The 72,089-nt window shown below is 36.1% G+C and overlaps 1 protein-coding gene and 1 long non-coding RNA gene across 4 annotated transcripts; both read left to right on the top strand.

Moving 5' to 3' along the window:
• The first annotated feature begins 31,989 nt into the window (after nt 1-31,989).
• LOC147321037 (uncharacterized) lies at nt 31,990-39,861 on the top strand. The gene is made up of 5 exons (XR_015131167.1): nt 31,990-32,027; nt 33,609-33,640; nt 34,774-34,800; nt 37,034-37,064; nt 38,606-39,861. It is a non-coding gene; the product is annotated as an uncharacterized LOC147321037 (long non-coding RNA).
• Nucleotides 39,862-40,056: 195 nt separating this feature from the next.
• On the top strand, nt 40,057-51,604 carry LOC147321036 (uncharacterized). Of its 3 annotated transcripts, none has more exons than XM_086309328.1 (3): nt 40,057-48,805; nt 49,013-49,123; nt 49,213-51,604. In XM_086309328.1, exon 1 carries the CDS (start codon nt 40,090-40,092, stop codon nt 47,488-47,490), a length of 7,401 nt encoding a protein of 2,466 aa, XP_086165454.1. In that variant the 5' UTR covers nt 40,057-40,089; the 3' UTR covers nt 47,491-48,805; nt 49,013-49,123; nt 49,213-51,604. The 3 variants fall into 3 exon arrangements, with proteins under 3 accessions (XP_086165454.1, XP_086165453.1, XP_086165455.1); XM_086309327.1 differs by having other exon boundaries at nt 48,987-49,123; XM_086309329.1 differs by lacking the exon at nt 49,213-51,604 and having other exon boundaries at nt 49,046-49,064.
• The last annotated feature ends 20,485 nt before the right edge of the window (nt 51,605-72,089 follow it).

The raw sequence follows: 72,089 nt of genomic DNA, 5'->3' as shown, positions 1-72,089 counted from the left end.
TCTGGTAAATCACAATATTTCTGCTCTGTTGTACTATTTTTCTAAATCATAGTGTTTCTGTAATGTTTAAGTATTTTTGGCTAAATATATTCTTTCTGTTATCTTATACTATTTCTCCTAAATTCTTGTATTTTTGAGAAGTTATCATGTTTCTGGTAAGTTACAATATTTCTGCTAAATTCTGCTATGCTATTGTATTTCTGCCAAGTATTATGTTTCCTCTAAGATATTGCAGTTCTGCTAAGTTATTCCATTTTAGCAAACTTCTTTTGCTTCTGCAAAGTTTTTACAATTTCTGCAACTTTTCAGCTTTTTCAGCTACTTTTTGCATACAGCTTCAGCTTTAAGCATCCACACTGCATTTTCGCAGGAAATGCAAATTTTTCTAGTTCTTTATTATTGTGTGGATGCTTTAAGCATCCACACTATTGAGTTCCTGTTTCTCTTTATTCTTTATTATTATTATTATTATTCCGGGTGTTTCCGTACACTTTTCGCCGTAGAACTACTTCCACAATTTTCAGCCGATTTTCACCATTCAAATTTTAAACTATTCTGCTATTTTTGCTCTTTCCGGCTATATCTTTTGGTATTTTTAACTATTATACTTTTTAAAATATTCCACTTTTTTCCTTTAATTTGTCCCATTGAAATTAATGGGAAACTTCAGCAATTCTGCTAAATTTTGCTTGTTTTTGAAACTTAACTACTTCCTCATACTTTCACCTAGAACAACCATTCAAATTTTAAAATGTTCACAAATTATTGGGCTATTCAGGTATGATTCAGCTTTTTCAAATCTTTTACTGTTTTACTTTTATGCCTCTTAAAGTTTTGACTTGCAAAATTGTGATTTTTCACAAAATACATGCGTTGTTATGGTTGCTATGCTCTTGGCTTCCAGTGTGCCACTGAAGCTTTTGCAGTCTTCTCTTCATGTCCGAACAACTGTTTGCTACTTGCTCAATATTCACTCAACTTCCACAAATTATACATCAAAACGTAGGTATTTTTGCTGGCTTTCAGAAAATGTCACTATCATTGTTGTGGTATTCATAGAACTTTCGCAAATCTCCTCAGACTAACACAAGGTCAGAAAACTCTCCATATAAAGTCAATGGAGAGTTTGTTCAAAATCACCGCTGCATTTCTGTAATGAGAGGCATATTCGAATCGTCATATCTCCTTAACGAAGCAAAGTTAAGACATGAGGCTTGTCCCGGCATATCTTCAGACACTCCTGACGCTCACAATTCAAGAATTTCTTTCTCAACTATTACCGTTCTGAAATGAGTTGGACTTGTTTGAGGGTAGGAAATTCGTCCTTCGCTCAGATTTCTTCAGATTTCAAAGTCTGGAAATGAACCACTTTTTTCTCTCGTCATAACTTTTTGTTGGATTTCCACAGAGACCTGAAAATTTCCATGATTGTTCACCAAAGCCTGCTGTCTCTTACGGTGAAAGAATGATATCGATACTCCAAATAGATTTCAAGTTACAAAGCGTTGTTTGAGGGCAAGTCAAGGCAGTTTTTGCTTCGCTCTACTCAGTTATGATGCATTAGAAGTCAAATATCTTTAATAATTCATATTTTAATGATAAATTGTAAACACTGGAAGATTCCCCCATGTCTTCTGAACAAAACGGTGTAAGAATGACCGTTCTAGCCCCTACGGTTAGGAAATTACGGTCATTTTTTTGAGGGGAGTCGTCACTATGAGAAATAGACTGCAATAATCCTGTGCCTCTCTCTGCTGCGTGTGTAAAAAGATGCACCTTTTTTGGCGGGAAAACGTAAACAGCCACTCTGATTGGTGGATTTAAATTCGGCAGCTCTCTCCCTCTGTGTGTGTGTGTGTGTGTGTGTGTGTGTGTGTGTGTGTGTGTGTGTGTGTGCGCGTGTGTGTGTGTGTGTGTTTAGTGGGAGAGAGAGAACCCTACCCTTATTTGGCAGCATGTCATTGTAGGATTTAAATTGAATATAGTTAGACTGATTGACTGGATTAGAGCCTGTGTTTGTGTGTCCCTCTCTGCATTTCTGTTTCAATATGCCTCCATATTTGTAATTTTGTAAGTTATTGCTATTCTGCTAAATCATAGTATTTCTGGTACTTTTCGGTACTTGTGCTAAATACAGTATTTCTGCTAAATTATAGTATTTCTGCTTTATTATACTATTTGTGCTAAAACATAGTATTTCTACTAAATGTAGTATTTCTGCTTTTTATACTATTTGTGCTAAATTATAATATTTCTGCTTTTTATACTATTTGTGCTAAATTATAATATTTCTGCTTTTTATACTATTTGTGTTAAATTATAATATTTCTGCTTTTTATACTATTTGTGCTAAAACAGTATTTCTACTAAATGTAGTATTTCTGCTTTTTATACTATTTGTGCTAAATTATAATATTTCTGCTTTTTATACTATTTGTGCTAAATTATAATATTTCTGCTTTTTATACTATTTGTGCTAAATTATAATATTTCTGCTTTTTATACTATTTGTGCTAAAACATAGTATTTCTACTAAATGTAGTATTTATGCTTAATCATACTATTTCTGCTTTTTATAAGATTTGTGCCTAATATAGTATTTCTGCTTTTTATAGGATTTGTGCTTAATATAGTATTTCTGCTAAATTATAGTATTTCTGCTTTTAATAGGATTTGTGCTTTATATAGTATTTCTGCTTTTTATAGAATTTGTGCTTAATATAGTATTTCTGCTTTTTATAGAATTTGTGCTTTATATAGTATTTCTGCTTTTTATAGGATTTGTGCTTAATATAGTATTTCTGCTAAATTATAGTATTTCTGCTTTTTATAGTATTTGTGCTAAAACATAGTATTTCTACTAAATGTAGTATTTATGCTTAATCATAGTATTTCTATATATTTCTGCCAGGTCCCCAGGCAGCCAATCCTCTGTGAGGACTTAGACATTCAAATTTTCAAATCAGGGCCTGCACGGTTTCCCAGCCAATCATATATGTGTCCTGAGGCATTCAAATTTGCATATTGGGGCCTTCATGGCTTCTAAGCCAGCCAATCATATCTGAGGGCTGAGGAATTCAAATCCACAAATCAGGGCCTGCACGGCTTCCCAGGCAGCCAATCATATATGTGGCCTCAGGCATTCAAATTTGCATATTGGGGGAATTCGTGGCTTCTAAGTCAACAAGTCATCCATGTCGTATATCTCTAAAAATTCACATTTTAATGATAAATTGTTAACACTGGAAGATTCCCCCATCTCTTCTGAACAAAACGGTGTAAGAATGACCGCTCTAGCCCCTACGGTTAGGAAATTATGGTCATTTGTTTGAGGGGAGTCCTCACTATGAGAAATAGGCTGCAATAATCCTGTGCCTCTCTCTGCTGCGTGTGTAAAAAGATGCACCTGTTTTGGCGGGAAAAAGTACACAGGCTCTCTGATTGGTGGATTCAAATTCAGCAGCTCCCAGGCTGACCTAGAAACTTACTTCTCTCTCCCTGTGCATTTTTATGCTGATTTTTTCATTTAACAAGTATATTTGAGGGACCCTCAGCATGTTCAGCATTTTTTCAGCTGTCCATTTTGCTTTTCCAATTTTTCTGTTTAACTTATTACTATTGTGCTAAATCATACTGTTTCTGCTATTTCATAAGTTTTGTGCTTAATATAGTATTTCTGCTTTTAATAGGATTTGTGCTTAATATAGTATTTCTGCTTTTTATAGAATTTGTGCTTAATATAGTATTTCTGCTTTTTATATGATTTGTGCTTAATATGGTATTTCTGCTAAATTATAGTATTTCTGCTTTTTATAGTATTTGTGCTAAAACATAGTATTTCTACTAAATGTAGTATTTATGCTTAATCATACTATTTCTATATATTTCTGCCAGGTCCCCAGGCAGCCAATCCTCTGTGAGGACTGAGACATTCAAATTTTCAAATCAGGGCCTGCACGGTTTCCCAGCCAATCATATAAGTGTCCTGAGGCATTCAAATTTGCATAATGGTGCCTTCATGGCTTCTAAGCCAGCCAATCATATCTGAGGGCTGAGGAATTCAAATCCACAAATCAGGGCCTGCACAGCTTCCCAGCCAGCCAATCATATATGTGGCCTCAGGCATTCAAATTTGCATATTGGGGAATTCGTGGCTTCTAAGTCAACAAGTCATCCATGTCATATAGCTCTAAAAATTCATATTTTAATGATAAATTGTCAACACTTGAAGATTCCCCCATCTCTTCTGAACAAAACGGTGTAAGAATGACCGTTCTAGCCCCTACGGTTAGGAAATTATGGTCATTTGTTTGAGGGGAGTCGTCACTATGAGAAATAGACTGCAATAATCCAGTGTCTCTCTCTGTGCTGCGTGTGTAAACAGAAGCACCCGTTTTGGTGGGGAAAAGTGCACAGCCTCTCTGATTGGTGGATTCAAATTCAGCAGCTCTCTCCCTCTGTGTGTTTGTGTGTGTGTGTGTGTGTGTGTGTGTGTGTGTGTGTGTGACAGAGAGAGAGAGAGAGAGAGAGAGAGAGAGAGAGAGAGAGAAAGCCTTTTAATGGGATGATCTCATTGTAAGATTCAAATTCAATATATTTAGACTGGTTGACTGAATTGGATCTTGTGTGTGTGTCTCTCTGTGCATGTGTGTTTCCTCATGTGTACATATTTGTAATTGTGTGGCTGTCATAAATTTTTTGGCAGATTTTTGTTATTTAACAAGTATATTTGAGGGACCCTCAGCATGTTCACCATCTTTTCAGCTGTCCATTTTGCTTTTCCAATTTTTCTGTTTAACTTATTACTATTGTGCTAAATCATACTATTTCTGCTATTTTATAAGATTTGTGCTTAATATACTATTTCTGCTTTTATAGGATTTGTGCTTAATATAGTATTTCTGCTTTTTATAAGATTTGTGCTTAATATAGTATTTCTACTAAATGTAGTATTTATGCTTAATCATATTATTTCTGCTTTTCATAGTATTTGTGCTTAATATAGTATTTCTGCCAAATTATAATATTTTTGCTAAAACATAGTCTTAATTTAAAATTACAATATTCATAGTTCATCACAGTGTCTCTGGTAAATCACAATATTTCTGCTCTGTTGTACTATTTTTCTAAATCATAGTGTTTCTGTAATGTTTAAGTATTTTTGGCTAAATATATTTTTTCTGTTATCTTATACTATTTCTCCTAAATTCTTGTATTTTTGAGAAGTTATCATGTTTCTGGTAAGTTACAATATTTCTGCTAAATTCTGCTCTGCTATTGTATTTCTGCCAAGTATTATGTTTCCTCTAAGATATTGCAGTTCTGCTAAGTTATTCCATTTTAGCAAACTTCTTTTGCTTCTGCAAAGTTTTTACAATTTCTGCAACTTTTCAGCTTTTTCAGCTACTTTTTGCATACAGCTTCAGCTTTAAGCATCCACACTGCATTTTCGCAGGAAATGCAAATTTTTCTAGTTATTCTTCAAGTTGCTTCCGTACACTTTTCGCCGTAGAACTACTTCCACAATTTTCAGCCGATTTTCACCGTTCAAATTTTAAACTATTCTGCTATTTTTGCTCTTTCCGGCTATGACTTTTGCTATTTTTTGCTATTATACTTTTTAAAATATTAAGCTTTTTTCCTTTAATTTGTCCCATTGAAATGAATGGGAAACTTCAGCAATTCTGCTAAAATTTGCTTGTTTTTGAAACTTAACTACTTCCTCATACTTTCACCTAGAACAACCATTCAAATTTTAAAATGTTCACAAATTATTGGGCTATTCAGGTATGATTCAGCTTTTTCAAATCTTTTACTGTTTTACTTTTATGCCTCTTAAAGTTTTGAGTTGCAAAATTGTGATTTTTCACAAAATACATGTGTTGTTATGGTTGCTATGCTCTTGGCTTCCAGTGTGCCACTGAAGGTTTTGCAATTTTCACTTCATGTCCGAACAACTTCCTGCTACTTGCTCAATTTTCACTCAACTTCCACAAATTATACATCAAAACGTAGGTATTTTTGCTGGCTTTCAGAAAATGTCACCATCATTGTTGTGGGATTTATATAATTTTGGCAAATCTCCTCAGACTAACACAAGGTCAGAAAACTCTCCATATAAAGTCAATGGAGAGTTTGTTCAAAATCACCGCTGCATTTCTGTAATGAGAGGCATATTCGAATCGTCATATCTCCTTAACGAAGCAAAGTTAAGACATGAGGCTTGTCCCGGTATATCTTCAGACACTCGTGACGCTCACAATTCAAGAATTATTTTCTCACCTATTACCGTTCTGAAATGAGTTGGACTTGTTTGAGGGTAGGAAATTTGTCCTTCGCTCAGATTTCTTCAGATTTCAAACTGTGGAAATGAACCACTTTTTTCTCTCGTCATAACTTTTTGTTGGATTTCCACAGAGACCTGAAAATTTCCATGATTGTTCACCAAACCCTGCTGTCTCTTACGGTGAAAGAATGATATCGATACTCCAAATAGATTTAGAGTTAGAAAGCGTTGTTTGAGGGCAAGTCAAGGCAGTTTTTGCTTCGCTCTACTCAGTTATGGTGCATTAGAAGTCAAATATCTTTAATAATTCATATTTTAATGATAAATTGTAAACACTGGAAGATTCCCCCATCTCTTCTGAACAAAACGGTGTAAGAATGACCGCTCTAGCCCCTACGGTTAGGAAATTATTTTCATTTGTTTGAGGGGAGTCCTCACTATGAGAAATAGGCTGCAATAATCCTGTGCCTCTCTGTGCTGCGTGTGTAAAAAGAGGCACATGTTTTGGCGGGAAAAAGTACACAGGCTCTCTGATTGGTGGATTCAAATTCAGCAGCTCCCAGGCTGACCTAGAAACTTACTTCTCTCTCCCTGTGCATTTTTTTGCTGATTTTTTCATTTAACAAGTATATTTGAGGGACCCTCAGCATGTTCAGCATTTTTTCAGCTGTCCATTTTGCTTTTCCAATTTTTCTGTTTAACTTATTACTATTGTGCTAAATAATACTATTTCTGCTATTTTATAAGATTTGTGCCTAATATAGTATTTCTGCTAAATTACAATATTTCTGCTTTTTATACTATTTGTGCTAAAACATAGTATTTCTACTAAATGTAGTATTTATGCTTAATCATACTATTTCTGCTTTTTATGGGATTTGTGCCTAATATAGTATTTCTGCTTTTTATAGGATTTTTGCTCAAACATAGTATTTCTACTAAATGTAGTGTTTATGCTTAATCATCCTATTTCTGCTTTTTATAGGATTTGTGCTTAATATAGTATTTCTGCTAAATTATAGTATTTCTGCTTTTTATAGTATTTGTGCTAAAATATAGTATTTCTACTAAATGTAGTATTTATGCTTAATCATAGTATTTCTATATATTTCTGCCAGGTCCCCAGGCAGCCAATCCTCTGTGAGGACTGAGAAATTCAAATTTTCAAATCAGGGCCTGCACGGCTTCCCAGCCAATCATATATGTGTCCTGAGGCATTCAAATTTGCATATTGGGGCCTTCATGGCTTCTAAGCCAGCCAATCATATCTGAGGGCTGAGGAATTCAAATCCACAAATCAGGGCCTGCACAGCTTCCCAGCCAGCCAATCATGTATGTGGGCTCCAGGTATTCAAATTTGCATATTGGGGAATTCGTGGCTTCTAAGTCAACAAGTCATCCATGTCATATATCTCTAAAAATTCATATTTTAATGATAAATTGTCAACACTTGAAGATTCCCCCATCTCTTCTGAACAAAACGGTGTAAGAATGACCGCTCTAGCCCCTATGGTTAGGAAATTATGGTCATTTGTTTGAGGGGAATCCTCACTATGTGAAATAAACTGAAAGAAGCAGGTCTATGTCTCTGTGCTGCGTGTGTAAAAAGATGCACCTGTTTTGGCGGGAAAACGTAAACAGCCTCTCTGATTGGTGGATTCAAATTCAGCAGCTCCCAGGCTGACCTAGAAACTTAGTCCTCTCTCCCTGTGTGTGTGTGTGTGTGTGTGTGTGTGTGTGTGTGTGTGTGTGTGTGTGTGTGTGTGTGTGTGTGTTTAGTGGGAGAGAGAGGACCCTGCCCTTATTTGACAGCATGTCATTGTAGGATTTAAATTGAACATAGTTAGACTGGTTGACTGGATTAGAGCCTGTGTTTGTGTGTCCCTCTGTGCATTTGTGTTTCAATAAGTTATTACTATTCTGCTAAATCATAGTATTTCTGGTACTTTTCGGTACTTGTGCTAAATACAGTATTTCTGCTAAATCATACTATTTCTGCTTTTCATAGGATTTGTGCTTAATATAGTATTTCTGCTAAATTATAGTTTTTCTTCTTTTTATAATATTTGTGCTAAAACATAGTATTTCTACTAAATGTAGTATTTATGCTTAATAATAGTATTTCTATATATTTCTGCCAGGTCCCCAGGCAGCCAATCCTCTGTGAGGACTGAGACATTCAAATTTTCAAATCAGGGCCTGCACAGTTTCCCAGCCAATCAAATAAGTGTCCTGAGGCATTCAAATTTGCATATTGGGGCCTTCGTGGCTTCTAAGCCAGCCAATCATATCTGAGGGCTGAGGAATTCAAATCCACAAATCAGGGCCTGCACGGCTTCCCAGCCAGCCAATCACATATGTGGTCTCAGGCATTCAAATTTGCATATTGGGGAATTCGTGGCTTCTAAGTCAACAAGTCATCCATGTCATATATCTCTAAAAATTCATATTTTAATATTAAATTGTCAACACTTGAAGATTCCCCCATCTCTTCTGAACAAAACGGTGTAAGAATGACCGTTCTAGCCCCTACGGTTAGGAAATTACGGTCATTTGTTTGAGGGGAGTCATCACTATGAGAAATAGACTGCAAAAATCCTGTGTCTCTCTGTGCTGCTGCGTGTGTAAACAGATGCACCTGTTTTGGTGGGGAAAAGTGCACAGCCTCTCTGATTGGTGGATTCAAATTCACCAGCTCCCAGGCTGACCTAGAAACTTACTTCTCTCTCCCTGTGTGTGTGTGTGTGTGTGTGTGTGTGTGTGTGTGTGTGTGTGTGTGTGTGACAGAGAGAGAGAGAGAGAGAGAGAGAGAGAAAGGCTTTTAATGGGATGATCTCATTCTAAGATTTAAATTCAATATATTTAGACTGGTTGACTGAATTGGATCTTGTGTGTGGGTCTCTCTGTGCATGTGTGTTTCCTCATGTGTACATATTTGTGATTGTGTGGCTGTAATAAATGTTTTTGCAGATTTTTGTCATTTAACAAGTATATTTGAGGGACCCTCAGCATGTTCAGCATTTTTTCAGCTGTCCATTTTGCTTTTCCAATTTTTCTGTTTAACTTATTACTATTGTGCTAAATCATACTATTTCTGCTATTTTATAAGATTTGTGCTTAATATACTATTTCTGCTTTTATAGGATTTGTGCTTAATATAGTATTTCTGCTAAATGTAGTATTTATGCTTAATCATACTATTTCTGCTTTTCATAGTATTTGTGCTTAATATAGTATTTCTGCTAAATTTAGTATTTCTGATTAATTATAGTTTTTCTACTAAATCATAGTACAGTATTTCTGCTTTTTATGGGATTTGTGCTAAAACAAAGTATTTCTACTAAATGTAGTATTTGTGCTTAATCATACCATTTCTGCTTTTTATAGGATTTGTGCTTAATATGGTATTTCTGCTAAATTATAGTATTTCTGCCAAATTATAATATTTGTGCTAAAACATAGTCTCAATTTAAAATTACAATATTCATAGTTCATCACAGTGTCTCTGGTAAATCACAATAGTTCTGCTCTGTTGTACTATTTTTCTAAATCATAGTGTTTCTGTAATGTTTAAGTATTTTTGGCTAAATATATTCTTTCTGTTATCTTATACTATTTCTCCTAAATTCTTGTATTTTTGAGAAGTTATCATGTTTCTGGTAAGTTACAATATTTCTGCTAAATTCTGCTATGCTATTGTATTTCTGCCAAGTATTATGTTTCCTGTAAGATATTGCAGTTCTGCTAAGTTATTCCATTTTAGCAAACTTCTTTTGCTTCTGCAAAGTTTTTACAATTTCTGCAACTTTTCAGCTTTTTCAGCTACTTTTTGCATACAGCTTCAGCTTTAAGCATCCACACTGCATTTTCGCAGGAAATGCAAATTTTTCTAGTTGTGTGGATGCTTTAAGCATCCACACTATTGAGTTCCTGTTTCTCTTTATTCTTTATTATTGTGTGGATGCTTTAAGCATCCACACTATTGAGTTCCTGTTTCTCTTTATTCTTTATTGTGTGGATGCTTTAAGCATCCACACTATTGAGTTCCTGTTTCTCTTTATTCTTTATTATTGTGTGGATGCTTTAAGCATCCACACTATTGAGTTCCTGTTTCTCTTTATTCTTTATTATTATTATTATTATTCCGGGTGTTTCCGTACACTTTTTGCCGTAGAACTACTTCCACAATTTTCAGCCAATTTTCACCATTCAAATTTTAAACTATTCTGCTATTTTTGCTCTTTCCGGCTATATCTTTTGGTATTTTTAACTATTATACTTTTTAAAATATTCCACTTTTTTCCTTTAATTTGTCCCATTGAAATTAATGGGAAACTTCAGCAATTCTGCTAAATTTTGCTTGTTTTTGAAACTTAACTACTTCCTCATACTTTCACCTAGAACAACCATTCAAATTTTAAAATGTTCACAAATTATTGGGCTATTCAGGTATGATTCAGCTTTTTCAAATCTTTTACTGTTTTACTTTTATGCCTCTTAAAGTTTTGACTTGCAAAATTGTGATTTTTCACAAAATACATGCGTTGTTATGGTTGCTATGCTCTTGGCTTCCAGTGTGCCACTGAAGCTTTTGCAGTCTTCTCTTCATGTCCGAACAACTGTTTGCTACTTGCTCAATATTCACTCAACTTCCACAAATTATACATCAAAACGTAGGTATTTTTGCTGGCTTTCAGAAAATGTCACTATCATTGTTGTGGTATTCATAGAACTTTCGCAAATCTCCTCAGACTAACACAAGGTCAGAAAACTCTCCATATAAAGTCAATGGAGAGTTTGTTCAAAATCACCGCTGCATTTCTGTAATGAGAGGCATATTCGAATCGTCATATCTCCTTAACGAAGCAAAGTTAAGACATGAGGCTTGTCCCGGCATATCTTCAGACACTCCTGACGCTCACAATTCAAGAATTTCTTTCTCAACTATTACCGTTCTGAAATGAGTTGGACTTGTTTGAGGGTAGGAAATTCGTCCTTCGCTCAGATTTCTTCAGATTTCAAAGTCTGGAAATGAACCACTTTTTTCTCTCGTCATAACTTTTTGTTGGATTTCCACAGAGACCTGAAAATTTCCATGATTGTTCACCAAAGCCTGCTGTCTCTTACGGTGAAAGAATGATATCGATACTCCAAATAGATTTCAAGTTACAAAGCGTTGTTTGAGGGCAAGTCAAGGCAGTTTTTGCTTCGCTCTACTCAGTTATGATGCATTAGAAGTCAAATATCTTTAATAATTCATATTTTAATGATAAATTGTAAACACTGGAAGATTCCCCCATGTCTTCTGAACAAAACGGTGTAAGAATGACCGTTCTAGCCCCTACGGTTAGGAAATTACGGTCATTTTTTTGAGGGGAGTCGTCACTATGAGAAATAGACTGCAATAATCCTGTGCCTCTCTCTGCTGCGTGTGTAAAAAGATGCACCTTTTTTGGCGGGAAAACGTAAACAGCCACTCTGATTGGTGGATTTAAATTCGGCAGCTCTCTCCCTCTGTGTGTGTGTGTGTGTGTGTGTGTGTGTGTGTGTGTGTGTGTGTGTGCGCGTGTGTGTGTGTGTGTGTGTGTTTAGTGGGAGAGAGAGAACCCTACCCTTATTTGGCAGCATGTCATTGTAGGATTTAAATTGAATATAGTTAGACTGATTGACTGGATTAGAGCCTGTGTTTGTGTGTCCCTCTCTGCATTTCTGTTTCAATATGCCTCCATATTTGTAATTTTGTAAGTTATTGCTATTCTGCTAAATCATAGTATTTCTGGTACTTTTCGGTACTTGTGCTAAATACAGTATTTCTGCTAAATTATAGTATTTCTGCTTTATTATACTATTTGTGCTAAAACATAGTATTTCTACTAAATGTAGTATTTCTGCTTTTTATACTATTTGTGCTAAATTATAATATTTCTGCTTTTTATACTATTTGTGCTAAATTATAATATTTCTGCTTTTTATACTATTTGTGTTAAATTATAATATTTCTGCTTTTTATACTATTTGTGCTAAAACAGTATTTCTACTAAATGTAGTATTTCTGCTTTTTATACTATTTGTGCTAAATTATAATATTTCTGCTTTTTATACTATTTGTGCTAAATTATAATATTTCTGCTTTTTATACTATTTGTGCTAAATTATAATATTTCTGCTTTTTATACTATTTGTGCTAAAACATAGTATTTCTACTAAATGTAGTATTTATGCTTAATCATACTATTTCTGCTTTTTATAAGATTTGTGCCTAATATAGTATTTCTGCTTTTTATAGGATTTGTGCTTAATATAGTATTTCTGCTAAATTATAGTATTTCTGCTTTTAATAGGATTTGTGCTTTATATAGTATTTCTGCTTTTTATAGAATTTGTGCTTAATATAGTATTTCTGCTTTTTATAGAATTTGTGCTTTATATAGTGTTTCTGCTTTTTATAGGATTTGTGCTTAATATAGTATTTCTGCTAAATTATAGTATTTCTGCTTTTTATAGTATTTGTGCTAAAACATAGTATTTCTACTAAATGTAGTATTTATGCTTAATCATAGTATTTCTATATATTTCTGCCAGGTCCCCAGGCAGCCAATCCTCTGTGAGGACTTAGACATTCAAATTTTCAAATCAGGGCCTGCACGGTTTCCCAGCCAATCATATATGTGTCCTGAGGCATTCAAATTTGCATATTGGGGCCTTCATGGCTTCTAAGCCAGCCAATCATATCTGAGGGCTGAGGAATTCAAATCCACAAATCAGGGCCTGCACGGCTTCCCAGGCAGCCAATCATATATGTGGCCTCAGGCATTCAAATTTGCATATTGGGGGAATTCGTGGCTTCTAAGTCAACAAGTCATCCATGTCGTATATCTCTAAAAATTCACATTTTAATGATAAATTGTTAACACTGGAAGATTCCCCCATCTCTTCTGAACAAAACGGTGTAAGAATGACCGCTCTAGCCCCTACGGTTAGGAAATTATGGTCATTTGTTTGAGGGGAGTCCTCACTATGAGAAATAGGCTGCAATAATCCTGTGCCTCTCTCTGCTGCGTGTGTAAAAAGATGCACCTGTTTTGGCGGGAAAAAGTACACAGGCTCTCTGATTGGTGGATTCAAATTCAGCAGCTCCCAGGCTGACCTAGAAACTTACTTCTCTCTCCCTGTGCATTTTTATGCTGATTTTTTCATTTAACAAGTATATTTGAGGGACCCTCAGCATGTTCAGCATTTTTTCAGCTGTCCATTTTGCTTTTCCAATTTTTCTGTTTAACTTATTACTATTGTGCTAAATCATACTGTTTCTGCTATTTCATAAGTTTTGTGCTTAATATAGTATTTCTGCTTTTAATAGGATTTGTGCTTAATATAGTATTTCTGCTTTTTATAGAATTTGTGCTTAATATAGTATTTCTGCTTTTTATATGATTTGTGCTTAATATGGTATTTCTGCTAAATTATAGTATTTCTGCTTTTTATAGTATTTGTGCTAAAACATAGTATTTCTACTAAATGTAGTATTTATGCTTAATCATACTATTTCTATATATTTCTGCCAGGTCCCCAGGCAGCCAATCCTCTGTGAGGACTGAGACATTCAAATTTTCAAATCAGGGCCTGCACGGTTTCCCAGCCAATCATATAAGTGTCCTGAGGCATTCAAATTTGCATAATGGTGCCTTCATGGCTTCTAAGCCAGCCAATCATATCTGAGGGCTGAGGAATTCAAATCCACAAATCAGGGCCTGCACAGCTTCCCAGCCAGCCAATCATATATGTGGCCTCAGGCATTCAAATTTGCATATTGGGGAATTCGTGGCTTCTAAGTCAACAAGTCATCCATGTCATATAGCTCTAAAAATTCATATTTTAATGATAAATTGTCAACACTTGAAGATTCCCCCATCTCTTCTGAACAAAACGGTGTAAGAATGACCGTTCTAGCCCCTACGGTTAGGAAATTATGGTCATTTGTTTGAGGGGAGTCGTCACTATGAGAAATAGACTGCAATAATCCAGTGTCTCTCTCTGTGCTGCGTGTGTAAACAGAAGCACCCGTTTTGGTGGGGAAAAGTGCACAGCCTCTCTGATTGGTGGATTCAAATTCAGCAGCTCTCTCCCTCTGTGTGTTTGTGTGTGTGTGTGTGTGTGTGTGTGTGTGTGTGTGTGTGTGACAGAGAGAGAGAGAGAGAGAGAGAGAGAGAGAGAGAGAGAGAGAAAGCCTTTTAATGGGATGATCTCATTGTAAGATTCAAATTCAATATATTTAGACTGGTTGACTGAATTGGATCTTGTGTGTGTGTCTCTCTGTGCATGTGTGTTTCCTCATGTGTACATATTTGTAATTGTGTGGCTGTCATAAATTTTTTGGCAGATTTTTGTTATTTAACAAGTATATTTGAGGGACCCTCAGCATGTTCACCATCTTTTCAGCTGTCCATTTTGCTTTTCCAATTTTTCTGTTTAACTTATTACTATTGTGCTAAATCATACTATTTCTGCTATTTTATAAGATTTGTGCTTAATATACTATTTCTGCTTTTATAGGATTTGTGCTTAATATAGTATTTCTGCTTTTTATAAGATTTGTGCTTAATATAGTATTTCTACTAAATGTAGTATTTATGCTTAATCATATTATTTCTGCTTTTCATAGTATTTGTGCTTAATATAGTATTTCTGCCAAATTATAATATTTTTGCTAAAACATAGTCTTAATTTAAAATTACAATATTCATAGTTCATCACAGTGTCTCTGGTAAATCACAATATTTCTGCTCTGTTGTACTATTTTTCTAAATCATAGTGTTTCTGTAATGTTTAAGTATTTTTGGCTAAATATATTTTTTCTGTTATCTTATACTATTTCTCCTAAATTCTTGTATTTTTGAGAAGTTATCATGTTTCTGGTAAGTTACAATATTTCTGCTAAATTCTGCTCTGCTATTGTATTTCTGCCAAGTATTATGTTTCCTCTAAGATATTGCAGTTCTGCTAAGTTATTCCATTTTAGCAAACTTCTTTTGCTTCTGCAAAGTTTTTACAATTTCTGCAACTTTTCAGCTTTTTCAGCTACTTTTTGCATACAGCTTCAGCTTTAAGCATCCACACTGCATTTTCGCAGGAAATGCAAATTTTTCTAGTTGTGTGGATGCTTTAAGCATCCACACTATTGAGTTCCTGTTTCTCTTTATTGTGTGGATGCTTTAAGCATCCACACTATTGAGTTCCTTCTTGATGTTTCCGTACACTTTTCGCCGTGGATCTACTTCCACAATTTTTGTGCTATTTTCACCGTTCAAATTTTAAACTATTCTGCTATTTCTGCTAATGACGGCTATGTCTTTTGGTATTTTTCACTATTATACTTTTTAAAATATTAAGCTTTTTTCCTTTAATTTGAAATGAATGGGAAACTTCTGCAATTCTGCTAAAATTTGCTTGTTTTTGAAACTTAACTACTTCCTCATATTTTCACATAGAGCAACCATTCAAACTTTAAAATGTTCTCAAATTATTGGGCTATTCAGGTATAAATCAGCTTTTTCAAATCTTTTACCGTTTTACTTTTATGCCTCTTAAAGTTTTCAGTTGCAAAATTGTGATTTTTCACAAAATACATGCGTTGTTATGGTTGCTATGCTCTTGGCTTCCAGTGTGCCACTGAAGGTTTTGCAGTCTTCTCTTCATGTCCGAACAACTTCTTGCTACTTGCTCAATTTTCACTCAACTTCCACAAATTATACATCAAAACTTAGGTATTTTTGCTGGCTTTCAGGAAATGTCACCATCATTGTTGTGGGACTTATAGAATGTTTGCAAATCTCCTCAGACCAACACAAAGTCGGAAAACTCTCCATAGAAAGTCAATGGAGAGTTTGTTCAAAATCACCGCTTGATTTCTGTAATGAGAGGCATATTCAAATCGTCATATCTCCTTAACAAAACAAAGTTAAGACATGAGGCTTGTCCCAGTATATCTTCAGACACTCCTAACACTCACAATTCAAGAATTTCTTTCTCACCTATTACCGTTCTGAAATGAGTTAGACTTGTTTGAGGGTAGCAAATTCGTCCTTCGCTCAGATTTCTTCAGATTTCAAACTCTGGAAATGAACCACTTTTTTCTCTCGTCATAACTTTTTGTTGGATTTCCACAGAGACCTGAAAATTTCCATGACTGTTCACCAAATCCTGCTGTCTCTTATGGTGAAAGAATGATATCGATGCTCCAAATAGATTTAGAGTTACAAAGCGTTGTTTGAGGGCAGGTCAAGGCATTTTTTGCTTTGCTCTACTCAGTTATGGTGCATTACCAGTCAAATATCTTTAATAATTCATATTTTAATGATAAATTGTTAACACTTTAAGATTCCCCCATCTCTTCTGAACAAAACGGTGTAAGAATGACCGTTCTAGCCCCTACGGTTAGGAAATTATGGTCATTTGTTTGAGGGGAGTCATCACTATGAGAAATAGACTGTGCAATAATCCTGTGTCTCTCTGTGCTGCGTGCACCTGTTTTGGCGGGAAAAAGTACACAGCCTCTCTGATTGGTGGATTCAAATTCAGCAGCTCCCAGGCTGCTTGACTGAGCTAGAAACTTGCTTCTCTCTCCGTGTGTGTGTGTGTCTGTGTGTGTGAGTGTGTGAGACAGAGAGAGAGAGAGAGAGAGAGAGCCTTTTTATGGGATGATCTCATTGTAAGATTCAAATTCAATATATTTAGACTGGTTGACTGATTTGGATCTTGTGTGTGTGTCTCTCTGTGCATGTGTGTTTCCATATGTGTCCATATTTGTGATTGTGTGGCTGTTATATATATTTTTTGCCGATTTTTTTCATTCAACAAGTATATTTGAGGGACCCTTAGGATGTTCCGCATTTTTTCAGCTGTCCATTTTGCTTTTCCAATTTTTCTGTTTAAGTTATTACTATTGCGCTAAATCATAGCATTTCTGCTGTTTTATAAGATTTGTGCTAAATATAGTATTTCTGATTAATTATAGTGTTTCTACCAAATCATAGTACAGTATTTTTGGTTTTTATAGGATTTTTATAGGATATTTATATTGCTTAATATAGTATTTCTGCTTATTATAGGATTTGTGCTTAATGTAGTATTTCTGCTAAATGTAGTATTTATGCTTAATCATAGTATTTCTATATATTTCTGCCAGGTCCCCAGGCAGCCAATCCTCTGTGAGGACTAAGGCATTCAAATTTACATATCAGGGCCTGCACGGCTTCCCAGCCAATCATATATGTGGGCTGAGGCATTCAAATTTGCATATTGGGGCCTTCGTGGCTTCTAAGCCAACAAGTCATCGATATCATATATCTCTAAAAATTCATATTTTAATGATAAATTTTCAACACTTGACGATTCCCCCATCTCTTCTGAACAAAACGTTGTAAGAATGACCGTTCTGGCCAATACAGTTAGGAAATTATGGTCATTTGTTTGAGGGGAATCCTCACTATGAGAAATAGACTACAAAAATCCTGTCTCTGTGCTGCGTGTGTGCACCTGTTTTGGCGGGAAAAAGTACACAGCCTCTGTGGATTCAAATTTAGCAGCTCCCAGGCTGCTTGACTGAAAACATGCTTCTCTCTCCCTTTGTGTGTGTGTGTGTGTGTGCATGAGAGAGAGAGAGAGAGAGAGACCCTCTTTAGGGCAGCATCTCATTTTTGGAAAAAAAATAGAATATATTCAGACTGGTTGACTGGCATAGACCCTCCGTGTGTCTCTCTCTCTGTGCATTTGTGTATACATATTTGAGTTTGTGTGTATCTGTTGGCTGTTCCTTCTTGTTTTTTAAATTTATTTTCTGCTAAGTTATTCCATTTTAGCAAAGTTCCTTTGCTTCTGCAAAGTTTTTACAATTTCTGCAACTTTTCAGCTTTTTCAGCTAGTTTTTGCAGACAGCTTCAGCTTTAAAGCATCCACACTGCATTTTCGCAGGAAATGCAAATTTTTCTAGTTCTTTATTATTATTATTATTCCGGGTGTTTCCGTACACTTTTCGCCGTAGAACTACTTCCACAATTTTCAGCCGATTTTCACCATTCAAATTTTAAACTATTCTGCTATTTTTGCTCTTTCCGGCTATATCTTTTGGTATTTTTAACTATTATACTTTTTAAAATATTCCACTTTTTTCCTTTAATTTGTCCCATTGAAATTAATGGGAAACTTCAGCAATTCTGCTAAATTTTGCTTGTTTTTGAAACTTAACTACTTCCTCAAATTTTCACCTAGAACAACCATTCAAACTTTAAAATGTTCACAAATTATTGGGCTATTCATGTATGTTTCAGCTTTTTCAAATATTTTACCGTTTTACTTTTATGCCTCTTAAAGTTTTGAGTTGCAAAATTGTGATTTTTCACAAAATACATGCGTTGTTATGGTTGCTATGCTCTTGGCTTCCAGTGTGACACTGAAGCTTTTGCAGCCTTCTCTTCATGTCCGAACAACTGTTTGCTACTTCCTCAATTTTCACTCAACTTCCACAAATTATACATCAAAACGTAGGTATTTTTGCTGGCTTTCAGAAAATGTCACTGTCATTGTTGTGGTATTCATAGAACTTTCGCAAATCTCCTCAGACCAACACAATGTCAGAAAACTCTCCATATAAAGTCAATGGAGAGCTTGTTCAAAATCATCGCTGGATTTTTGTAATGAGAGGCATATTCGAATCGTCATATCTCCGTAACGAAGCGACTTTAAGACATGAGGCTTGTCCCCGAATATCTTCAGACACCCCTGACGCTCACAATTCAAGAATTTCTTTCTCACCTATTACCGTTCTGAAATGAGTTGGACTTGTTTGAGGGTAGGAAATTCGTCCTTCGCTCAGATTTCTTCAGATTTAAAACTCTGGAAATGAACCACTTTTTTCTCTCGTCATAATTTTTTTTTGGATTTCCACAGAGACCTGAAAATTTCCATGATTGTTCACCAAAGCCTGCTGTCTCTTACGGTGAAAGAATGATATCGATACTCCAAATAGATTTCGAGTTACAAAGCGTTGTTTGAGGGCAAGTCAAGGCAGTTTTTGCTTCGCTCTACTCAGTTATGGTGCATTAGAAGTCAAATATCTTTAATAATTCATATTTTAATGATAAATTGTAAACACTGGAAGATTCCCCCATCTCTTCTGAACAAAACGGTGTAAGAATGACCGCTCTAGCCCCTACGGTTAGGAAATTATGGTCATTTGTTTGAGGGGAGTCCTCACTATGAGAAATAGGCTGCAATAATCCTGTGCCTCTCTGTGCTGCGTGTGTAAAAAGAGGCACATGTTTTGGCGGGAAAAAGTACACAGGCTCTCTGATTGGTGGATTCAAATTCAGCAGCTCCCAGGCTGACCTAGAAACTTACTTCTCTCTCCCTGTGCATTTTTTTGCTGATTTTTTCATTTAACAAGTATATTTGAGGGACCCTCAGCATGTTCAGCATTTTTTCAGCTGTCCATTTTGCTTTTCCAATTTTTCTGTTTAACTGATTACTATTGTGCTAAATCATACTGTTTCTGCTATTTTATAAGATTTGTGCCTAATATAGTATTTCTGCTAAATTACAGTATTTCTGCTTTTTATACTATTTGTGCTAAAACATAGTATTTCTACTAAATGTAGTATTTATGCTTAATCATACTATTTCTGCTTTTTATGGGATTTGTGCCTAATATAGTATTTCTGCTTTTTATAGGATTTTTGCTCAAACATAGTATTTCTACTAAATGTAGTGTTTATGCTTAATCATCCTATTTCTGCTTTTTATAGGATTTGTGCTTAATATAGTATTTCTGCTAAATTATAGTATTTCTGCTTTTTATAGTATTTGTGCTAAAACATAGTATTTCTACTAAATGTAGTATTTATGCTTAATCATAGTATTTCTATATATTTCTATATATTTCTGCCAGGTCCCCAGGCAGCCAATCCTCTGTGAGGACTTAGACATTCAAATTTTCAAATCAGGGCCTGCACGGTTTCCCAGCCAATCATATATGTGTCCTGAGGCATTCAAATTTGCATATTGGGGCCTTCATGGCTTCTAAGCCAGCCAATCATATCTGAGGGCTGAGGAATTCAAATCCACAAATCAGGGCCTGCACAGCTTCCCAGCCAGCCAATCATGTATGTGGGCTCCAGGTATTCAAATTTGCATATTGGGGAATTCGTGGCTTCTAAGTCAACAAGTCATCCATGTCATATATCTCTAAAAATTCATATTTTAATGATAAATTGTCAACACTTGAAGATTCCCCCATCTCTTCTGAACAAAACGGTGTAAGAATGACCGCTCTAGCCCCTATGGTTAGGAAATTATGGTCATTTGTTTGAGGGGAATCCTCACTATGTGAAATAAACTGAAAGAAGCAGGTCTATGTCTCTGTGCTGCGTGTGTAAAAAGATGCACCTGTTTTGGCGGGAAAACGTAAACAGCCTCTCTGATTGGTGGATTCAAATTCAGCAGCTCCCAGGCTGACCTAAAAACTTAGTCCTCTCTCCCTGTGTGTGTGTGTGTGTGTGTGTGTGTGTGTGTGTGTGTGTGTGTGTGTGTGTTTAGTGGGAGAGAGAGGACCCTGCCCTTATTTGACAGCATGTCATTGTAGGATTTAAATTGAACATAGTTAGACTGGTTGACTGGATTAGAGCCTGTGTTTGTGTGTCCCTCTGTGCATTTGTGTTTCAATAAGTTATTACTATTCTGCTAAATCATAGTATTTCTGGTACTTTTCGGTACTTGTGCTAAATACAGTATTTCTGCTAAATCATACTATTTCTGCTTTTCATAGGATTTATGCCTAATATAGTATTTCTGCTAAATTATAGTATTTCTGCTTTTTATAGGATTTGTGCCTAACATAATATTTCTGCTAAATTATAGTATTTCTGCTTTTTATACTATTTGTTCTAAATTATAGTATTTCTGCTTTTTATAGGATTTGTGCTTAATATAGTATTTCTGCTAAATTATAGTTTTTCTTCTTTTTATAGTATTTGTGCTAAAACATAGTATTTCTACTAAATGTAGTATTTATGCTTAATAATAGTATTTCTATATACTTCTGCCAGGTCCCCAGGCAGCCAATCCTCTGTGAGGACTGAGACATTCAAATTTTCAAATCAGGGCCTGCACGGTTTCCCAGCCAATCAAATAAGTGTCCTGAGGCATTCAAATTTGCATATTGGGGCCTTCGTGGCTTCTAAGCCAGCCAATCATATCTGAGGGCTGAGGAATTCAAATCCACAAATCAGGGCCTGCACGGCTTCCCAGCCAGCCAATCACATATGTGGTCTCAGGCATTCAAATTTGCATATTGGGGAATTCGTGGCTTCTAAGTCAACAAGTCATCCATGTCATATATCTCTAAAAATTCATATTTTAATATTAAATTGTCAACACTTGAAGATTCCCCCATCTCTTCTGAACAAAACGGTGTAAGAATGACCGTTCTAGCCCCTACGGTTAGGAAATTACGGTCATTTGTTTGAGGGGAGTCGTCACTATGAGAAATAGACTGCAAAAATCCTGTGTCTCTCTGTGCTGCTGCGTGTGTAAACAGATGCACCTGTTTTGGTGGGGAAAAGTGCACAGCCTCTCTGATTGGTGGATTCAAATTCACCAGCTCCCAGGCTGACCTAGAAACTTACTTCTCTCTCCCTGTGTGTGTGTGTGTGTGTGTGTGTGTGTGTGTGTGTGTGTGTGTGTGTGTGTGTGTGACAGAGAGAGAGAGAGAGAGAGAAAGGCTTTTAATGGGATGATCTCATTCTAAGATTCAAATTCAATATATTTAGACTGGTTGACTGAATTGGATCTTGTGTGTGTGTCTCTCTGTGCATGTGTGCTTCCTTATGTGTACATATTTCTGATTGTGTGGCTGTTATATATATTTTTTTGCTGATTTTTTTCATTTAACAAGTATATTTAAGTGACCCTCAGCATGTTCAGCATTTTTTCAGCTGTCCATTTTTGCTTTTCCAATTTTTCTGTTTAAGTTATTACTATTGTGCTAAATCATACTATTTCTGCTATTTTATAAAATTTGTGCCAAATACCGTATTTCTGCCAAATATAGTATTTCTGATTAATTATAGTTTTTTCTACCAAATCATAGTACAGTATTTCTGCTTTTTATACGGTTTGTGCTTAATATAGTATTTCTGCTAAATTATAGTATTTCTTCTTTTTATAGTATTTCTGCCAAATTATAATATTTGTGCTAAAACATAGTCTTAATTTAAAATTACAATATTCATAGTTCATCACAGTGTCTCTGGTAAATCACAATATTTCTGCTCTGTTGTACTATTTTTCTAAATCATAGTGTTTCTGTAATGTTTAAGTATTTTTGGCTAAATATATTCTTTCTGTTATCTTATACTATTTCTCCTAAATTCTTGTATTTTTGAGAAGTTATCATGTTTCTGGTAAGTTACAATATTTCTGCTAAATTCTGCTATGCTATTGTATTTCTGCCAAGTATTATGTTTCCTCTAAGATATTGCAGTTCTGCTAAGTTATTCCATTTTAGCAAAGTTCCTTTGCTTCTGCAAAGTTTTTACAATTTCTGCAACTTTTCAGCTTTTTCAGCTAGTTTTTGCATACAGCTTCAGCTTTAAGCATCCACACTGCATTTTCGCAGGAAATGCAAATTTTTCTAGTTGTGTGGATGCCTTAATAGGCATCCACACTATTGAGTTCCTGTTTCTCTTTATTCTTTATTATTCCGGGTGTTTCCGTACACTTTTCGCCGTGGATCTACTTCCACAATTTTTGTGCTATTTTCACCGTTCAAACTCTAAACTGTTCTGCTCTTTCTGCTAATGCCGGCTATGACTTTTGGTGTTTCTTACTATTATACTTTTTAAAATATTACACTTTTTTCCTTTAATTTGTCCCATTGAAATGAATGGGAAACTTCCACAATTCTGCTAAAACTTTCTTGTCTTTGAAACTTAACTACTGCCTCATACTTTCACCTAGAAACTCCATTCAAACTTTAAAATGTTCTCAAATGATTTGGCTATTCCTGTATGATTCAGCTTTTTCAGATCTTCTACCGTTTTAATCTTATCCCTCTTTGAGTTTTCAGTTGCAAAATTGTGATTTTTCAGAAAATACATGCGTTGCTATGGTTGCTATGCAATTAACTCAGAGGGGACAGTGAAACTGTTTGAATTTTCTCTTCATGTCCAAACAACTTCTTGCTACTCGCTCAATTTCCACTCAAGCCCCACAAATTATACATCAAAACGTAGGTATTTTTGCTGGCTTTCAGAAAATGTCACTATCATTGTTGTGGGACTCATAGATATTTTGCAAATCTCCTCAGAGTAACACAAAGTCAGAAAACTCTCCATTTAAACTCATTGGAGAGTTTGTTCAAAATCACCGCTGGATTTCTCTAATGAGAGGCATTTTCAAATTGTCATATCTCCTTAACGAAGCGAAGTTAAGACATGAGGCTTGTCCCCGTATATGTTCAGACACTCCTGACGCTCACAATTCAAGAATTTCTTTCTCACCTATTACCGTTCTGAAATGAGTTGGACTTGTTTGAGGGTAGGAAATTTGTCCCTCGCTCAGATTTCATCAGATTTCAATCTCTGGAAATGAACCACTTTTTTCTCTCGTCATATCTTTTTGATGGATTTCCACAGAGCCCTGAAAATTTCCATGACTGTTCACCAAAGCCTGCTGTTTCTTACGGTGAAAGAATGATTTTGATGCTCCATATAGATTTAGAGTTACCAAAGGTTGTTTGAGCGCAAGTCAATGCAGTTTTTGCTTCGCCTCTACTCAGTTACAGTGTATTACAAGTCATATATCTTTAATAATTTATGTTTTATCTCTGAATTATGAAGACCTGAAGATTCCCCCATCTCTTCTGAATAAAACGATGCCTGAATGACCGTTCTAGCCTCTACGGTTAGGAAATTATGGCCATTTGTTCGAGGGGAATCCTGAATGTCAGAAATACACTGAAGAAAACTCACACCTCTCTCTGTGTCTGTGTGTGTAAGGGCTGACTACAGCAGGTGCAGCTAATTTAACTGACCTACATATACCAAGCCCAGACTCTCAACAGCTCCTGTTCCCTTTACTGTCTGTGTATGTGTGTCTGTGTATCAATATTTCTCCTATGTTTAGGTATTACTCCTCAATCATAGTATTTCTGCTAAAGCAAAGTACTTCTACTACATCTTAGTACTTCTGCTAAATCATAGTATTTCTGCCAATTCATAGTATTTTTGCAAAATCATGGTATTTGTGCAAAATCATGGTTTTGGGGCCAAATATTTCTGTTATTTTATAATATATGTGCCAAATCATAGTATTTATCCCAAATTATAGTATTTATGCCAAATTACAGTATTTCTGCTAAAACGCAGAAATAGTACCTTTTAGCAGGAATTTCTACCAAAAGATAGTATTCCTGCCAAATCATAGTATTTGTACTGAAACATGGTACTTCTGCCCAATCATAGTATTTGTACTAAATCATAGTACTTGTGCCAAATCATAGTATTTATACCCAATCATAGTATTTCTGCTAAATCATAGCATTTGTGCCAAATCATGGTATTTGTGCAAAAACATAGTATGTCTGCAAAACCATAGTATATCTCTTATGTTATAGTATTACTACTAAGGCATAGTATTTCTGCCAAATCATAGTGTGTGTGCCAAATCGCAGTATTTATACCAAATCACAGTATTTGTGGTAAAACATAGTATTTCTGCCATATTGTGGTATTTGTGCAAGAACATTGAACTGTTATGTTATAGTATTACTACTAAGTCATAGTATTTCTGCATTGTTATAGTATTTGTACTAAAACGTAGTATCTCTGCCAAGTCATAGAATTACTGCAATTTCATAGTTTTTTTTAGGAAATCTGTTATGTTATAGTATTACTACTAAGTCATAGTATTTCTGCCAAATCATAGCATTTGTGCCAAAGCATCGTATTTGTATGGAGTTATAGTATTTCTTCTAAATCATAGTATTTCAATCAAATCTCAGTAGTTGTTGTTAAAACGCAGTATTATTGCCAAATCATAGTATTTGTACCCAATCATAGTATGATTGGGTACAAATCATACTATGATTTAGCAGAAATGCTAAATCATAGCATTTGTGCCAAATCATGGTATTTGTGCAAAAACATAGTATGTCTGCAAAACCATAGTATATCTCTTATGTTATAGTATTACTACTAAGGCATAGTATTTCTGCCAAATCATAGTATTTGTACTAAATCATAGTACTTGTGCCAAATCATAGTATTTGTTGCACATCATAGTATTGGAACCAAAACATAGTATTTGTCCCAAAGTATCGTATTTGTATGGAGTAATAGTATTTCTTCTAAATCATAGTATTTCATTTAAATCTCAGTAGTTGTGTTAAAATGCAGTATTATTGCCAAATCATAGTATTTGTACCCAATCATAGTATTTTTGCCAAATCGTGGTATTTGTGCCCAAATAATAATTCTGTTATGTTATAGTATTACTACTAAGTTGTAGAATATCTGTTATGTTATAGTGTATCTGCGGAATATAGTATGTGTGCCAAATCATAGTATTTATACCAAATCACAGTATTTGTGCTAAAACATAGTATTTCTGCCATATTGTGGTATTTGTGCAAGAACATTGAACTGTTATGTTATAGTATTACTACTAAGTCATAGTATTTCTGCGTTGTTATAGTATTTGTGCTAAAACGTAGTATCTCTGCCAAGTCATAGAATTACTGCAATTTAATAGTTTTTTTTAGGAAATCTGTTATGTTATAGTATTACTACTCAGTCATAGTATTTCTGCCAAATCATAGTATTTGTGTGAATTTGTATACTGTAATATCACTGTATTATGTAGTGGCTAAGTAGGGGCTGTTTACTAAGTGCATCAGTGTAAATAGGTCATCTCTTGTGTTGGAGTGCCCTCTTGTGGCGCCTTTTGGGTAGTGCCTTAGTAAACGGGAACCCTGTAAAAAGTGGCATCAGACTGATTTGTAGTGGAGGAATTTGTTACCAGTTTTCTTAATCTTTAATCTGTATGCATGTTGTAATGCATACCCTGTTCTTAATCATAGAAACCACACCATATCACCTCTCCACATCCTCCTACTGTATGCCATACCTCCCTGTACCATCCATCTGACCGCAATAAACTCCACCTGTGGTAATCTAATCCCTGGATGTCAGCCTCTCCTTCTGACCGAGGATAGCTATAGTATTTGAGCCAAATCATAGTATTTGTGCTAAAACATAGTATTTCTTCCAAATCATAGTATTTGTGCCAAAGTATAGTATTTCTTCCAAATCATAGTATAACTGCACAATAAAGGTTCTTGAGCCACATCAGTGTTTGTGCCAAATCTTAGTATTTCTTCTAAATCCTAGTAATTCTCCTCAATGATAGAATTTCTGCTATGCTTTAGTACTTTTTTCCTAGATTGTAGTACTTCTGCTAAGTCAAAGTATTTCATGTAAATCATAGTATTTCTACCAAGTCCCAATGTTTCTGCTAAATCATAAATAATGTTTTAGTACAAATTGTATGATTTGGTGGAACTTTCTGTGTTCCAGCACAAATGCTATGATTTGGCAGGAAAAAAATATTATTTAGCATAAATACTAAGTTTTAGCAGAAATGCTATGTTTAAACTTTAAAAAATTCTGCTATTTCTGCTGATGTGTGTTATGACTTTTGACCATTGAAATGAATGGAACACATTATCAATGTGGTCACTGATTTTGCATGATGGGCTGAGCTGTGTTTTACCTCAGTGAGATAAGCATCCGTTCTCAGACTGGGAGGCCTGGGTTCAAATCCAGCTTATGGCAACATTTCTTTCACTTAACAGTTAAACTTTTTTTAAACTCTTTTCAACACAAATTTCTTTTTTTTCACCCCTTTTCAGCAAAATTTTCAGTTTTTTTAACCCCTTTTCAGCACAAATCCAAACTTTTTCAGCTCTTTTTCAGCAAAAACCTCTTTTCAGCAGAATTCTGCTCAGTCACCTCTTTTCAGCAGAAATTCTGCTGATTGAACTCTTTTCAGCAGAATTTTCACCCCCTTTTTTTTGCCCAAATTCTGCTAGCACAATTGTCAATCTCTCCACCTTTTCATTGTGAGAAAGTGTTTGGCTCAGTGAGCTAAATAGCTGCCCTTTGACCAGGAGGGCCAGGTTCGAATCCTGCTCAGGGCATCTTTTTTTTGTTTTTTTTTGTTTCAACTTTTTCAGCTTTTTTCAGCAGATATCTTCAGCCGTTAAGGCATCCACACTGCATTTTCGCAGGAAATGCAAATTTTTCTAGTTATTATTATTATTCCGGGTGTTTCCGTACACTTTTCGCCGTAGAACTACTTCCACAATTTTCAGCCGATTTTCACCATTCAAATTTTAAACTATTCTGCTATTTTTGCTCTTTCCGGCTATATCTTTTGGTATTTTTAACTATTATACTTTTTAAAATATTCCACTTTTTTCCTTTAATTTGTCCCATTGAAATTAATGGGAAACTTCAGCAATTCTGCTAAATTTTGCTTGTTTTTGAAACTTAACTACTTCCTCAAATTTTCACCTAGAACAACCATTCAAACTTTAAAATGTTCACAAATTATTGGGCTATTCATGTATGTTTCAGCTTTTTCAAATATTTTACCGTTTTACTTTTATGCCTCTTAAAGTTTTGAGTTGCAAAATTGTGATTTTTCACAAAATACATGCGTTGTTATGGTTGCTATGCTCTTGGCTTCCAGTGTGACACTGAAGCTTTTGCAGCCTTCTCTTCATGTCCGAACAACTGTTTGCTACTTCCTCAATTTTCACTCAACTTCCACAAATTATACATCAAAACGTAGGTATTTTTGCTGGCTTTCAGAAAATGTCACTATCATTGTTGTGGGATTTATAGAATTTTCGCAAATCTCCTCAGACCAACACAAGGTCTCAAAACTCTGCATAGAAAGTCAATGGAGAGCTTGTTCAAAATCATCGCTGGATTTCTGTAATGAGAGGCATATTCGAATCGTCATATCTCCTTAACGAAGCAAAGTTAAGACATGAGGCTTGTCCCGGTATATCTTCAGACACTCCTGACGCTCACAATTCAAGAATTTCTTTCTCACCTATTACCGTTCTGAAATGAGTTGGACTTGTTTGAGGGTAGGAAATTCGTCCTTCGCTCAGATTTCTTCAGATTTCAAACTGTGGAAATGAACCACTTTTTTCTCTCGTCATAACTTTTTGTTGGATTTCCACAGAGACCTGAAAATTTCCATGATTGTTCACCAAAGCCTGCTGTCTCTTACGGTGAAAGAATGATATCGATACTCCAAATAGATTTCGAGTTAGAAAGCATTGTTTGAGGGCAAGTCAAGGCAGTTTTTGCTTCGCTCTACTCAGTTATGGTGCATTACAAGTCAAATATCTTTAATAATTCATATTTTAATGATAAATTGTAAACACTGGAAGATTCCCCCATCTCTTCTGAACAAAACGGTGTAAGAATGACCGCTCTAGCCCCTACGGTTAGGAAATTATGGTCATTTGTTTGAGGGGAGTCATCACTATGAGAAATAGGCTGCAATAATCCTGTGCCTCTCTGTGCTGCGTGTGTAAAAAGAGGCACATGTTTTGGCGGGAAAAAGTACACAGGCTCTCTGATTGGTGGATTCAAATTCAGCAGCTCCCAGGCTGACCTAGAAACTTACTTCTCTCTCCCTGTGCATTTTTTTGCTGATTTTTTCATTTAACAAGTATATTTGAGGGACCCTCAGCATGTTCAGCATTTTTTCAGCTGTCCATTTTGCTTTTCCAATTTTTCTGTTTAACTGATTACTATTGTGCTAAATCATACTATTTCTGCTATTTTATAAGATTTGTGCCTAATATAGTATTTCTGCTAAATTATAGTATTTCTGCTTTTTATACTATTTGTGCTAAAACATAGTATTTCTACTAAATGTAGTATTTATGCTTAATCATACTATTTCTGCTTTTTATGGGATTTGTGCCTAATATAGTATTTCTGCTTTTTATAGGATTTTTGCTCAAACATAATATTTCTACTAAATGTAGTGTTTATGCTTAATCATCCTATTTCTGCTTTTTATAGGATTTGTGCTTAATATAGTATTTCTGCTAAATTATAGTATTTCTGCTTTTTATAGTATTTGTGCTAAAACATAGTATTTCTACTAAATGTAGTATTTATGCTTAATCATAGTATTTCTATATATTTCTGCCAGGTCCCCAGGCAGCCAATCCTCTGTGAGGACTTAGACATTCAAATTTTCAAATCAGGGCCTGCACGGTTTCCCAGCCAATCATATATGTGTCCTGAGGCATTCAAATTTGCATATTGGGGCCTTCATGGCTTCTAAGCCAGCCAATCATATCTGAGGGCTGAGGAATTCAAATCCACAAATCAGGGCCTGCACGGCTTCCCAGGCAGCCAATCATATATGTGGCCTCAGGCATTCAAATTTGCATATTGGGGGAATTCGTGGCTTCTAAGTCAACAAGTCATCCATGTCGTATATCTCTAAAAATTCACATTTTAATGATAAATTGTTAACACTGGAAGATTCCCCCATCTCTTCTGAACAAAACGGTGTAAGAATGACCGTTCTAGCCCCTACGGTTAGGAAATTATGGTCATTTGTTTGAGGGGAGTCCTCACTATGAGAAATAGACTGCAAAACTCCTGTGCCTCTCTGTGCTGCGTGTGTAAACAGAAGCACCTGTTTTGGTGGGGAAAAGTGCACAGGCTCTCTGATTGGTGGATTCAAATTCAGCAGCTCCCAGGCTGACCTAGAAACTTACTTCTCTCTCCCTGTGTGTGTGTGTGTGTGTGTGTGTGTGTGTGTGTGTGTGTGACAGAGAGAGAGACAGAGAGAGAGAGAGAGAGCCTTTTAATGGGATGATCTCATTCTAAGATTCAAATTCAATATATTTAGACTGGTTGACTGAACTGGATCTTGTGTGTGTGTCTCTCTGTGCATGTGTGTCTCCTTATGTGTACATATTTGTGATTGTGTGGCTGTTGTAGATTTTTTTTGCCGATTTTTTTCATTTAAACAAGTATATTTGAGGGACCCTCAGCATGTTCAGCATTTTTTCAGCTGTCCATTTTGCTTTTCCAATTTTTCTGTTTAACTTATTACTATTGTGCTTAATCATACTATTTCTGCTATTTTATAAGATTTGTGCAAAATATAGTATTTCTGCCAAATATTGTATTTCTGATTAATTATAGTTTTTCTACCAAATCATAGTACAGTATTTCTGCTTTTTATAGGATTTTTGCTCAAACATAGTATTTCTACTAAATGTAGTATTTATGCTTAATCATACTATTTCTGCTTTTTATAGGATTTGTGCTTAATATGGTATTTCTGCTAAATTATAGTATTTCTGCTTTTTATAGTATTTGTGCTAAAACATAGTATTTCTACTAAATGTAGTATTTATGCTTAATCATACTATTTCTGCTTTTTATATGATTTGTGCTTAATATGTTATTTCTGCTAAATTATAGTATTTCTGCTAAATTCTAGTATTTCTGCTTTTTATAGTATTTGTGCTAAAACATAGTATTTCTACTAAATGTAATATTTATGCTTAATCATACTATTTCTGGTTTTTATAGGATTTGCGCTTAATATGGTATTTCTGCTAAATTATAGTATTTCTGCTTTTTATAGTATTTGTGCTAAAACATAGTATTTTTACTAAATGTAGTATTTATGCTTAATCATAGTATTTCTATATATTTCTGCCAGGTCCCCAGGCAGCCAATCCTCTGTGAGGACTGAGACATTCAAATTTTCAAATAAGGGCCTGCACGGTTTCCCAGCCAATCATATAAGTGTCCTGAGGCATTCAAATTTGCATATTGGGGCCTTCAGGGCTTCTAAGCCAGCCAATCATATCTGAGGGCTGAGGAATTCAAATCCACAAATCAGGGCCTGCACGGCTTCCCAGCCAGCCAATCATATATGTGGTCTGAGGCATTCAAATTTGCATATTGGGGAATTCGTGGCTTCTAAGTCAACAAGTCATCCATGACATATATCTCTAAAAATTCATATTTTAATGATAAATTGTCAACACTTGAAGATTCCCCCATCACTTCTGAACAAAACGGTGCAGTGACCGTTCTAGCCCTTACGGTTAGGAAATTATAGTCATTTGCTTTGAGGGGAATCCTTACTGGATGATGTGTGTGTGTATGTATATATATATATATATATATGCAAAGATGTTTTAAAGACATATATATATATATATATATATATATATATATATATATATATATATATATATATATATATATATATATACATACATATATGTATATACATATATGTATGTCTTTAAAACATCTTTGCAGACTGACTGTCCTGGACTGGTTGTTGTGTTTTTTTCAGGTCTGGTGAACTCAGCTCTTTGGTGTTGGTGTTCAGGAGTAGAGCCTTCTAATAATATTTATTCAACTTATAGAATTAAAGTTCTGCGAGTTTTTTCTGTAGCAAATAAATATTGTATAGAATATTTAAAATCACCTACATTTTTGATGTTTACAATGCCCATTGTGTGTAATACTGGAATTTCCTACTACTCTGAACGCCTCATCTTTTACCTGACTGCCGGACATCCGCCTTTCCGCACACTTCGTTGAGTCCGCTCTGGGTGAGTCCTGCTTCTCTGCTTCTCCTCTTCTCTCTAAATGTTTATACTCTGTTTGTGTGATTTAACGAGTTCTTTTAGTGATTTATAAAGCCAACCGAGGTATAACTCATATTAGAGTAACACAGTGGTTGCTTTTTTCTTAGTGAAACTTTGTCATTTTTGTATGTAAAAGGAGTGTTTGATGAGCTAACGCTAACATCCCGATGCTAATGCCTAGCGCTCCTTTGAGCCCAGTGTGAAATGAAAATGGTTCATTTGACTGTGAACCACGGTTATTGTGTTGTTTTATTAATTACATTTGGTGTGTTTGTCAGTCTGTTACATAAGGTGCAGTTAGTTCTCTTCACAAATCAGTTGGTTAAAACAGCCTCATTCTTTATGCTGTAAAGTTTTTAACGAACCGCCATCTTAGATTCAGTGTCAGCTGTCGGCAAGATCAAAGGAGCCATTTTACCGCCTCTGACCGAACACGGGAGAAAAAGAGTCGCGTGTGTGCAGGTCTTGTGGCTTAATTAAGACAAAGGAGGGGGGGAAACTGAGGATTAATCATAGGCTATGTCCCCACATACACGGGTATTTTTGAAAACAGAGATTTTCCGTTTCCGTTTTCCGTCCACACATAAATGCAGAAATGAAGGAGAACACTGCTAGGAACATGCCAAAGCAGCAGGTGGCGCTATATTCCTAACCGTGTAGAAATGTTGGCCAATCAGAAGTCTAGAAACCTCGGTGGGAAATGGCAAACAAAGATGGGGCATAGAAGCAGAACCGAGTCGTATGTGTGGAGGGACAGTAACTGTGTGTGTATATGTAAGCATTTAAACACTGCAGAGAGAACAATTAACAGTAACAGTATTGTAGAAATGCATTTCACCGTAACAATAACGTGGCGCACAGTGTGACGTCAAAAAAAGGCGCTGCGTTTTCTCCGTTTCCCTGTCCACACATAAATGCAAAAATGGAGTTTTCGAAAATATCCTGGCAAGCGTTTTTAGAAATCTCCGTTTTCAATTACCGCAAACGCATAGAAAAATCTCCATTTTCAAAAGTACCTGTGTACGTGTGGACATAGCCCAAGAATAATAAGAACTCCTAAACAGGAGACTTTAATTTTTAAGAACTGTTTAACAAGGCTTGTTTGTGCCAACCTAAATCTGCAGCACAGTTTAAATTCTCACTTTGTGGAAAATTAATGAAACAAACAACAGCCCACCTTCACATAAATAAAATATGGCAGTATATTATTATTAGTATGGTACATAGATATTTATTTTAAAACTACAGCATATTTACTATGATACTATGTGCAGTTAATAATATTTTAGGAAGTAGAATTTGAATGCAGACCACCTCAAATATTAAAGCCTTAAAAATATATCGTGCAGTTTTTCATGTATGAGTGTTTTGCAATCTTAAATGAGATGTAGACCAAAGAAAACAGAGGAGAGTTGTTGTTTGTATTCCAGCTGTAGTAAACAAAGAAGTTCAGTGAATCTTTTTGACAACAGAGAGGGATGCAGTATTGATGCTAATTTGAGTTTTCTGATCCTGTATTTTTGCTCTTTGTCTTTTGTTACACAGAGTGAAATAGAAGCTTGGTTTTGCCTTTGCTGGTAAGTAAACAGTGATTGTAACTGAAGCAATATGAAACTGGGATTGTGTAACATTTTTAGCAATTTACATACAATAGTTTAGCTTTTTGTGATATCTTGCCATTTGCTCATGGGCAAAAACACATTTAGGTTTTATAAGCAGTAAGCCTCCCCACTAGACCTGTGAGTGTCCCTAAAAATGTCCCTGAAGTTTAATAGGCCATTTATGTCTAATTTTAATTTTAAAGGCTTATCAAAGCGTTTCTGTAGTAATTATTGTTTTTATTACACATGTTAAGGCCATTTGAGACTCTGCAATTAAATTTTGCCCTCTTTAGACTAAAGTGAGTTCATTTTCTCTGAGGTACAGTGCTGGGAAAAGTCTTTCTTCCTTGCAGATTTATTTTGTTCATGCTTTTTTGTCACATGTTTCAAATCATCTAACAGGGATGATATGAATAAATACAAAAAAGCATTTAAACATTTAAGCAATAATAAAATACTAAGAGAACCAGAGTTGTGAGTAGGCAATGTTGTGTATGTTAAAGCCTGTGTGTAATTTATGTACACTAAGTTTAAATTAGTTTCTTAATAATTTGCTCGATACAATGTGTTTGAAAATTTTATACAAAAGGGAAATATTGCAAAATACAAAAAGATTCCTGCCAACAGGTACAATGGAAGGACTTTTTATTATAATTTTTAAGAAATTTTAATTGCAAAAATGGTGTGCTACTGTTGTTACTATGACATGTCAAAATTTACATGTATTTTAGGATTTACATATTCAGATCAGAACTAAAACCTGGTGAGGTTTTCCGTTGATTCTAACAGTTGTGGTTTTTCCACACTTTATTAAACACTGACTTGTGATAGAAAATGATGGAGCTAAAAAGCCATAATCTGTACCAACAAATATTGGTGCCTCTTCTTTTCACTTCTGTAGTATGCATGCCTTTATTACACATGTTATCGCCATGTGAGACTCTGTAACTGAAGTTTGTCCTATTCAGACTACAGTGAGTTCATAAAGGCTTGAAGAAATTGAGGATTTTACTAGTTATTTCATGTCACAGTAAATTGGATTGTGTGTGAAGAGGTTTAACAGTCTAAGTCATTAAACAGTGATCTGATGTGTTGTTTCCTTTCTCTAGGATACTGATCTGATCGTCTCAAGTCTGGTAAGTAAAGGTTTTGTCTGAGGTACAGTGCTGAGAAAGGTCTTTCTTCTTTGCAGATTTATTTTATTTATGCTTTTTTCACGTTTCAAATCATCTAACAAGGATGACCTGGATAAATGCAAAAAGCAGTTTTAAAGTGATGATTTCATTTTTGAACCAGAACAACCTGGTCTAATGTAGAAACATGTTGGTCTCTAATACCCAGCTGTGGATGCCCTGATAGCAACAATTACCATCAAGCATTTACAGTAACTGGTAATGACTGGTTTACATCACTGGTTGATTTTGGTCCACTATAATTTCAGAATTGTCTTAATTAGATCCAAACAGGGCAGGCAAGAAAAGAAAAAAGTCGTAATTAAGGCCCAATATAGGGTTTTCAAGTCATACCACGTATCTTAATTTCATTAAAGTCCAGACTGATTAGTTTATACCAAGTGTTTTGTTTCATTCATTCAATTGGACTTGCTTGTGTGCTTCAGATCCTAAGTGTGATTAAACTTAAGCCTAGGACCTGATGAGTTGATGGTCCTGAAGTAGTAAAGGAACTCTGGGACATCACAGTAACAGCACCATGTTTGACTGTAATGCTGGTGTTTTTCTCTCACTATAGATGATTCAGTTTAGTGCAGTTCGTCAGCACAGCTGTTGGTTATCATCGAGATATTATTAGGCAACTTGTTTTTGCCTGTTCAGCTACAATATCTGGGAGCGTTTTTGTTTTCTGGGGTCTCCAAATCCTTAGAAATCTCTTTGTAAACCTTTACAGAACTATATGTGTTTGTTTCACATTAGAGCAGCTCACGACTGGCAGTTTAGGGACGATTAAATATTCACATAGGACAGGGGTCTCAAACTCCACTCTTCAAGGGCCGGTGTCCTGAAGCTTTTCCACGTGTCCCTGTTACAAAACACCTGAATAACATTTGTAGGTCATTAGTGAGAGTATAGAATTTGACTGTGTGCTGAAGTGGCATCCCCTAAGACTACTCAAATTTAAGTAATTTAAGTGTTTGGAAAAATGTACTTCTAAAAGTACTTTCATTGCATCATGTTCATTCACTCATGAGCTGCTATAACATGAATCAAATGGCTGAATTACCACCTCAGCATGCAGTCAGGTTCTGTAGAGTTTTGCTAATGACCTACTAATGTTATTCAGGTGTGTTGCAACAGGGACACATAGAAAAGTTTCTGGACACCAGGCCTTAAGGACCAGAGTTTGAGACCACTGGTGGTAGGGCATTGTGGATTTCAAAAGCTTCTTCCCTTAAATCACTGCCTAAAAACTGCTTTTTGTAATTTGTCATAATGACTTGCAAAGTATAGGTGGGATGAAAACATAAACATAAGACATTTTATAGTGGCCTGATATTTTTATCAAGGCTGTTTTTTGAAAATAATCCTGCCCTAATTTACAAAAGATGAACTGTCTGAAAGTCATGTTTGTTTGTTTAAGAAATGTGGGAATGTCCAGCAAAGATCTTACATGCAACAGCTCAGATACAGCACTCACTTCTGTTCTTTTTATCATGAAATGATCTACAAAGAAATTATCATCATACTAAATTTTGCTAATTAGGCCTTAATATCAGCTATGATAAGTTTATCATAGATTTAGTGTAGTGCTTATTGCTGTGTATCAAACATGCCCCAAATGTGACTGAAATATGTAGAAACTGCTGTGTAGAAACTAGCTGTCTCCAAATTTCTCATTTTGCCAAAATACATACAGAGTGGCCTGAAACTCTGCTGTAACCTCAGTGTGTTGGTTTTGTTGGACCATATAATATTTACAGTAAGTTACTGTAGCAGCACGTCTTGGTGTAAGTTTATAGAGTGTTTGTTTTTATTGTGTTAATAGAATTTGAATGCAGGCCACCTCAAATGTCAAAGCCTACAAAGCCTACATTCCATACAAGCTATCATTTGTGATTGTTGCCTACTTTTAAATTGTGACATCACCATTTGATAAAGTGTGTAGTAGTAGGTGAAGCAAATCATTGGTTACGATCTCTACTCTCTTATGTAACTGAACCTAAATTTTGGAGCATTACATGACTCAGAAACTTGTGTGGCTTATTGCAAATGGATAAAACTACATATTACCTTTTATGAAGATGATCATCTTTATTAGGGTGCGGAAAAAGAAAACAGAGGAGAGTTGTTGTTGTCTAATGCTGATTGGAGTTGTCTGAGCCTGTATTTTTGTTCTTTGTCTTTTGTTACACAGAGTGAACAGCTCTTTGGCTTTGCCTTTGCTGGTAAGTAGACAGTAATGGTAATGTTTAGTAATTTACTTACAGTAGTTTGGCTATTTGTGTTATCTTGCCATTCACTCATGGGCAAAGACAAATAGTCAGGATTTAGAATCTGTAGCAGCAAAGCCCCCACACAGGACCACTGACTGCCCCAGAAAATGTCAATGAAGTTTAATAGCCCATTAATGTCTGATTTTAATTTGTGATGGCTTATCAAGTCCAAACATAGTTAAATGTCAGAGACATCTTTATGCAGTTGTTTGATTTCTCCTTATGTTTGTGGATTTAAGTGTGAGTATAGGTGGTACCTTAAACACTTAAGAGCACCACAGCTATCGATTTTTATTGTCTCTCTCATTCCACTTATGAATTAGCATGAAGTCAAAACGCTAGAAGTATTTTTCCTGAGTGACTGGCCTGAGTGCAGTTCACACTGCAGGCGAAAGCGCATCAAATCAGATTTTTTTGTCATGTTGGTATCAGTGATGGTATCATGGTATGACAGTGTGAACGGCACAAATCCGATATTTTAGAAAGCGACTGCTGTTTGAATTTCAATTGTCTTAATTAAGGTCCAAAATAGTGTTTTGAAATCATTTCACAGCTCTTGCTGATCATCAAGATGTTTTTAGGCAAATGTGAGAAGGTTTGTGTTCTTTTTGGCCAGTCAATAAATAATTTTGAGTTTAATGGATATAAAGTATTTAAAGCAGGAGGCCTGAAACTCTGCTGTAACCTCAGTGTGCGGGTTTATTTGGACCATATAATATTTACAGTAAGTTACTGTAGCAGCACGTCTTGGTTTGAGTTTATAGACTTAGTTTATTGTTTTAATAGAACGTAAAAATGTCCTTATAACAGTTCCACCATCATTTGTTAAACATTGTCATTCTGTTCACTCCAATAATTTACTGTAGAAGTCTTTAGTATTTAAAGCCCTACATGTACTGTATTTTCGAAATTATAAGGCATAACGTCAATAAACAATTCTGTTTTTAAGGCAGATTAACCCAAACAAACAGTCAGATAAGTCAAACTTTATTCAAGTCATTCACAAACAACTCTCAACACTGTTCAGTTGTAACACATAAAATACAGAACAATACACTCACTTTTTCAGTTCATTCCTCATCCACAAATCCATCAAACTCTTCATGGGTTGATCAGTTTGAAATCTGCTTCATAAGCATGTCTCTTAGCACGTGCCAGGTCCTTGTACACACACCATAATGTTATGTTGAAGCACCGTACGAATTACTCTGCGAGGTGCTGACAATGGTAGCCATAATGCTCTGACAATACATCAAGCAGCGCAGCTTTGTAGCTTACCGAAGTCTTACTAAAATATTTGACAGAATTTTGAGCGCTGTGTACCACAGAAATCCTGTTCGAGGTCAGTAAGCATAACCAGAATCGATACGCTAGGCACATTGTATGTTTTTGAGAAAATGACAGGATTTTAGGTGTGCCATATAGTCTGAAGAATATGGTAAATCCAAGCATATTGGAAATACGACTAATTCCAGTCCTTTTGTGTCTTACAGGTGACCTGCTGCAGAAGATCCTCTCTCTCTCTATCATTATAAGCAATTCTGTCTATCCTATCACTCTCCCAACTCTATCTAATTTGACAGCCATTCTATCTTGTATCCCTCTATCTCTACCGCTCTATCTAATTTGAAAGCCATTCTATCTTGTATCCCTCTATCTCTACCGCTCTATCTAATTTGAAAGCCATTCCATCTTGTATCCCTCTATCTCTACTGCTCTATCTAATTTGAGAATCCAAGTTTTGAGAATCCTTTCAGAATCCAATTTTCAGAAATCCAAGTTACCAGAACTTGATCTATCTGTTACAGAATTCTGAGAGATCTCTGCTCTCACTGCTCTTTCTTTCCTGTCTTTAAACTCTCTCACATTCAGTCATTTTGCTGGAAATTACAAGTTGAATATACAGTAGTAGAATTACAGTACAGTAGAACTTATAGTAGAAACTACTTACACAGCCCTACATTTGTCATTTTAATTTTGCATTACACTTTGGAATTAACACTTCTAGTTTGGCTTACTTTGATCAATTGTATAAAATATCACCTCTTTATAAGTTTACTTGTAATAAGATAATCTGGTTATTTTGTAATACATACATTCAGATAAATAATAAATTAGATCCAGTCTGTTAGTCTGTTTCATTGGCTATAACATTTGACTGCAAGTTTATAGTACTATTATTTAAGGACAAACCCATTTTGTCACTCAGTGTAAGTATTCAGTTAGTATTGTCATCGAGAAGTGCCTGAGGACCCAGACTTCCTGTTTCCTGACTGCTGCAGAAAATCCAGCTGAAGAATCCTCATCGCCTGTCATCTTATCACCACACCACCAAAGCTCCATATATTTGATTTCAATTTTAGATATCTGAAAGATTTACATAAACTCCCCTAAGAGCTAAGACTTTTATTATAGCCTGTTGATTGTTGAGATTTATTCTGCATATCATTTTATAGAAGTTGTAATTATTTACCAGTCTGGTTAAAAAAATATAAGTAAAATTATACGGTTTCTAAGAGCTACAATAAAACGGACCAAATTGTTTCCAGAGAACTTTGAATTTCCTTTATTTTGAATTTGGAGTACAAATCAGCTTTTTAACATCTATTCATATATTCATAAAAACATTTTACAGTATAATAGTACATTTCTCAGATTTAACAGTAACTTGAGGAGTTGTACGTTTTTCTGTGTTTCAAGGTTCAGTTTTGTTTATATTTGTGTATAACCACATATAAGCTCCAGATTGTACTTCAGCAAAATGCCAAGAAAAGGTCAAAGGTCGCAGTCTCAGAAGCTTAGACGTCAGAAGGAGAAAGAACAGCTGAATGTTTCTCAGAGCAGTGAGCAGGTAAAGGTGTGTGTTTCAGCTTTTCCCAGCACAGAAGTGCAGAGCAGTGTTCAGACAGCCACAGTGTCATATGCAGATGTGGTAAAGAGAAGTGTTCCCTCAGTGTCTGTCCCAGAGCCTGAAATTATGCAGGTAATCCATATTGACCCCCAGCTAACTGTACAAACACAGCATGATGGAGAGACAGCCAAAGTATCTTATGCAGATGTGGTAAAGAGAAGTGTTCCCTCAGTGTCTGTCCCAGAGCCTGAAGTTATGCAGCTAATCCAGACTGAACCCCAGCTAACTGTACAAACACAGCATGATGGACAAGCTCCAGGACAGTCTCATGTACAGGTTACAAACAGTGAAAGTCCACGAGTGAGTAGCGTCTGTGCTTCCCGAAGCCAGGCCGCTCCTAGGTATGGAAAGTACCGGAATCAGCAATGTATGGCTAACAGTTTGGTTTTCCTGTCATTCTTACACGAGGATGAATTTATTACCAGAGCAGATCTAAACCGTGTGTTGGACAAAGGCCATGCCGTCTATTCAGATGCCAGACTGAGGTTTGTGAACAGTGTGTTTCTAGCCTGCGATGAACTTCCCTCAGTGGTCACCAGCCGCAGACACGAGTATCAAGTCGACATGTCTCAGTTTGCTCATTACGGCACATTTGATGGTACAGATCACTTTCCGAGCCTTGAACAGGGACTACAGTGTTTGGTTTCAGACGTTCGCTACGCTTTGCTAGTCATGGGAGGAACAGTCATCGCTGTTAGCAGGCTGAATTCAGGTGAATATGCATATTTTGACCCTCACCCACGTAAGTCTACTGGTATGCCATTGTCGCTAAGTGTAAGTGGTGGAACTGCAGTTATGTTGAAGTTCACACGTCTTAATGACATGATTGACAGGATCAAACGTTTGTACCGAAAATTTAGCATCGCACCAACCTGCACTTATGAGCTACAGCCCATCGAGTTTCACAGTGAAAACGCTGCTGACCAAAGAGATGCTAATCGAACCACCGAATACAGACAAACAGCTACAAGTGCACCAGCTTTAAATGAACGTGTTCATAAATTAAACTCTGAAATATACACTGAGCAGACACGGAAACCTGTGACCAAAGATTTAACCAGTGAAGTAATGTCATCCAGAGTTGATTCTTCAAATGAGACAGCTGCTCCCAGAAATAAACATCATCCTTCTGATTATTTTGAAAAGGAAACCTCTGCATCTTCTGTGAGAGAAACTCAGGTAACACCAGATTCTGTTCCTCAGAATGATTCAAACAGTGCCTCCAGTTCAACTAAGATAACAGAGGAACTCTCAGATAAACTGCTGAAACGTAATAAACAGGAAAGGCAAAAAATGAGGAGAAGATTATTAGCCCAAGAAAAAGTACCACAGCGAAAGGAAAATCAGAAGACGAAAGAAAGGCAGATGTACAGGTTTGATGAAAGCTTCAAGACAAAGAAAAAAAACTCAGCTAGGAAGTCTGATGATCCTGATCACAGACATAAAAGGATTCTGTACAGAAATGAACTGTATAAATTAAATGCTACCTATAAGGAGAAAAAGAAAGAACATTTGAGAAAGATGTATAGAGAAAGTGCTGAAATTAGAGATAGAAAAAGAGAACGTGTCATAAGGACATATAAAGACAATCCCCTATTCAGAGATAAGCAGAAGGAACGTGTAATAAGAACATATAGAGAGTCTCCCATATTCAGAGATAAGCAGAAGGAACGTGTAACAAGAACATATAGAGAGTCTCCCATATTCAGAGATAAGCAGAAGGAACGTGTAACAAGAACATATAGAGAGTCTCCCATATTCAGAGATAAGCAGAAGGAACGTGTAACAAGAACATATAGAGAGTCTCCCATATTCAGAGAAAAGCAGAAGGAGCGTATAAGAAGAACATACAGAACTTGTGCTGGATTCAGAGAAAAACATAAAGCTTACATGAGGTCATATGTATATAACCTATATAAAGAAAGCGAAGAATTTAAAAAGAAAAAACGATCTTACATGACTAAGCGGTATGGAGAAGAGAAACAATTTCAGCAACAACACAAGGACAATATGAGAGAACGAATGAGAGTAAAATATTGGAACGGTTTTTCTTTCAGACAGATGCATAATATCAGATGTGCAATGAACATAAAACGAAAATATCGCCAGATGCATCGACCAGCTGAGACTTTACAGTGTCATCCAGAGAACACTTTAATGAATGAGGCCATATCTCGTTTCAGATCAAACATTAAGTCAGCACCATCTTATGTTTGTACTGTTTGTCTAAAAGCTTCTTTTCCTAATCAGGTGAAAATCTGCAAAAGAGAAAACTACTCAAAACACCAGACTTTAGCTCATCAGTGTCTAACTGGTAAATATGTTCATGTGTGTGATGAAGCATGTCATGATCACTGCAGCTTTCCTGTTGAGAGAAAAAAAGAGTATATCTGTCACACGTGTCACAGTTCCCTCAAAAGTGGATGCATGCCCAGGCTTGCTGCTGTTAATGGTTTAGAACTGCAGGATATTCCAGCTGAACTGTGTGATCTCAACATTCTGGAGAGACATCTGATTGCCAAATGCATACCATTTGCTAAGATTATTCCTCTTCCAAAGGGGAGACAGAGACTCATACGTGGTAATGTGGTGTGTGTACCATCTGAGGTCCAACAAACAGTTGACAGTTTACCGAGGATCAGAAGCCAATCACAGATCATGAGGGTGAAATTGAAAAGACGACTGTGCTACAAAGGCCATCAGCTGTTCCAGACTGTCACTTGGTCTAAACTCATTCAAGCTCTGTGTAAACTGAAACAAATTCATCCACAGTACACAGATATTGTTATCAGAGATGATGCATTGCTTTGTGATCCAACGTTACCTGATGATGACAGCAGTGATGAAGCCAGCATGGCAAGTGATGATTATAATGAAGCAGATTTAATGGAAATTGACAACTATGAAAAAGATGCCCTTTTGTGTGAAAGTGAGTCTCAAAGTGACCAAGATATTAATATGCAATCCTGTGATGAACAACCAGAGGAACAAAATCCAGATGAACCAGAAAGTGATTTGAACAATGGAGGTTTTGCTCTAGAAAGTTGTCTGCAGCCTGTAGACATTTCAGAAGAGATTCTCTGTTTCACTGATAACACATATTGTGTGGCTCCTGCAGAAAGAAACAATCCTGTTAGCTTCTTCAGAACTCCTCATTTGGAAGCCATGGCATTTCCTGTGCAGTTTCCTACTGGTCAGAATACACTGGATGAAAAGAGACGTCTCAAGCTCACACCAAGTGCTTACTTCAAGTCAAGGCTTTTCAACATTGATGCAAGATTTGCTAAAGACACAAATTACCTGTTTTTCTCACAGTTTGTCACTGAAATACATTTGGCTAATTCCAGCATGACAATACAGCTAAGGAAAGGTAAAACTATGACCAAAGATGGACGCAAAATCACATCAGGAATGTTACAAAGTAAGACAGAAGTAGAGAAGCTGGTAAGAAATAAAGATGCAATCAGATTTATGCAGCCACTCAGAGGAACTCCAGCTTACTGGCAGAAAACTACCAGAGATCTATTCAGCATGGTTCGCCAAATAGGAACACCTCAGTTCTTTGTCACTTTCTCTGCTGCTGAGATGAGATGGCCTGAAGTGATTCAAGCAATAAAGAGACAGCAAGGTGAAGAGGTTGATTTTGAAGCCCTGGACTGGTCAGAAAAGTGTGAAATTCTAAGATCAAATCCAGTAACCACCATGCGAATGTTTGATAAACGTGTTGAGGCTTTGTTCAGAGATTTGCTTTTTTCTCCTGCACAGCCCCTTGGTGAGATCATTGATTACTTTTACAGAGTTGAGTTCCAGCACAGAGGTAGTCCACATATACACATGTTGCTGTGGATTCGAGAAAAGGTAGAAGCAGATGTGGATGACGACCAAACTGTCTGTGACTTTGTTGACAGATACATCTCAGCTCAACTCCCTGATCCAGAAAAACAACCTGAACTGCACAAAAAAGTCACTGAGCTACAAAAGCACAGCAAAAACCACACAAAGACATGCTTTAAGAGTGTGAACTCTGGTTGTAGATTTGGGTTTCCCAAACCACCAGCCACAAGAACAATGATTGTGAGACAGGATGAGGATTCAGACACTGAAGCTGCAAAAGCCAAACTCAGACCTTTGTTGAACCTGCTGAAGGAACCTGAAGCTGCTTCCCTCACCATAGAGCAGATTCTGTCACGATGCAACTTGACAATGAATGAGTATGAACAATGCCTCCAAGACATAAACAAGAAAACAGCTCTGATTCTGAAACGTGACCCAAATGAGTGTTGGATCAACAATTACAACCCAGACCTGCTTGAAGCCTGGAACTCTAATTTAGATGTCTCATTCATTTTGAATGCCTATTCATGTATAGAATACCTCTGTAAATATATAACAAAGAAAGAATCTGGCCTCTCTGAATACCTGAAGACAGTTATTGACAACTCTGATAAGAACACCGTCAATGAATGTGATGAAATGAGAGCTGTGATGCAGGCTTACTCAAAAAAGAGAGAAATCAGCGCACAGGAGTGTGTGACTCGAGTCTGTGGCCTAAAAATGAAAAAATGTTCCCGCAGTGTTGTATTTGTACCAACAGATGATAACCCAGTAAAAATGAGTCGGCCCATGAGCTTCCTGGAAAGCACAACACACGACAGTTGTAATATTTGGATGACAAGTTTGAGTGATAAATACAAATGCAGACCTGAGACCCCAGAATATGAGGAAATGTCACTGGCTGATTTTGCTGCCTTGTGCAGGTTGGTGAGTGGTCCAAATGAAGGAAAAGATGTGCTTCCTCTTCTAAACCAGCTTGGATTTGTACAAAGGCGAAAGAATGATAAACCAGCTATAATCAGGTATTACCACTGTTCACAGGAAAAAGATCCTGAGCAATATTATGGTCGACTGTTGAGACTTTACCTTCCACACAGATCAGAGCAGGAACTGAAACCACAAGGGTTCCAAACCTATCAGTCCTTCTACAACTCAGGTTTTGTACGACTTCCATGTTCAGACCACAGTGAGTCTGTGAAAAGGGTTGTGAAAAGAAATAAAGACAAGTATGAGAAGAACTCTGAGGATATTGAGAGTGCACTGGAAGAGTTTGAACAAAATAGAGATGTTGTGATTGATGAATGGTGTAATCTTGCTCCTGAATCTGAAGTTGTGAGGCTGCAATGTGATGAGAATCTTCCTGAGAGACATTCTGATGATGAGAACGAACAGGAGAATGTTCCCGACTACAGTCGTCAGTCTGATGCTGTAACAAAGATCAGAGCCGTCAGAGAACAACCTGCAGTAGATCCAGCCGTGGTACGTGTAATGTATCAGAATCTGAACCAGAAGCAGGCCTGCGTGTTCTATGCCATAAGAGACTGGTGTATTCAGCGAGTTTGTGGTTTGAACCCAGATCCATTTTTCTTCTATATCAACGGTGGTGCAGGAACTGGAAAGTCACATCTGATTAAGTGTATTCATTCTGAAGCATCAAAGATCCTGAGCAGACTGCCTGCTAATGCAGAAGAAGCTGACATATCAAATCCAACTGTTTTACTGACTTCATTTACCGGTACAGCAGCTTTTTCTATCAGTGGCTCTACGTTACATTCTCTACTGAAACTACCCAGGAGTCTGAAACCACCCATTCAAGGACTTGGTAACCAACTGGATGAAGTCAGATCTGAGCTGATGAATGCTGAAATTATTGTTATTGATGAGATTTCAATGGTTTCAAAACCCCTTTTTGCTTATGTGGATGCAAGACTGAAACAAATCAAAGGCACTCAGAGACCTTTTGGTGGAATGTCAGTTTTAGCTGTTGGAGATTTTTACCAGCTGCCACCAGTGCGACAGTCTAAACCTCTCTGTGTTTACGATCCAGAACAGATTGACCTATGGCAGGAACATTTTCAGATGATCACTCTAACCGAGATCATGCGTCAGAAAGATGATGTGGCCTTTGCAGAGATGCTGAACAGGATTAGAGTCAAAGAAAAGACAGATGAGCTTTCTCAGTGCGACAGAGATTTGTTGTCACAGGCTGTGACTGCACCAGAAGAATGTCCAACTGAGGTCTTACACATTTATGCCACCAACAAGAATGTGGAATCCCACAACATAGATACCCTGAAGAAGCTTCATTCAAACATCATAATAATCAATGCAGACGATTTCCAGAAGGATAAATGTACAGGCAGAATGGAACGAAGAGACAAACCATTTACAGGTGGGCGAAATGATTTACCTGACACTCTGAATGTTGCTGAAGGAGCTCGAGTCATGCTGACCAGAAACTTGGACACACTAAACGGTTTAGTCAACGGTGCTTTTGGTATACTGGTAAAGGTGGTGAGATCTGAAAATGATGGACACATAATTAAACTGGGGCTCAGGATGGACAACCGGCAGCCTATGAGACACAACCACAGTGCTAATGCAGCATCTGATGATCTGGTTTACATTGAGAGAGCAGAGGAGAGTCTGAAGTTTAAAGGAGCAGTACGCAGACAGTTTCCTGTAAAGCTAGCATTCGCCTGCACAATTCACAAAACTCAGGGTCTTACAACACAGACAGCTGTAGTTTCAATGAAGAACATTTTTGAACCAGGTATGGCTTACGTTGCTCTCAGCAGGGTGACGTCTCTCAGTGGACTCTATTTGCAGGACTTGGATGAGAAAAAGATTTACGCCAATCCCGAGGTAACTGCAGCGCTCCAAACCATGAGACAAGCCAGTGTTGAGGAAATGATGCCTCTTCTTCAGGTCAGAGAAACAGCCAGCAGACTTGACACTCTTACACTGATCCATCACAATACAGAGGGTTTGCCATCTCACATCAGTGACATCAAGAGTCATCATGAAATGTGTTTAGCAGATGTTTTGTGTCTCACTGAGTCTCACCTTCAAGGCTCCTTTGTTGCAGACAGTCTTCATTTGGATGGCTACACCATGTTCAAACGCAACAGACATGTGTCCTACACAAACTTTCCTCACATGGCCAGCAGAAGTGGTGGGGGAGTTGTTGTGTATTTGAGGAATCATTTTCAGGTTCAGGTAAAACAGTATCTGCATAATGTCACTGATCTTGAGTTTTTAGTGTTGAAGGTTCAGGCTCCATTCCCTGCACTCATTGCTGTTGTGTACAGACCCCCTGACTACAGTTTGACACCATTCATGCAAAACCTGGTAAGTCTTTTAGATTCACTTGAAATAATGGACTGTCACCCAATAATTGTGTGTGGAGATTTTAATGAGAACCAGTTGCAGAGTGGAAGAAAACAGATTCTGGAGCAGTTTCAGTCGAGAGGGTATTCACAGCTGATCACTTCTGCCACTACAGACAAGAACACCCTGCTTGACCTCATTTTTATTTCTCAGCCACAGAAATGTCTGTATTCAGGTGTTCTGAGATCATATTACAGTTACCACAACCCTGTCTTTTGTGTCCTGTCCTCGAGCCAATCATGAAGTCGTCTGGTGAGTTTTGAAACAATTACAGATCATGTTTGTTACAGAGTTTACTGATTGTAGAGCATGAAAAAGATTTTTCATTGAAAAAAGGGTCTTCCCTACTCTGTCTGTCAGAAGACCCTTTCTTATTGCAATGTTATTAATCATTTCACCAAATCATTGCTGAACTTCATGCAGAGCAGAGAACATCTGCTATCATGCACCTCTGATCTGAAATGTGCTGCAACATTTATTAAACCAACATCATTTCTTTTATTCTCATGTTTTAAATGACTAAATCTTTTTACTGTGACGTATGTAGCTCAACAAACGAGATCTTCCCCTCCAAGGGCTTGAAAATATGAAATAGTAAATAAATAAATCCCAGATAAATGCAGGTATTTATTATGATGACATACACGAATAAATACAGACAATTATATTTTCTTGATTATAGTAGATTTTGTAGAATCAAAAGTTTTTGTGATGAATGAGTTTTTGCTTATCATGTTTTACAGGTAAAAAATGTCAAAAGTTTTAAACTATCTTTAGGCTACCAGAGATGTCTATAATGATACATTATGTAGAGAAAAACATTAGTACAGCTTACAGAATATGTATAAAAACTGATTTAGAAGTAAATGGATAGTTTTCTGAAAGTTCCCGACTACAGTTTAACACCACCCACCCAGCTCAGCCCCCAAGTGTCTATGTAATGCTGGTATGGTGTGTGAGTTTGACTTGGCCTTTATCCGGGTGGGTTTGGGTTTGGGTGGATAAAGGCCAAGTCAGAATTCTCTGAGCAGCTGGAAAAAGCTGCTAATAAACAAAGACATCAGAAAGTGTGGGCTTTAGGTGTAGCCCCCGCTTTCTGATGCACTAATTAAACTTAGTAACCGACACCCCATACCAGCATTACATAGACACTTGGGGGCTGAGCTGGGTGGGTGGTGTTATAAGCACGTGTTTTGTTAGATATATTTTTTCAGACACGGCACAGTCTCCTTTGTGGGAAAACCTTCAAACTTCACCATCCTCAGCTGAAACAACAACATCTTAACACCATCTTCATGAACTGCTGAGCTAAACCTGATCCATCAGTGCTGGACTGCACAGATAACTACATGCCACAAGGAGACTGCTGTGTTATGAACTGCCATACCAGTGTGTCTTCAATGGAGAAGATGACACACCCATCACCTGACCTCCTGCCTGATCTGGAGACCATCATCATGCTGCCACACTACAACCTCTGAGACCATCAATGATGACTCCTACTGAGGAAACTGTATTTCCTGTCAGAGATGCTCAGTGATCCTCAGAGCAGAGAGAGGTATGATTCTTTATCTTTGATAAAAAATGTCAGTGTTTTTAATTCAATTAATTAATTAAAATCCTGTTTATTGAATAAACAATTCCACACTCAAATGATTATACTTGTTGACACTTTTTGAGTTTTAATTGACATTATGGATTACAAATCTATGCTTTTTCTACTCTGTCTCTCGGTGCAGGTATTGCTGTCTTCTGAGTTCTTCAGTGTCCCAACTGAGACATTCAAACCTCATTGCAGAGCTCATGTCTTTCCTCACCATCATGTAAGTGTGAGATTGCTCTGGATTCTGGTTATGTGGCCCGCAGCACCTATAAGGTATTTCAATATTGTTCATTGTATAACTTATTTGTAGTTTTTAGGGTTTCTACAGACAAATAAAATGTTCCTTTTTCTGTATTTTTTAGAACAAGCTCGTCCAGTGTGCCTGCATTCCAGCTTCACAGAAAAGAACATCAGACACCAGCGAGGGAGGATAAGAAAGACAGACACAACAACATTGTCATCCCCTATGTAGCCGGTGTATCAGAAAAACTCAGGAGAGTTTTCTCCAAATACGACATCCCAGTGTACTTCAGACCCAGCAAAACACTCAGACAGAAACTGGTTCACCTGAAAGACAAAACTCCTAAACACAAACTTAACAATGTGGTGTATGCTGTACAGTGCAGCGAGGAATGCCCAGACTTCTACATCGGAGAGACCAAACAGCCACTTCACCAGCGCATGGCACAACACAGAAGAGCCACCTCCACGGGACAAGACTCAGCAGTTCATCTGCATCTAAAGGACAAAGGTCACTCTTTGAGGATGCCAATGTTCACATTTTGGATAGATGGAGGAGTGAAAGAAGCCATTTACGTCCACTGTGAGCGACCATCTTTGAACAGAGGCGGTGGTTTACAACACCAACTGTCTGCCATCTATAATCCAGTTTTGAGTTCCCTCCCCAGACACTGTAACGTCCACTCACATCCTGGGAGTGGGCGTGGGTGATTTCCTGACCTCAGGAAATCACATGATAGGGTGGGGCCAGGTTTCACAATGAGCTCACCCAAAACCCTGGCTGATTGGGACCCACACCCACTTTCACACCTTGGCTCATGTGATTAGGTAGAGGATCATCAGGGGGTTCTTTGTCCCTGTTTGGGGAGAAACTCACACTGGGTTTAAATCTGGGACTCTCCACCATTGACCCTTAGAACTGAAGAAGCTTCTCGGATGAGAGGTGAAATGTCTTCAAGAAACTCAAAGAAGTCCAGACGCTTTTCTGTCCAAGCTCCTTAGACTTCACTTGTGTTAATTACATTTTATTTGTTGTTGTTTTCTTTTAGATTTATATGCAGTGATTGGATGTGGTGGAGCTTTGTTAACCGCGTGGAAAACATCTGTTTGTGATGATATTTACAATGAGGCTTTAAGGTGATAGTTTCCATGTAATTTCAATCCTTTTACTAAGCAAAAACATGTTTGCAATTAACATATTTTTTCAGTTTTGTCTTTTGGATTTATGGTTAACATTCCTCTGTGACAGCAAATACTAAACTGGTCCAAGTAACCAGCATATCATTGGTCAAAGGCAAAAAGGACCACATGTCACACTAGCAATGAATTTGTGACTGTGTTTGTGTTAGTATAGAGTAGGTCTAACAGTGGTTTTCCACATCTGCTCTAATATATATAGATAATGGGTCAGACATATAAAGTCATTTTGAAAAGTTCATAAAGGTCATTTATATGTGTTCCTCTTTATCATTTTATATCAGGTCAAACAGCTGACTTGAGTTTTGATCAGAGTAGAACCATAACATTCATGTTAATGGTTCTACTGTTTACAGTTACTTTATGATGGATTTCACCCTGGTCACAGCACTATGTGAAAAGCTGTTAGAGGTAAAGTTAAGCCAATTAATACCTCATCATAAGTCACTCTCTAACGCAGGGCAGTGATTATTATTCACTGTAATTTATTCCACAACAATGTTCTTTATTTGATTCTTTAAATATGCACATCGATTGTTTAGCTGTGTGACTCTCCACACCTGAAATATATCACAATGTGGACTTCATTTCGACAGTATTTTGTAGATTGGTACCATATTTATCATCAAATCATCTTGTGCATTTATTAACTAAATGTTGTTTGTTTTTGTTTTTTTGTTTGTTTGTTTGTTTGGGGTTTTTTTGTTGCCATTTTTACATTTCACCAACTGTGTAAATTCTGCAATTTTACTTTGGTTTTGTTTCACATCAGTTTATCTGCTGGCTGGTATTCCTGTCTTCCTTCTCTCACCCCAACCGGTCGCAGCAGATGGCCGCCCCTCCCTGAGCCTGGTTCTGCTGGAGGTTTCTTCCTGTTAAAAGGGAGTTTTTCCTTCCCACTGTCGCCAAAGTGCTTGCTCATAGGGGGTCATATGATTGTTGGGTTTTTCTCTGTATCTATGAAGCGCCTTAAGGCGACTTTTGTTGTGAATTGGCGCTATATAAATTTAATTGAATTGGTTTTCTTCCTTTTCTAATGTTTCTGGTCATTTTTTACAGTTAAACAAGTAACTTTGAGGTTACTTCATCATTTTTAGCTTTTATCTGTTTACAGTTTTTTCCTAATAATTACATTTCTGCAAAATTATAGCAGTTCTGATAAGTTGTAATATTTCTGCCAAGTTATTAATTTTCTACTAAATTATATCATTTCTGCTAAGTTATGTTATTCTAAATTATTACATTTCTGCTAAGTTGTAGCTTCTGGTAAATTACAACATTTCTGCTGAATTGTTATGTTTCTTCTAAGTTATTGCATTTTTGTTAACTTGATGTTGTTCTGCAAAGTTATTAAAATTTCAACAACTTTTTAAAAACTAGCTTTGATTTCTTCAGCTTCTTCAGCTATTTTCAACTATCTTCAGCAGACAGCTTCAGCTTTACAATTTCTGCAACTTTTCAGCTTTTTCAGCTACTTTTTGCATGCAGCTTCAGCTTTAAAGCATCCACACTGCATTTTCGCAGGAAATGCAAATTTTTCTAGTTATTATTATTATTATTCCGGGTGTTTCCGTACACTTTTCGCCGTAGAACTACTTCCACAATTTTCAGCCGATTTTCACCATTCAAATTTTAAACTATTCTGCTATTTTTGCTCTTTCCGGCTATATCTTTTGGTATTTTTAACTATTATACTTTTTAAAATATTCCACTTTTTTCCTTTAATTTGTCCCATTGAAATTAATGGGAAACTTCAGCAATTCTGCTAAATTTTGCTTGTTTTTGAAACTTAACTACTTCCTCATACTTTCACCTAGAACAACCATTCAAATTTTAAAATGTTCACAAATTATTGGGCTATTCAGGTATGATTCAGCTTTTTCAAATCTTTTACTGTTTTACTTTTATGCCTCTTAAAGTTTTGACTTGCAAAATTGTGATTTTTCACAAAATACATGCGTTGTTATGGTTGCTATGCTCTTGGCTTCCAGTGTGCCACTGAAGCTTTTGCAGTCTTCTCTTCATGTCCGAACAACTGTTTGCTACTTGCTCAATATTCACTCAACTTCCACAAATTATACATCAAAACGTAGGTATTTTTGCTGGCTTTCAGAAAATGTCACTATCATTGTTGTGGTATTCATAGAACTTTCGCAAATCTCCTCAGACTAACACAAGGTCAGAAAACTCTCCATATAAAGTCAATGGAGAGTTTGTTCAAAATCACCGCTGCATTTCTGTAATGAGAGGCATATTCGAATCGTCATATCTCCTTAACGAAGCAAAGTTAAGACATGAGGCTTGTCCCGGCATATCTTCAGACACTCCTGACGCTCACAATTCAAGAATTTCTTTCTCAACTATTACCGTTCTGAAATGAGTTGGACTTGTTTGAGGGTAGGAAATTCGTCCTTCGCTCAGATTTCTTCAGATTTCAAAGTCTGGAAATGAACCACTTTTTTCTCTCGTCATAACTTTTTGTTGGATTTCCACAGAGACCTGAAAATTTCCATGATTGTTCACCAAAGCCTGCTGTCTCTTACGGTGAAAGAATGATATCGATACTCCAAATAGATTTCAAGTTACAAAGCGTTGTTTGAGGGCAAGTCAAGGCAGTTTTTGCTTCGCTCTACTCAGTTATGATGCATTAGAAGTCAAATATCTTTAATAATTCATATTTTAATGATAAATTGTAAACACTGGAAGATTCCCCCATGTCTTCTGAACAAAACGGTGTAAGAATGACCGTTCTAGCCCCTACGGTTAGGAAATTACGGTCATTTTTTTGAGGGGAGTCGTCACTATGAGAAATAGACTGCAATAATCCTGTGCCTCTCTCTGCTGCGTGTGTAAAAAGATGCACCTTTTTTGGCGGGAAAACGTAAACAGCCACTCTGATTGGTGGATTTAAATTCGGCAGCTCTCTCCCTCTGTGTGTGTGTGTGTGTGTGTGTGTGTGTGTGTGTGTGTGTGTGTGTGTGTGCGCGTGTGTGTGTGTGTGTGTTTAGTGGGAGAGAGAGAACCCTACCCTTATTTGGCAGCATGTCATTGTAGGATTTAAATTGAATATAGTTAGACTGATTGACTGGATTAGAGCCTGTGTTTGTGTGTCCCTCTCTGCATTTCTGTTTCAATATGCCTCCATATTTGTAATTTTGTAAGTTATTGCTATTCTGCTAAATCATAGTATTTCTGGTACTTTTCGGTACTTGTGCTAAATACAGTATTTCTGCTAAATTATAGTATTTCTGCTTTATTATACTATTTGTGCTAAAACATAGTATTTCTACTAAATGTAGTATTTCTGCTTTTTATACTATTTGTGCTAAATTATAATATTTCTGCTTTTTATACTATTTGTGCTAAATTATAATATTTCTGCTTTTTATACTATTTGTGTTAAATTATAATATTTCTGCTTTTTATACTATTTGTGCTAAAACAGTATTTCTACTAAATGTAGTATTTCTGCTTTTTATACTATTTGTGCTAAATTATAATATTTCTGCTTTTTATACTATTTGTGCTAAATTATAATATTTCTGCTTTTTATACTATTTGTGCTAAATTATAATATTTCTGCTTTTTATACTATTTGTGCTAAAACATAGTATTTCTACTAAATGTAGTATTTATGCTTAATCATACTATTTCTGCTTTTTATAAGATTTGTGCCTAATATAGTATTTCTGCTTTTTATAGGATTTGTGCTTAATATAGTATTTCTGCTAAATTATAGTATTTCTGCTTTTAATAGGATTTGTGCTTTATATAGTATTTCTGCTTTTTATAGTATTTGTGCTAAAACATAGTATTTCTACTAAATGTAGTATTTATGCTTAATCATAGTATTTCTATATATTTCTGCCAGGTCCCCAGGCAGCCAATCCTCTGTGAGGACTTAGACATTCAAATTTTCAAATCAGGGCCTGCACGGTTTCCCAGCCAATCATATATGTGTCCTGAGGCATTCAAATTTGCATATTGGGGCCTTCATGGCTTCTAAGCCAGCCAATCATATCTGAGGGCTGAGGAATTCAAATCCACAAATCAGGGCCTGCACGGCTTCCCAGGCAGCCAATCATATATGTGGCCTCAGGCATTCAAATTTGCATATTGGGGGAATTCGTGGCTTCTAAGTCAACAAGTCATCCATGTCGTATATCTCTAAAAATTCACATTTTAATGATAAATTGTTAACACTGGAAGATTCCCCCATCTCTTCTGAACAAAACGGTGTAAGAATGACCGCTCTAGCCCCTACGGTTAGGAAATTATGGTCATTTGTTTGAGGGGAGTCCTCACTATGAGAAATAGGCTGCAATAATCCTGTGCCTCTCTCTGCTGCGTGTGTAAAAAGATGCACCTGTTTTGGCGGGAAAAAGTACACAGGCTCTCTGATTGGTGGATTCAAATTCAGCAGCTCCCAGGCTGACCTAGAAACTTACTTCTCTCTCCCTGTGCATTTTTATGCTGATTTTTTCATTTAACAAGTATATTTGAGGGACCCTCAGCATGTTCAGCATTTTTTCAGCTGTCCATTTTGCTTTTCCAATTTTTCTGTTTAACTTATTACTATTGTGCTAAATCATACTGTTTCTGCTATTTCATAAGTTTTGTGCTTAATATAGTATTTCTGCTTTTAATAGGATTTGTGCTTAATATAGTATTTCTGCTTTTTATAGAATTTGTGCTTAATATAGTATTTCTGCTTTTTATATGATTTGTGCTTAATATGGTATTTCTGCTAAATTATAGTATTTCTGCTTTTTATAGTATTTGTGCTAAAACATAGTATTTCTACTAAATGTAGTATTTATGCTTAATCATACTATTTCTATATATTTCTGCCAGGTCCCCAGGCAGCCAATCCTCTGTGAGGACTGAGACATTCAAATTTTCAAATCAGGGCCTGCACGGTTTCCCAGCCAATCATATAAGTGTCCTGAGGCATTCAAATTTGCATAATGGTGCCTTCATGGCTTCTAAGCCAGCCAATCATATCTGAGGGCTGAGGAATTCAAATCCACAAATCAGGGCCTGCACAGCTTCCCAGCCAGCCAATCATATATGTGGCCTCAGGCATTCAAATTTGCATATTGGGGAATTCGTGGCTTCTAAGTCAACAAGTCATCCATGTCATATAGCTCTAAAAATTCATATTTTAATGATAAATTGTCAACACTTGAAGATTCCCCCATCTCTTCTGAACAAAACGGTGTAAGAATGACCGTTCTAGCCCCTACGGTTAGGAAATTATGGTCATTTGTTTGAGGGGAGTCGTCACTATGAGAAATAGACTGCAATAATCCAGTGTCTCTCTCTGTGCTGCGTGTGTAAACAGAAGCACCCGTTTTGGTGGGGAAAAGTGCACAGCCTCTCTGATTGGTGGATTCAAATTCAGCAGCTCTCTCCCTCTGTGTGTTTGTGTGTGTGTGTGTGTGTGTGTGTGTGTGTGTGTGTGTGACAGAGAGAGAGAGAGAGAGAGAGAGAGAGAGAGAGAGAAAGCCTTTTAATGGGATGATCTCATTGTAAGATTCAAATTCAATATATTTAGACTGGTTGACTGAATTGGATCTTGTGTGTGTGTCTCTCTGTGCATGTGTGTTTCCTCATGTGTACATATTTGTAATTGTGTGGCTGTCATAAATTTTTTGGCAGATTTTTGTTATTTAACAAGTATATTTGAGGGACCCTCAGCATGTTCACCATCTTTTCAGCTGTCCATTTTGCTTTTCCAATTTTTCTGTTTAACTTATTACTATTGTGCTAAATCATACTATTTCTGCTATTTTATAAGATTTGTGCTTAATATACTATTTCTGCTTTTATAGGATTTGTGCTTAATATAGTATTTCTGCTTTTTATAAGATTTGTGCTTAATATAGTATTTCTACTAAATGTAGTATTTATGCTTAATCATATTATTTCTGCTTTTCATAGTATTTGTGCTTAATATAGTATTTCTGCCAAATTATAATATTTTTGCTAAAACATAGTCTTAATTTAAAATTACAATATTCATAGTTCATCACAGTGTCTCTGGTAAATCACAATATTTCTGCTCTGTTGTACTATTTTTCTAAATCATAGTGTTTCTGTAATGTTTAAGTATTTTTGGCTAAATATATTTTTTCTGTTATCTTATACTATTTCTCCTAAATTCTTGTATTTTTGAGAAGTTATCATGTTTCTGGTAAGTTACAATATTTCTGCTAAATTCTGCTCTGCTATTGTATTTCTGCCAAGTATTATGTTTCCTCTAAGATATTGCAGTTCTGCTAAGTTATTCCATTTTAGCAAACTTCTTTTGCTTCTGCAAAGTTTTTACAATTTCTGCAACTTTTCAGCTTTTTCAGCTACTTTTTGCATACAGCTTCAGCTTTAAGCATCCACACTGCATTTTCGCAGGAAATGCAAATTTTTCTAGTTATTATTGTGTGGATGCTTTAAGCATCCACACTATTGAGTTCCTGTTTCTCTTTATTCTTTATTATTATTATTATTCCGGGTGTTTCCGTACACTTTTCGCCGTAGAACTACTTCCACAATTTTCAGCCGATTTTCACCATTCAAATTTTAAACTATTCTGCTATTTTTGCTCTTTCCGGCTATATCTTTTGGTATTTTTAACTATTATACTTTTTAAAATATTCCACTTTTTTCCTTTAATTTGTCCCATTGAAATTAATGGGAAACTTCAGCAATTCTGCTAAATTTTGCTTGTTTTTGAAACTTAACTACTTCCTCAAATTTTCACCTAGAACAACCATTCAAACTTTAAAATGTTCACAAATTATTGGGCTATTCATGTATGTTTCAGCTTTTTCAAATATTTTACCGTTTTACTTTTATGCCTCTTAAAGTTTTGAGTTGCAAAATTGTGATTTTTCACAAAATACATGCGTTGTTATGGTTGCTATGCTCTTGGCTTCCAGTGTGCCACTGAAGGTTTTGCAATTTTCTCTTCATGTCCGAACAACTTCCTGCTACTTCCTCAATTTTCACTCAACTTCCACAAATTATACATCAAAACGTAGGTATTTTTGCTGGCTTTCAGAAAATGTCACCATCATTGTTGTGGGATTTATAGAATTTTGGCAAATCTCCTCAGACTAACACAAGGTCAGAAAACTCTCCATATAAAGTCAATGGAGAGTTTGTTCAAAATCACCGCTGCATTTCTGTAATGAGAGGCATATTCGAATCGTCATATCTCCTTAACGAAGCAAAGTTAAGACATGAGGCTTGTCCCCGAATATCTTCAGACACCCCTGACGCTCACAATTCAAGAATTTCTTTCTCACCTATTACCGTTCTGAAATGAGTTGGACTTGTTTGAGGGTAGGAAATTCGTCCTTCGCTCAGATTTCTTCAGATTTCAAACTGTGGAAATGAACCACTTTTTTCTCTCGTCATAACTTTTTGTTGGATTTCCACAGAGACCTGAAAATTTCCATGATTGTTCACCAAAGCCTGCTGTCTCTTACGGTGAAAGAATGATATCGATACTCCAAATAGATTTCGAGTTAGAAAGCGTTGTTTGAGGGCAAGTCAAGGCAGTTTTTGCTTCGCTCTGCTCAGTTATGGTGCATTAGAAGTCAAATATCTTTAATAATTCACATTTTAATGATAAATTGTTAACACTGGAAGATTCCCCCATCTCTTCTGAACAAAACGGTGTAAGAATGACCGCTCTAGCCCCTACGGTTAGGAAATTATGGTCATTTGTTTGAGGGGAGTCCTCACTATGAGAAATAGGCTGCAATAATCCTGTGCCTCTCTGTCCTGCGTGTGTAAAAAGATGCACCTGTTTTGGCGGGAAAACGTAAACAGCCACTCTGATTGGTGGATTTAAATTCGGCAGCTCTCTCCCTCTGTGTCTGTCTCTGTGTGTGTGTGTGTGTGTGTGTGTGTGTGTTTAGTGGGAGACAGAGAACCCTACCCTTATTTGGCAGCATGTCATTGTAGGATTTAAATTGAATATAGTTAGACTGATTGACTGGATTAGAGCCTGTGTTTGTGTGTCCCTCTCTGCATTTCTGTTTCAATATGCCTCCATATTTGTAATTTTGTAAGTTATTGCTATTCTGCTAAATCATAGTATTTCTGGTACTTTTCGGTACTTGTGCTAAATACAGTATTTCTGCTAAATTATAGTATTTCTGCTTTATTATACTATTTGTGCTAAAACATAGTATTTCTACTAAATGTAGTATTTCTGCTTTTTATACTATTTGTGCTAAATTATAATATTTCTGCTTTTTATACTATTTGTGCTAAATTATAATATTTCTGCCTTTTATACTATTTGTGCTAAAACATAGTATTTCTACTAAATGTAGTATTTATGCTTAATCATACTATTTCTGCTTTTTATAGGATTTGTGCCTAATATAGTATTTCTGCTTTTTATAGGATTTGTGCTTAATATAGTATTTCTGCTAAATTATAGTATTTCTGCTTTTTATAGTATTTGTGCTAAAACATAGTATTTCTACTAAATGTAGTATTTATGCTTAATCATAGTATTTCTATATATATTTCTTCCAGGTCCCCAGGCAGCCAATCCTCTGTGAGGACTTAGACATTCAAATTTTCAAATCAGGGCCTGCACGGTTTCCCAGCCAATCATATACGTGTCCTGAGGCATTCAAATTTGCATATTGGGGCCTTCATGGCTTCTAAGCCAGCCAATCATATCTGAGGGCTGAGGAATTCAAATCCACAAATCAGGGCCTGCACGGCTTCCCAGGCAGCCAATCATATATGTGGCCTCAGGCATTCAAATTTGCATATTGGGGGAATTCGTGGCTTCTAAGTCAACAAGTCATCCATGTCGTATATCTCTAAAAATTCACATTTTAATGATAAATTGTTAACACTGGAAGATTCCCCCATCTCTTCTGAACAAAACGGTGTAAGAATGACCGCTCTAGCCCCTACGGTTTGGAAATTATGGTCATTTGTTTGAGGGGAGTCCTCACTATGAGAAATAGGCTGCAATAATCCTGTGCCTCTCTCTGCTGCGTGTGTAAAAAGATGCACCTGTTTTGGCGGGAAAAAGTACACAGGCTCTCTGATTGGTGGATTCAAATTCAGCAGCTCCCAGGCTGACCTAGAAACTTACTTCTCTCTCCCTGTGCATTTTTTTGCTGATTTTTTCATTTAACAAGTATATTTGAGGGACCCTCAGCATGTTCAGCATTTTTTCAGCTGTCCATTTTGCTTTTCCAATTTTTCTGTTTAACTTATTACTTTTGTGCTAAATCATACTGTTTCTGCTATTTCATAAGATTTGTGCCTAATATAGTATTTCTGCTTTTTATAGAATTTGTGCTTAATATAGTATTTCTGCTTTTTATAGGATTTGTGCTTAATATAGTATTTCTGCTAAATTATAGTATTTCTGCTTTTTATAGTATTTGTGCGAAAACATAGTATTTCTACTAAATGTAGTATTTATGCTTAATCATAGTATTTCTATATATTTCTGCCAGGTCCCCAGGCAGCCAATCCTCTGTGAGGACTTAGACATTCAAATTTTCAAATCAGGGCCTGCACGGTTTCCCAGCCAATCATATATGTGTCCTGAGGCATTCAAATTTGCATATTGGGGCCTTCATGGCTTCTAAGCCAGCCAATCATATCTGAGGGCTGAGGAATTCAAATCCACAAATCAGGGCCTGCACGGCTTCCCAGCCAGCCAATCATATATGTGGCCTCAGGCATTCAAATTTGCATATTGGGGAATTCGTGGCTTCTAAGTCAACAAGTCATCCATGTCGTATATCTCTAAAAATTCACATTTTAATGATAAATTGTTAACACTGGAAGATTCCCCCATCTCTTCTGAACAAAACGGTTTAAGAATGACCGCTCTAGCCCCTACGGTTAGGAAATTATGGTCATTTGTTTGAGGGGAGTCCTCACTATGAGAAATAGACTGCAATAATCCTGTGCCTCTCTGTGCTGCGTGTGTAAAAAGATGCACCTGTTTTGGCGGGAAAACGTAAACAGCCACTCTGATTGGTGGATTTAAATTCGGCAGCTCTCTCCCTCTGTGTGTGTGTGTGTGTGTGTGTGTGTGTGTGTTTAGTGGGAGAGAGAGGACCCTGCCCTTATTTGGCAGCATGTCATTGTAGGATTTAAATTGAATATAGTTAGACTGGTTGACTGAACTGGATCTTGTGTGTGTGTCTCTCTGTGCATGTGTGTGTCCTCATGTGTACATATTTGTAATTGTGTGGCTGTCATAAATTTTTTTTCAGATTTTTGTCATTTAACAAGTATATTTGAGGGACCCTCAGCATGTTCAGCATTTTTTCAGCTGTCCATTTTGCTTTTCCAATTTTTCTGTTTAACTTATTACTATTGTGCTAAATCATACTATTTCTGCTATTTTATAAGATTTGTGCTTAATATACTATTTCTGCTTTTATAGGATTTGTGCTTAATATAGTATTTCTGCTTTTTATAAGATTTGTGCTTAATATAGTATTTCTGCTAAATGTAGTATTTATGCTTAATCATATTATTTCTGCTTTTCATAGGATTTGTGCTTAATATAGTATTTCTGCTAAATTTAGTATTTCTGATTAATTATAGTTTTTCTACTAAATCATAGTACAGTATTTCTGCTTTTTATGGGATTTGTGCTAAAACAAAGTATTTCTACTAAATGTAGTATTTATGCTTAATCATACCATTTCTGCTTTTTATAGGATTTGTGCTTAATATAGTATTTCTGCTAAATTATAGTATTTCTGCCAAATTATAATATTTGTGCTAAAACATAGTCTTAATTTAAAATTACAATATTCATAGTTCATCACAGTGTCTCTGGTAAATCACAATATTTCTGCTCTGTTGTACTATTTTTCTAAATCATAGTGTTTCTGTAATGTCTAAGTATTTTTGGCTAAATATATTCTTTCTGTTATCTTATACTATTTCTCCTAAATTCTTGTATTTTTGAGAAGTTATCATGTTTCTGGTAAGTTACAATATTTCTGCTAAATTCTGCTATGCTATTGTATCTCTGCCAAGTATTATGTTTCCTCTAAGATGTTGCAGTTCTGCTAAGTTATTCCATTTTAGCAAACTTCTTTTGCTTCTGCAAAGTTTTTACAATTTCTACAACTTTTCAGCTTTTTCAGCTACTTTTTGCATACAGCTTCAGCTTTAAGCATCCACACTGCATTTTCGCAGGAAATGCAAATTTTTCTAGTTATTATTATTATTCTTAGGACTTCCGTACACTTTTCGCCGTTAAACTACTTCCACAATTTTCAGCCGATTTTCACCGTTCAAATTTTAAACTATTCAGCTATTTTTGCTCTTTCCGGCTATGACTTTTGCTATTTTTAACTATTATACTTTTTAAAATATTCCACTTTTTTCCTTTAATTTGTCCCATTGAAATGAATGGGAAACTTCAGCAATTCTGCTAAAATTTGCTTGTTTTTGAAACTTAACTACTTCCTCATACTTTCACCTAGAACAACCATTCAAATTTTAAAATGTTCACAAATTATTGGGCTATTCAGGTATGATTCAGCTTTTTCAAATCTTTTACTGTTTTACTTTTATGCCTCTTAAAGTTTTGAGTTGCAAAATTGTGATTTTTCACAAAATACATGCGTTGTTATGGTTGCTATGCTCTTGGCTTCCAGTGTGCCACTGAAGCTTTTGCAGTCTTCTCTTCATGTCCGAACAACTGTTTGCTACTTGCTCAATATTCACTCAACTTCCACAAATTATACATCAAAACGTAGGTATTTTTTCTGGCTTTCAGAAAATGTCACTATCATTGTTGTGGTATTCATAGAACTTTCGCAAATCTCCTCAGACTAACACAAGGTCAGAAAACTCTCCATATAAAGTCAATGGAGAGTTTGTTCAAAATCACCGCTGCATTTCTGGAATGAGAGGCATATTCGAATCGTCATATCTCCTTAACGAAGCAAAGTTAAGACATGAGGCTTGTCCCGGCATATCTTCAGACACTCCTGACGCTCACAATTCAAGAATTTCTTTCTCAACTATTACCGTTCTGAAATGAGTTGGACTTGTTTGAGGGTAGGAAATTCGTCCTTCGCTCAGATTTCTTCAGATTTCAAAGTCTGGAAATGAACCACTTTTTTCTCTCGTCATAACTTTTTGTTGGATTTCCACAGAGACCTGAAAATTTCCATGACTGTTCACCAAAGCCTGCTGTCTCTTACGGTGAAAGAATGATATCGATACTCCAAATAGATTTCAAGTTACAAAGCGTTGTTTGAGGGCAAGTCAAGGCAGTTTTTGCTTCGCTCTACTCAGTTATGGTGCATTAGAAGTCAAATATCTTTAATAATTCATATTTTAATGATAAATTGTAAACACTGGAAGATTCCCCCATGTCTTCTGAACAAAACGGTGTAAGAATGACCGTTCTAGCCCCTACGGTTAGGAAATTATGGTCATTTGTTTGAGGGGAGTCGTCACTATGAGAAATAGACTGCAATAATCCTGTGCCTCTCTCTGCTGCGTGTGTAAAAAGATGCACCTTTTTTGGCGGGAAAACGTAAACAGCCACTCTGATTGGTGGATTTAAATTCGGCAGCTCTCTCCCTCTGTGTCTGTCTGTGTGTGTGTGTGTGTGTGTGTGTGTGTGTGTGTGTGTGTGTGTGTGTGTGTGTGTTTAGTGGGAGAGAGAGGACCCTGCCCTTATTTGGCAGCATGTCATTGTAGGATTTAAATTGAATATAGTTAGACTGATTGACTGGATTAGAGCCTGTGTTTGTGTGTCCCTCTCTGCATTTCTGTTTCAATATGCCTCCATATTTGTAATTTTGTAAGTTATTGCTATTCTGCTAAATCATAGTATTTCTGGTACTTTTTGGTACTTGTGCTAAATACAATATTTCTGCTAAATTATAGTATTTCTGCTTTATTATACTATTTGTGCTAAAACATAGTATTTCTACTAAATGTAGTATTTCTGCTTTTTATACTATTTGTGCTAAATTATAATATTTCTGCTTTTTATACTATTTGTGCTAAATTATAATATTTCTGCTTTTTATACTATTTGTGCTAAATTATAATATTTCTGCTTTTTATACTATTTGTGCTAAATTATAATATTTCTGCTTTTTATACTATTTGTGCTAAAACATAGTATTTCTACTAAATGTAGTATTTCTGCTTTTTATACTATTTGTGCTAAATTATAATATTTCTGCTTTTTATACTATTTGTGCTAAATTATAATATTTCTGCTTTTTATACTATTTGTGCTAAATTATAATATTTCTGCTTTTTATACTATTTGTGCTAAAACATAGTATTTCTACTAAATGTAGTATTTATGCTTAATCATACTATTTCTGCTTTTTATAGGATTTGTGCCTAATATAGTATTTCTGCTTTTTATAGGATTTGTGCTTTTTATAGTATTTGTGCTAAAACATAGTATTTCTACTAAATGTAGTATTTATGCTTAATCATAGTATTTCTATATATTTCTGCCAGGTCCCCAGGCAGCCAATCCTCTGTGAGGACTTAGACATTCAAATTTTCAAATCAGGGCCTGCACGGTTTCCCAGCCAATCATATATGTGTCCTGAGGCATTCAAATTTGCATATTGGGGCCTTCATGGCTTCTAAGCCAGCCAATCATATCTGAGGGCTGAGGAATTCAAATCCACAAATCAGGGCCTGCACGGCTTCCCAGGCAGCCAATCATATATGTGGCCTCAGGCATTCAAATTTGCATATTGGGGGAATTCGTGGCTTCTAAGTCAACAAGTCATCCATGTCGTATATCTCTAAAAATTCACATTTTAATGATAAATTGTTAACACTGGAAGATTCCCCCATCTCTTCTGAACAAAACGGTGTAAGAATGACCGCTCTAGCCCCTACGGTTTGGAAATTATGGTCATTTGTTTGAGGGGAGTCCTCACTATGAGAAATAGGCTGCAATAATCCTGTGCCTCTCTGTGCTGCGTGTGTAAAAAGAGGCACATGTTTTGGCGGGAAAAAGTACACAGGCTCTCTGATTGGTGGATTCAAATTCAGCAGCTCCCAGGCTGACCTAGAAACTTACTTCTCTCTCCCTGTGCATTTTTTTGCTGATTTTTTCATTTAACAAGTATATTTGAGGGACCCTCAGCATGTTCAGCATTTTTTCAGCTGTCCATTTTGCTTTTCCAATTTTTCTGTTTAACTTATTACTATTGTGCTAAATAATACTATTTCTGCTATTTTATAAGATTTGTGCCTAATATAGTATTTCTGCTAAATTACAATATTTCTGCTTTTTATACTATTTGTGCTAAAACATAGTATTTCTACTAAATGTAGTATTTATGCTTAATCATACTATTTCTGCTTTTTATGGGATTTGTGCCTAATATAGTATTTCTGCTTTTTATAGGATTTTTGCTCAAACATAGTATTTCTACTAAATGTAGTGTTTATGCTTAATCATCCTATTTCTGCTTTTTATAGGATTTGTGCTTAATATAGTATTTCTGCTAAATTATAGTATTTCTGCTTTTTATAGTATTTGTGCTAAAACATAGTATTTCTACTAAATTATAGTATTTCTGCTTTTTATACTATTTGTTCTAAATTATAGTATTTCTGCTTTTTATAGGATTTGTGCTTAATATAGTATTTCTGCTAAATTATAGTTTTTCTTCTTTTTATAATATTTGTGCTAAAACATAGTATTTCTACTAAATGTAGTATTTATGCTTAATAATAGTATTTCTATATATTTCTGCCAGGTCCCCAGGCAGCCAATCCTCTGTGAGGACTGAGACATTCAAATTTTCAAATCAGGGCCTGCACAGTTTCCCAGCCAATCAAATAAGTGTCCTGAGGCATTCAAATTTGCATATTGGGGCCTTCGTGGCTTCTAAGCCAGCCAATCATATCTGAGGGCTGAGGAATTCAAATCCACAAATCAGGGCCTGCACGGCTTCCCAGCCAGCCAATCACATATGTGGTCTCAGGCATTCAAATTTGCATATTGGGGAATTCGTGGCTTCTAAGTCAACAAGTCATCCATGTCATATATCTCTAAAAATTCATATTTTAATATTAAATTGTCAACACTTGAAGATTCCCCCATCTCTTCTGAACAAAACGGTGTAAGAATGACCGTTCTAGCCCCTACGGTTAGGAAATTACGGTCATTTGTTTGAGGGGAGTCGTCACTATGAGAAATAGACTGCAAAAATCCTGTGTCTCTCTGTGCTGCTGCGTGTGTAAACAGATGCACCTGTTTTGGTGGGGAAAAGTGCACAGCCTCTCTGATTGGTGGATTCAAATTCACCAGCTCCCAGGCTGACCTAGAAACTTACTTCTCTCTCCCTGTGTGTGTGTGTGTGTGTGTGTGTGTGTGTGTGTGTGTGTGTGTGTGACAGAGAGAGAGAGAGAGAGAGAGAGAGAGAGAAAGGCTTTTAATGGGATGATCTCATTCTAAGATTTAAATTCAATATATTTAGACTGGTTGACTGAATTGGATCTTGTGTGTGGGTCTCTCTGTGCATGTGTGTTTCCTCATGTGTACATATTTGTGATTGTGTGGCTGTAATAAAATTTTTTGCAGATTTTTGTCATTTAACAAGTATATTTGAGGGACCCTCAGCATGTTCAGCATTTTTTCAGCTGTCCATTTTGCTTTTCCAATTTTTCTGTTTAACTTATTACTATTGTGCTAAATCATACTATTTCTGCTATTTTATAAGATTTGTGCTTAATATACTATTTCTGCTTTTATAGGATTTGTGCTTAATATAGTATTTCTGCTAAATGTAGTATTTATGCTTAATCATACTATTTCTGCTATTTTATAAGATTTGTGCTTAATATACTATTTCTGCTTTTCATAGTATTTGTGCTTAATATAGTATTTCTGCTAAATTTAGTATTTCTGATTAATTATAGTTTTTCTACTAAATCATAGTACAGTATTTCTGCTTTTTATAGGATTTGTGCTTAATATAGTATTTCTGCTAAATTATAGTATTTCTGCCAAATTATAATATTTGTGCTAAAACATAGTCTCAATTTAAAATTACAATATTCATAGTTCATCACAGTGTCTCTGGTAAATCACAATATTTCTGCTCTGTTGTACTATTTTTCTAAATCATAGTGTTTCTGTAATGTTTAAGTATTTTTGGCTAAATATATTCTTTCTGTTATCTTATACTATTTCTCCTAAATTCTTGTATTTTTGAGAAGTTATCATGTTTCTGGTAAGTTACAATATTTCTGCTAAATTCTGCTATGCTATTTCTGCCAAGTATTATGTTTCCTCTAAGATATTGCAGTTCTGCTAAGTTATTCCATTTTAGCAAACTTCTTTTGCTTCTGCAAAGTTTTTACAATTTCTGCAACTTTTCAGCTTTTTCAGCTACTTTTTGCATACAGCTTCAGCTTTAAGCATCCACACTGCATTTTCGCAGGAAATGCAAATTTTTCTAGTTATTATTATTCTTCAAGTTGCTTCCGTACACTTTTCGCCGTAGAACTACTTCCACAATTTTTGTGCTATTTTCACCGTTCAAATTTTAAACTATTCTGCTATTTTTGCTCTTTCCGGCTATGACTTTTGCTATTTTTTGCTATTATACTTTTTAAAATATTAAGCTTTTTTCCTTTAATTTGTCCCATTGAAATGAATGGGAAACTTCAGCAATTCTGCTAAAATTTGCTTGTTTTTGAAACTTAACTACTTCCTCATACTTTCACCTAGAACAACCATTCAAATTTTAAAATGTTCACAAATTATTGGGCTATTCAGGTATGATTCAGCTTTTTCAAATCTTTTACTGTTTTACTTTTATGCCTCTTAAAGTTTTGAGTTGCAAAATTGTGATTTTTCACAAAATACATGTGTTGTTATGGTTGCTATGCTCTTGGCTTCCAGTGTGCCACTGAAGGTTTTGCAATTTTCACTTCATGTCCGAACAACTTCCTGCTACTTGCTCAATTTTCACTCAACTTCCACAAATTATACATCAAAACGTAGGTATTTTTGCTGGCTTTCAGAAAATGTCACCATCATTGTTGTGGGATTTATAGAATTTTGGCAAATCTCCTCAGACTAACACAAGGTCAGAAAACTCTCCATATAAAGTCAATGGAGAGTTTGTTCAAAATCACCGCTGCATTTCTGTAATGAGAGGCATATTCGAATCGTCATATCTCCTTAACGAAGCAAAGTTAAGACATGAGGCTTGTCCCGGTATATCTTCAGACACTCGTGACGCTCACAATTCAAGAATTATTTTCTCACCTATTACCGTTCTGAAATGAGTTGGACTTGTTTGAGGGTAGGAAATTTGTCTTTCGCTCAGATTTCTTCAGATTTCAAACTGTGGAAATGAACCACTTTTTTCTCTCGTCATAACTTTTTGTTGGATTTCCACAGAGACCTGAAAATTTCCATGATTGTTCACCAAACCCTGCTGTCTCTTACGGTGAAAGAATGATATCGATACTCCAAATAGATTTAGAGTTAGAAAGCGTTGTTTGAGGGCAAGTCAAGGCAGTTTTTGCTTCGCTCTACTCAGTTATGGTGCATTAGAAGTCAAATATCTTTAATAATTCATATTTTAATGATAAATTGTAAACACTGGAAGATTCCCCCATCTCTTCTGAACAAAACGGTGTAAGAATGACCGCTCTAGCCCCTACGGTTAGGAAATTATTTTCATTTGTTTGAGGGGAGTCCTCACTATGAGAAATAGGCTGCAATAATCCTGTGCCTCTCTGTGCTGCGTGTGTAAAAAGAGGCACATGTTTTGGCGGGAAAAAGTACACAGGCTCTCTGATTGGTGGATTCAAATTCAGCAGCTCCCAGGCTGACCTAGAAACTTACTTCTCTCTCCCTGTGCATTTTTTTGCTGATTTTTTCATTTAACAAGTATATTTGAGGGACCCTCAGCATGTTCAGCATTTTTTCAGCTGTCCATTTTGCTTTTCCAATTTTTCTGTTTAACTTATTACTATTGTGCTAAATAATACTATTTCTGCTATTTTATAAGATTTGTGCCTAATATAGTATTTCTGCTAAATTACAATATTTCTGCTTTTTATACTATTTGTGCTAAAACATAGTATTTCTACTAAATGTAGTATTTATGCTTAATCATACTATTTCTGCTTTTTATGGGATTTGTGCCTAATATAGTATTTCTGCTTTTTATAGGATTTTTGCTCAAACATAGTATTTCTACTAAATGTAGTGTTTATGCTTAATCATCCTATTTCTGCTTTTTATAGGATTTGTGCTTAATATAGTATTTCTGCTAAATTATAGTATTTCTGCTTTTTATAGTATTTGTGCTAAAACATAGTATTTCTACTAAATGTAGTATTTATGCTTAATCATAGTATTTCTATATATTTCTGCCAGGTCCCCAGGCAGCCAATCCTCTGTGAGGACTGAGAAATTCAAATTTTCAAATCAGGGCCTGCACGGCTTCCCAGCCAATCATATATGTGTCCTGAGGCATTCAAATTTGCATATTGGGGCCTTCATGGCTTCTAAGCCAGCCAATCATATCTGAGGGCTGAGGAATTCAAATCCACAAATCAGGGCCTGCACAGCTTCCCAGCCAGCCAATCATGTATGTGGGCTCCAGGTATTCAAATTTGCATATTGGGGAATTCGTGGCTTCTAAGTCAACAAGTCATCCATGTCATATATCTCTAAAAATTCATATTTTAATGATAAATTGTCAACACTTGAAGATTCCCCCATCTCTTCTGAACAAAACGGTGTAAGAATGACCGCTCTAGCCCCTATGGTTAGGAAATTATGGTCATTTGTTTGAGGGGAATCCTCACTATGTGAAATAAACTGAAAGAAGCAGGTCTATGTCTCTGTGCTGCGTGTGTAAAAAGATGCACCTGTTTTGGCGGGAAAACGTAAACAGCCTCTCTGATTGGTGGATTCAAATTCAGCAGCTCCCAGGCTGACCTAGAAACTTAGTCCTCTCTCCCTGTGTGTGTGTGTGTGTGTGTGTGTGTGTTTAGTGGGAGAGAGAGGACCCTGCCCTTATTTGACAGCATGTCATTGTAGGATTTAAATTGAACATAGTTAGACTGGTTGACTGGATTAGAGCCTTTGTTTGTGTGTCCCTCTGTGCATTTGTGTTTCAATAAGTTATTACTATTCTGCTAAATCATAGTATTTCTGGTACTTTTCGGTACTTGTGCTAAATACAGTATTTCTGCTAAATCATACTATTTCTGCTTTTCATAGGATTTGTGCTTAATATAGTATTTCTGCTAAATTATAGTTTTTCTTCTTTTTATAATATTTGTGCTAAAACATAGTATTTCTACTAAATGTAGTATTTATGCTTAATAATAGTATTTCTATATATTTCTGCCAGGTCCCCAGGCAGCCAATCCTCTGTGAGGACTGAGACATTCAAATTTTCAAATCAGGGCCTGCACAGTTTCCCAGCCAATCAAATAAGTGTCCTGAGGCATTCAAATTTGCATATTGGGGCCTTCGTGGCTTCTAAGCCAGCCAATCATATCTGAGGGCTGAGGAATTGAAATCCACAAATCAGGGCCTGCACGGCTTCCCAGCCAGCCAATCACATATGTGGTCTCAGGCATTCAAATTTGCATATTGGGGAATTCGTGGCTTCTAAGTCAACAAGTCATCCATGTCATATATCTCTAAAAATTCATATTTTAATATTAAATTGTCAACACTTGAAGATTCCCCCATCTCTTCTGAACAAAACGGTGTAAGAATGACCGCTCTAGCCCCTACGGTTAGGAAATTATGGTCATTTGTTTGAGGGGAGTCCTCACTATGAGAAATAGGCTGCAATAATCCTGTGCCTCTCTGTGCTGCGTGTGTAAAAAGATGCACCTGTTTTGGCGGGAAAAAGTACACAGGCTCTCTAATTGGTGGATTCAAATTCAGCAGCTCCCAGGCTGACCTAGAAACTTACTTCTCTCTCCCTGTGCATTTTTTTGCTGATTTTTTCATTTAACAAGTATATTTGAGGGACCCTCAGCATGTTCAGCATTTTTTCAGCTGTCCATTTTGCTTTTCCAATTTTTCTGTTTAACTTATTACTATTGTGCTAAATCATACTGTTTCTGCTATTTCATAAGATTTGTGCTTAATATAGTATTTCTGCTTTTAATAGGATTTGTGCTTAATATAGTATTTCTGCTTTTTATAGAATTTGTGCTTAATATAGTATTTCTGCTTTTTATAGGATTTGTGCTTAATATGGTATTTCTGCTAAATTATAGTATTTCTGCTTTTTATAGTATTTGTGCTAAAACATAGTATTTCTACTAAATGTAGTATTTATGCTTAATCATACTATTTCTATATATTTCTGCCAGGTCCCCAGGCAGCCAATCCTCTGTGAGGACTGAGACATTCAAATTTTCAAATCAGGGCCTGCACAGTTTCCCAGCCAATCAAATAAGTGTCCTGAGGCATTCAAATTTGCATATTGAGGCCTTCGTGGCTTCTAAGCCAGCCAATCATATCTGAGGGCTGAGGAATTCAAATCCACAAATCAGGGCCTGCACGGCTTCCCAGCCAGCCAATCACATATGTGGTCTCAGGCATTCAAATTTGCATATTGGGGAATTCGTGGCTTCTAAGTCAACAAGTCATCCATGTCATATATCTCTAAAAATTCATATTTTAATATTAAATTGTCAACACTTGAAGATTCCCCCATCTCTTCTGAACAAAACGGTGTAAGAATGACCGTTCTAGCCCCTACGGTTAGGAAATTACGGTCATTTGTTTGAGGGGAGTCGTCACTATGAGAAATAGACTGCAAAAATCCTGTGTCTCTCTGTGCTGCTGCGTGTGTAAACAGATGCACCTGTTTTGGTGGGGAAAAGTGCACAGCCTCTCTGATTGGTGGATTCAAATTCACCAGCTCCCAGGCTGACCTAGAAACTTACTTCTCTCTCCCTGTGTGTGTGTGTGTGTGTGTGTGTGTGTGTGTGTGTGTGTGTGTGTGTGTGTGACAGAGAGAGAGAGAGAGAGAGAGAGAGAGAGAGAGAAAGGCTTTTAATGGGATGATCTCATTCTAAGATTTAAATTCAATATATTTAGACTGGTTGACTGAATTGGATCTTGTGTGTGGGTCTCTCTGTGCATGTGTGTTTCCTCATGTGTACATATTTGTGATTGTGTGGCTGTAATAAATTTTTTTGCAGATTTTTGTCATTTAACAAGTATATTTGAGGGACCCTCAGCATGTTCAGCATTTTTTCAGCTGTCCATTTTGCTTTTCCAATTTTTCTGTTTAACTTATTACTATTGTGCTAAATCATACTATTTCTGCTATTTTATAAGATTTGTGCTTAATATACTATTTCTGCTTTTATAGGATTTGTGCTTAATATAGTATTTCTGCTAAATGTAGTATTTATGCTTAATCATACTATTTCTGCTTTTCATAGTATTTGTGCTTAATATAGTATTTCTGCTAAATTTAGTATTTCTGATTAATTATAGTTTTTCTACTAAATCATAGTACAGTATTTCTGCTTTTTATGGGATTTGTGCTAAAACAAAGTATTTCTACTAAATGTAGTATTTGTGCTTAATCATACCATTTCTGCTTTTTATAGGATTTGTGCTTAATATAGTATTTCTGCTAAATTATAGTATTTCTGCCAAATTATAATATTTGTGCTAAAACATAGTCTCAATTTAAAATTACAATATTCATAGTTCATCACAGTGTCTCTGGTAAATCACAATATTTCTGCTCTGTTGTACTATTTTTCT

The sequence above is a fragment of the Aulonocara sp. 'chitande type north' Nkhata Bay genome, linkage group LG10, assembly GCF_057382095.1.
Source record: "Aulonocara sp. 'chitande type north' Nkhata Bay isolate Kocher_YH1m ecotype deep benthic linkage group LG10, A_spYH_male_GT1.1, whole genome shotgun sequence".
Classification (NCBI taxonomy): domain Eukaryota; kingdom Metazoa; phylum Chordata; class Actinopteri; order Cichliformes; family Cichlidae; genus Aulonocara; species Aulonocara sp. 'chitande type north' Nkhata Bay.
This window is presented reverse-complemented; position numbering and strand designations above follow the sequence as displayed.

Excerpts from the sequence above, each read along its gene's own strand:
- LOC147321036 (XM_086309328.1), top strand. The coding sequence starts at position 40,090 with ATGCAGGTAATCCATATTGACCCCCAGCTAACTGTACAAACACAGCAT.